At 44.0% G+C, this 70,862-nt stretch overlaps 1 long non-coding RNA gene across 1 annotated transcript; it reads left to right on the top strand.

Annotated features, from left to right (window-relative positions):
- Positions 1–17,850: 17,850 nt before the first annotated feature.
- On the top strand, positions 17,851–46,470 carry LOC140470934 (uncharacterized). Its single transcript, XR_011956802.1, has 5 exons — positions 17,851–17,928; positions 19,768–19,922; positions 26,408–26,496; positions 28,932–29,486; positions 45,311–46,470. It is a non-coding gene; the product is annotated as an uncharacterized lncRNA (long non-coding RNA).
- Positions 46,471–70,862: the final 24,392 nt, after the last annotated feature.

Raw genomic sequence — 70,862 nt, 5'->3', positions numbered from 1 at the left:
GGGAGAGATGGGGGGACGAGACGGAGGGGGAGGTGGCAAGGGAGAGAGGGAAGGCGGTGAGTGAGAGGGGGCGCGGGCGAGGGAGAGGGGGAGGTCGGCTAGAGAGAGCGGGGAGGGAGAGAGAGAGGGAGGGGGCGAGAGAGAGGGAGGGGACGAGAGAGAGGGGGAAAGGGCGAGAGAGAGAGGGAGGGGGTGAGAGAGCGAGAGGGAGGGGGTCAGATAGGGAGAGAGAGGATGTCGAGAGACGGAAGGGGAGGGGGCGAGAGAGAGGGAGGTGGCAAGAGAGAGAGGGAAGGCGGCGAAATAGAGAGGGGGCACGGGCGAGGGAGAGGGGGAGGTAAGCTAGAGAGAGATGGGGCGAGAGAGAGAGAGGGGGTAGAGAGAGAGAGAGGGAGGGGTGTGAGAGAGAGGGAGGGTGGCGAGAGGGAGAGGGAGGGGGGCAAGAGGGAGAGACACGGGATTAAAGAGAGAGGGAGTGGTTGAGAGAGAGGGGGAGGGGGTGAGAGAGAGAGAGGGAGGGGGGCAAGAGAGAGAGGGAGGGGGTCGAGAGGGAGAAGAAGGGCGTCGAGAGAGGGGGTCGAGAGAGAGACGGAGGGGGCAAGAGGAAGGGGGGTGCGAGAGAGAGAGAGGGATGGGGGCGAGAGACAGAGGGAGGGGGGCAAGAGAGAGAGATAGGGAAGGAGTGGCGAGAGAGAGAGAGAACAGGAGGGCGGCGAGAGAGAGAGGGGATCGAGAGAGAGAGTGGAGGTGAGAGAGAAGGGGAGGGGTGTGAGAGAGAGGGAGGAGGGGGGTGAGAGAGACAGGGAGGGGGGAGAAAGAGAGAGAGAGGGAGGGGGCGAGAGGGAGAAAGACGGGCTGAGAGAGGGAGGGGGTGTGAGAGAGAGAGAGGGAGGAGGCGAGAGAGGATGAGGGAGGGGACGAGACAGAGAGAGGGAGTGGGCTAGAGAGAGAGGGAGGGGTCTCGAGAGAGAGTGAGGGGACGAGAGAGAGGGGATCGAGCGAGAGAGTGGAGGTGATAGAGAGGGCGGGGTGCGAGAGAGAGAGAGCGGGAGGGGTGTGAGAGAGGGGGGAGAGAGAGGGAGGGGTGCGAGAGAGAGTGGGAGGGGTGAGAGAGGGAGAGGGGAGTGAGAGAGAAAGGGAGGTGTGCGAGAGAGAGGGGGATGGGGGATGGAGACAGAGGGAGGGGTGCAAGTGAGAGAGGGAGTGGTGAGAGAGAGGGGGGTGAGAGTGAGAGAAGAGGTGAGAGAGAGTGAGGGAGGGGTGAGAGAGAGAGAGGGAGGGGGCGAGAGAGAGAGAGAGGGGGGACGAGAGAGGGAGGGAGGGGGCGAGACGGAGAGTGAGGGGACGAGAGAGAGGGAAGTGGGCGAGAGACGGGTAAGGAGGGGGCAAGAATGAGGGACGGGGCGAGAGTGAGAGAGAGTGAGGTGAGAGAGAGAGGGAGGGGGTCGTCAGAGAGAGGGAGGATGCGAGAGAGAGAGGGAGGGTGCGAGAAAGAGAGAGGGAGGGGTGAAAGAGAGAGAGGGTGAGGTGTTGTGAGAAAGAGAAAGGGGTCGAGGGACAGTGAGTGGGGGGCGAGAGAGAGATGAGGGGTGGGGGGCGAGAGAGAAACAGAGAGAGAGGGGTGAGAGAGAGAGGGAGGTGGCGAGAGCGAGTGAGAGAGGGGGTGAGAGAGAGAGAGGGAGGGTGCAAGAAAGAGAGAGGGAGGGCGCGAATGAGAGAGGGAGTGAGGCGAGAGAGAGAGGGATGAGGTGAGAGAAAGAGGGAGGCGGCGAGAAAAAGAGGGAGGGGGCAAGAGAGAGAGGGAAGGGGAGAGAGAGAGAGATGGAGGGGTGAGAGAGAGGGGGCGAGAGAGAGAGAGAGGGAGAGGGCGAGAGAACGAGAGGAAGGGGGTGAGAGAGACAGGGAGGGTGCGAGAGTGAGAGAGGGAGGGGCGAGAGAGAGAGGGAGGGGCGAGAGAGAGGGGGAGGGGATGAGAGAGAGAGAGGGAGGTGTTGATAGAAAGAGAAAGGGGGCGAGAGAGAGTGGGAGAGGGGTGAGAGAGAGATGGAGAGGGGCGAGATACAGAGAAGGGAGGGGTTGAGGGAGAGAGGGAGGTGTTCAGAGAAAGAGAAAGGGAACGAGAGAGAGATGGAGAGGGGCGAGAGAGACAGGGAGAGGGGCGAGAGACAGAGAAGGGAGGGGTTGAGAGAGAGGGAGTGGGTGAGAGATAGAGGGGGAGGGGGCAAGAAAGAGAGGGAGAGGGCGAGAGAGAGAAGGGGAGGGGATGCGAGAGGGAGAGGGAGGGGGTGAGAGAGAGAGAGAGAGAGGGAGGGGGCGAGAGAGAGAGAGGGAGGGTGCGAGAGAGTGAGGGAGGGGGCAAGAGAGAGAGGGAGGGAAGCGGGAGAGAGAGAGGGAGGGGACGAGAGAGGTGGGGGAGGGGTGAGAGAGAAAGGTGGGTGTGAGAGAGAGAGAGAGTGGGGGCGAGAATGAGAGGTGGGGTGAGAGAGAGAGGGAGGGGTCGAAAGAGAGAGAGGGAGGGAGCGAGAGAGTGGGGGAGTGGGCGAGAGAGAGGGGGAGGTGTTGAGAGAAAGAGAAAGGGGGCGAGAGAGTGGGAGAGGGGCGAGAGAGAGAGGGAGAGGGGCGAGAGAGAGAGGGAGACGGGCGAGAGACAGAGAAGGGAGGGGCTGAGAGAGAGAGGGAATAGGTGAGAGAGAGAGAGGGGAGGGGGCGAGAGAGAAAGAGGGAGGGGATGAGAGAGAGGGAGGGGGCAAGAAAGAGAGGGAGGGGGCGAGAGAGAGAGAGGGAGGGGGTGCGAGAGGGAGAGGGAGGGGAAGAGAGAGGGAGAGAGGGAGGGGCGAGAGAGAGAGAGAGGGAGGGGGCGAGAGAGAGAGGGAGGGGGGCGAGAGAGTGGGAGGGGGGCGAGAGAGAGAGGGAGGTGGGGCGAGAGAGAGAGGAGGGGAGAGAGAGGGGGGTGGTGAGAGAGAGAGAGAGGGAGGGGACGAGAGAGAGAGAGAGGGAGGGCTGCGAGAGAGAAAGGGAGGGGGGATGAGAGAGAGAGAGGGGGAGGGGGCGATAGAGAGAGGGGGGCGGGCGAGAGAGAAAGGTGGGGGTGAGAGAGAGAGGGAGGGGTGAGAGAGAGAGGGAGGGGGCAAGAGAGAGAGATGGAGGGGGCGAGAAAGAGGAGGGTTGAGAGGGGGGTTGAGAGAGGGAAAGGGAGCGGTGAGAGAGACAGGGAGTGGGCAAGACAGAGAGGGAGGGGGCGAGAGAGAGGTAGGGGTGCGAGAGAGTGTGGGGGGGAGAGAGAGAGAGAGAGGGAGAGGGGCGAGAGGGAGATGGACGGGCCGGGAGACAGAGAAGGGAGGGGTTGAGAGAGAAAGGGAGAGGGTGAGAGAGAGAGGGGGAGGGGGCGAGAGGGAGGAAGTGAGAGGGCGAGCGAGAGAGGAATGGGGTGAGAGAGGGAGGGAGTGGGACGAGAGAGAGAGGAATGGGATGAGAGAGGGAGGGAGTGGGGCGACAGTCAGAGGGAGGGGACGAGACTAAGAGAGAGGGAGCGAGAGAGAAAGGCAGGGAGCGAGAGAGGGGCACGAGAGAGACAGGTGGCGAGAATGAGGGGAGGGAGCATGAGAGGGGGGTGGAGGGGCGAGAGAGGGAGGGAGGGGGCTGAGAAATTGGGATGTGGTGAGAGTGAGAGGGAGGGGAGTGTGAGAGAGGGGGGCGAGAGAGGGGGATGTGGTGAGAGAGAGGGGGAGGGTGCGAGAGAGAGAGTGACGGGGCGAGAGAGAGAGTGACGGGGCGAGAGAGAGGGAGGGGGCGAGAGAGAGGGAGGGGGAGGGGGCGAGATAGAGAGATGGAGGATGAGAGACACAGAGAGGGAGGGGGTGAGAGAGAGAGAGGGAGGGGGCGAGAGAGAGGGAAGGGGGCAAGAGAGAGAGAGAGAAATGTGCCGAGAGAGAGAGGGTGTGGGCGAGAGAGAGAGGGTGTGGGTGAGAGCGAGAGGGAGGTGCGAGAGAGCGAGAGGGAGGGTATGCGAGGGAGAGGGAGGAGGGCGAGAGAGAGGGAGGGAGGGGTCGAGAGAAAGGGAGTGAGGGGGGAAGAGAGACAGGGATGGGGTGAGAGAGGGAGGGAGGGGGACGAGAGAGAGAGGGAGGGGGGCGAGAGAGAGAGTGGAACGGTGGGTGAAAGAGAGGTGGGGGGTGAGAGAGAGGGAGGGGGTGAGAGAGAGCACGGGAGGGGGGCGAGAGAGAGGGAGAGGGCGAGAGTGAGAGAGAGGAGGGCCAGAGAGAGAGAGGGAGGGAGGCGAGAGAGTGGGGGAGTGGGCGAGAGAGAGGGGAGGTGTTGAGAGAGAGAAAGGGGGCGAGAGAGGGGGAGAGGGGAGAGAGAGAGAGGGAGAGGGGCGAGAGAGACAGGGAGACGGGCGAGAGACAGAGAAGGGAGGGGTTGAGAGAGAGAGGGAATAGGTGAGAGAGAGGGGGGGAGGGGGCGAGAGAGAAAGAGGGAGGGGATGAGAGAGAGGGAGGGGGCAAGAAAGAGAGGGAGGGGGCGAGAGAGAGAGGGGGAGGGGGTGCGAGAGGGAGAGGGAGGGGGCGAGAGAGAGAGAGAGGGAGGGGGCGAGAGAGAGAGAGAGAGGGAGGGGGCGAGAGAGAGAGGGAGGTGCGAGAGAGCGAGGGGGGTATGCGAGGGAGAGGGAGGAGGGCGAGAGAGAGGGAAGGAGGGGTCGAGAGAAAGGGCGTGGGGGGCAAGAGGGACAGGGATGGGGTGAGAGAGGGAGGGAGGGGGAGGAGTAGGAGAGGGAGGGGGGCGAGAGAGAGAGGGAGGGGGGCGAGAGAGAGTGGGACATTGGGTGAAAGAGAGGTGGGGGTGAGAGAGAGGGAGGGGGGCGAGAGAGAGTGGGACGTTGGGTGAAAGAGAGGTGGGGGTGAGAGAGAGGGAGGGGGTGAGAGAGAGCGCGGGAGGGGGGCGAGAGAGAGAGAGGAGTGGGGCGAGAGAGAGAGGGAGAGGGCGAGAGAGAGAGAGGGAGGGGGGCGAGAGAGAGAGGGGGAGAGAGAAGGAGGTGGCGAGAGAGAGAGGGAGGGAGGCGGGCGAGATAGAGAGGGAGGGGGGCGAGATAGAGAGAGGGAGGGGCGAGAGAGAGAGAGGGAGGGGGTTGAGAGAGAGAGAAAGTGAGGGGGCGAGAGAGAGAGAAGGAGGGGGCAAGAGTGGGAGGGGGGCGAGAGAGACAGAGAGAGAGGGACGAGAGGGAGAGGGTGATGTTGCAAGAGAGTGAGAGGGAGTGGGGCGAGAGAGAGAGGTGCAGTGAGAGAGATAGGGAGGGTAGGCGAGAGAGAGAGAGGGAGGGGGGCGAGAGAGAGAGAGGGAGAGGCTGTGAGAGGGGGGGGCGAGAGAGTGAGGGGGGGGCGAGAGAGAGAGAGGGAGGCGAGTGAGAAAGAGAGAGGGAGTGGGCGAGAGAGAGAGAGAAAGGGGGCGAGAAAGAGAGGGAGGAGGCCAGACAGAGTGGGAGGGGGCGAGAGAGAGAGAGGGAGGGGGTGGCGAAAGAGAGAGGGGGGTTGAGAGAGAGGAGGGCGAGTGAGAGGAGGGCAAATGAGGGTGCCAGCGAGAGAGAGCCAGAACGAGAGCAAGAGACACAGAGAGGTGAACAAAGGGGGCGAGCAAGAGAGAGAGCGAGCGCGAGAGAGACAGCGAGAGAACGACGCGGCGAGAGAGAGAGAGGTGACAGAGAGACAGAGAGAGGGGGCAAGAGAGAGAGTGAGAGACAGGGAGAGTGCGCGCGCGAGAGAGAGAGGATTGGTAGAGAGAGAGAGAAAGGGGCAGGATAGAGAGAGAGAGGGCTACAAAGAAAGAGGGGGGAGAGTGAGAGTGAGAGAGAGAGAGAGAAGCCGCGAGAGAGAGAGCGGGAACGAGAGAGAAGGGATAGCGAGATGGAGAGAAGGGACAAGCGAGAGGTAGAGCAAGGAGAGATGGACGAAAGAAAGAGAGAGGAGGCGAGAGACAGAGGGAAGGCCCAGAGAGGCAAAGACAGAGGGATGAGAGAGGAAGAGAGGATGCGAGAGCAATGAGGCAAGAGCGAATGAGGGAGAGAGGTGGCGAGAGAGAGAGAGAGAGGTTCCAAAGAAAGAGAGGGGCAAGAGAGAGAGAGGGGCAGGAGATAGAGGGATAGAGTGGGGAGAGAGAGAAAGGAGCGAGACGGAGAGGGGGAGAGAGAGAGAGAGAGAGATGGGGGGACATGATATAGAGAGAGGGAGAGAGTGACCGAGAGTGAGTGAGACAGGGAGAACGAGCGAGAGAGATTGAGAGAAAGAGCGAGAGAGTTGCAAGAAAGAGGGAAAGAGGGGGCAAATACGAGAGAGCGAGGGAAAGAGAGAGGGAGAGAGGGTGTGGGAGAGAGGGTGGGGGAGAGAGTGATCGAGAAAGGGCAAGGCAGGGGTTAGAGAGGGGCGACAGAGAGAGCGAGAGAGAGTGAAAGGAACGAGACGGAGAGGTGATAGAGAGAAGGATAGAGAGCGCGACAGGGGTGAGCGATGGTGAAGGGTGAACAAAGAGAGAGATATAGAGAGAGACAGGGGCGAAAGTGGGTGTAAGAGAGAGAGGGTGAAAGTGATGGCGTGAGAGAGGAGAGAAAGTGGGTGTGAGGGGGGGAAAGGAGAGCGAGAGAGAGAAGGAGTGAGAGAGAGAAGGGGAGAGCGAGAGGGCAAGAGAAAGTCGGGGCGAGTGAGAGACAGAGGGATGAGAGACAGAGGGGTGTGAGAGAGGGAGGGAGGGAACGGTGGCCCGGGGGGGCGGGGGGGCGGAGTGAGAGGGGGTGAATGGGGGGAAGAGTGGCCCGGGGGGGGCGAGAGGGGGGGTGAGGAAGGGTGCGGGGGGGTGCGAGAGGGGGTGGGGTCGAGGGGGGCGAGAGGGGCGGGAGAGGGGTGGGGGTTAAGAGGGGATTGCTGGGGGCGCGCGAGAGAGAGGGGGGAGGGGGGTGGGATGGGAGGAGTGAGTGGGAGAGGGGGGAAGAGAGGGAAGGAGAGTGCTGGCTATGTCATTTCATCAGCTGTGAAACACATTAAGACCGGCGAAGTCCATCATGGTGATGACTTTGTGGTCAGGGCTCCAGTCACTAACTTGCTGCCAGGTTCTGATAAATAACCAAAAACACAACAGAAGTTGCACTTGCAGAGAATAAGGGTGCCATGGTTACATCAACATCAGAACACGAGGAGGCTATTTAGCTCCGTGAGCCTATTCCACCATTCACCCAAATCATGGTAATTTTCCTCGTCATGACAAATCCCTGTCTTTGCCCCATAATCCTTCAGTATTTTCATTCAAAATCTACCAATCTCAGATTTAAAATTTGCAAATGATTTCCAATCAATCGCTGTTTGTGGAACTTTGTCAAACTTTATCCATTTCTGTGTATAAATGTGTTCCCCGATATCACACCTCAATGTTCTGACTCATTGTTTATCTGTTTAATCTTCTTAAATTAAGCCTTGGAATCCAAGTATCACATCAGTAAATCTACACTGCACTTCCACTCAGAGTGATACTCTCCTTAAACCATGGTGCCCAGCCCTGACAGCTTGGTCTAACTAGGTTCTGATTTGCTGAAGCATGACTTCTAATCCTTTGGTATCTCGTCTTCTGTCGAGATCAATGTCAACATTCCACCGGTTTCTTGGTCACGTTTCTGAACCTGTTTGTGACATTTTCATGGACTATACAGCTGGATCATCCCACCAAGTTTCCTTGGAGTCCACTGTCTCTATTTTCACAATCAAGAAATATCCTATTTTGATCCAACCTCTCACTTGCCGACACAAACTCATCTGTCGTTTTTTTTTTCATTTACTGAACCTATCAATATTACTTTCTAATGCTGTGCTTCCATTTACCTACACTTGGAATCGCAGTAATCTGCAGAGTGGCCCCAAATTTTGAATGTGGCTTTCCTTTCATTATGAATAGTGAATAATTAGGGCTCCAACATCGATCCGTGCAGGATATCACTAAACATATCCTTCCAATGAGAATATCTCTTATTATCTGCACAAATGTCTCTTGTTCAAATCGAGTTCCTCTGCAAGGACATCTTTTGCATCTTATTACCTTTAATGGAGAGTAGAAAGGTGTAAATTTAGGGCCATTCTTCGCAGTCAAATTTGCCTTGTGTTTATCTGATTGGGGGAGCAATGAATCCCATTAAATATTAATCTGTGTCTTCACGACATGTTAACTCAATCACAATGATTAACAATGTTAAATATGTTTTCTCCTTCATGATTGATAAACTCTGGGCACATTGTTACCGATTGGTACTCGCTTTTTTCTCTCAAAAACACAGGCCCCGCCCAACTGTTGGCTCACACTCGTTACACCATATGGTCCTCGTCCTCTCCATCTGAATCTCATGACAAGATCCCTCGAACATGGAGAGGAGCAACGATTCCAAGCACTGAGATCCCAGTAATTGGTACCACCACTCACCCTAATCCATTGGAGAAGCCGATTGATCCCGCACTATGTCCTCATCTGAATCGTCCTGCTGGCTGCGTTCCTTCCCCATATTAAAGTGGTGATGGCTCTCTGATGGCAGAAGGGAATGGACGGATTTCTCTTCACTCTCATCTTTCGTCATTGACTCATCGAACTCATGGGAGTACTTAGTGGCAACAGAAGCAGAGTCTGGAGAGACAATAAATGATTGACATTGTTTTTTGTGATTTTCCATTGCTCAGTGAAAGGTTTAGAACTTGAACTTGAAGTTAAGGGCTGAGCTAGAATCCTTGGATTAATTATCTGCTCAAGGAGCAGAGTTGGGTTACAATTATTGATTCAACACAACTTTGATATTGTTTTACACATTGTTTAAGTTTCCTTATGCACAACCACAAATCCAAGGGAAACACAAGGAAGTTGGATTGAATAGCTTAAGCACATGACTGAATAAAGGAATCTTGAAATAAATCAGTGCAGGACATGTGCCTATTTGACCCACATGTCCTTTGGGTAGGGAAGGAGAGCTAACGTAGCAAAAGATTTGATTTATTCAAATCATCTAACTGAAGAGACACATTTCCCTGCTTAAGTCATGAGATCAGTGGAAGGACAAAACATCATTCCTGGTTAAAGAATTCACCTTTCTCACCAGGTAATGAAGGCACACTGTCTCTGTGGATCGAGACGTAGACCACTGTTTGAACCACCTCCTCAATAGAGCTATTTCCCTTTTGTGTGGCCAAAGGTTCTGCTTTTCTCCAAGAATGGTAAGGGTGAGCTGCCTTATTTACTGCTGCCGCTGCTGCTCCTACAGAAATGTCACAGAACAACACAGATGTATAGTTTCAGGACACAAACACAGGTTCTCAGTATTTGTGATTTACACAGGCCTCCTTCTCAACGTAAACACATCAACATAGTTTTCTTCGATTTCTTATATTCCAAGTTCCTCCTTGATATCATCTTTTATTTGCTTCAATTATTCCTGATGAAGTAAGTTCTACATTCAAACCCCTTTTTGGTAAAGACTTTGTCGCCCTCTGCAAATTACCCTTTAGATTTAATAATGATTACAATTATATCCCCAGATCCAGTGGATTCTGTCATTCGCAAGCAGAAACATCTTTTCCATGTCTACTCGATCAAACGTAACTGGACCATGTCACTCTTTTTCAATGAGACAACACTGCCCAATCTTACTTGATGAATTCACACTCCGTTTGGATATAATCCCAGTAACTATTCTTTACCTTCCCCGATCCGAACTGTGTGCAGTGCCCCAAGGGTGACCTGTCCCCGATCCGAACTGTGTGCAGTGCCCCAAGGGTGACCTGTCCCCGATCCGAACTGTGTGCAGTGCCCCAAGGGTGACCTGTCCCCGATCCGAACTGTGTGCAGTGCCCCAAGGGTGACCTGTCCATGGTCCTACACAGATCGGACACATTCCCATTCTGTCGCCCCCGAAATAAACCCATGACCTACTTCTCCATCTAACCTCACAAACCGGGGCCATTTGCTGCCAGTGACTCATTCCTATCTCCAGATCCCTCTGCCCTATTTAAGGACATATTTCCAAAGAGGAAGTGGTCTCTTTAGTCTTTTGACCACAGTGTACGACCTCACACATGGGTGGAGGTTAATCTTCCACAGCTTTGACTGCAATATTCCCTTAACCAAATCTTCCCAACAGTAAGTCTTCCTAAAAACAAAACTCCAATATATTAATGTACTTAATCTCATCAACTATTTCTTATTTGAAAAGCACTAACTGTCCAGCTCAGTTTTGAACCAACATCCTCTGCCACAGTTATTAAAATGTCACAAGCTGAACGACAACCACTATTTGCATTCATATTCATTACAGCCCAAGAATGAGAGGTGGTATCATTGAGGGTCTATAAAATAGTCAAGGGATTGACCAAGTAGATGCAGAGAAGATGATTAAATCTACAATGAGTTGTCGTAAGTTTACAATAAAAGGAAAGTTGGAGGAAATACTTCTCTCAGAGGATGGTGAATCTTGGGAATTCACTACCTCAGAACAATGTGGATTCTGGGACATGAAGTAAAGTTAAATAAGAGACACACGGGGTTTTAATTAGTAATGGGTTGAAGAGTTAAGGAGAGCTGGCAGGAAAGTGGTGTTCAGGCCAAGGTGAGATTCACCATGTCTGTATCAAATGGCAGAGCAGGTACAAGGGGCTGGATTAATACTCCTGCTCCTAATTCTGATGCTCTTATGTTCTTATTTCAAAAGGAGGAAGTAAGAGGAATGGACTAATACAAGGTGTTTAATGGGCATGGTATTGGAAAGACTATGGTGAGAGGCTGTTTGATTTGGTGAGGTGAGGCACAATATCTCTATAGTAGTGTCAGCAGACCAGCTGGGCGCAGCACAGAGAAAAGACCGTGATGTCTCCTTTGAAGCATCTTTCCCCACCTATCCGTTTCTAACCTCTACCTTATTCCCCCCTCACTAGCTTTCAGCCTGAAGCTCCTTTACCAAAAACCTTGCAGCCTCTTTCTTCAAACCCACCATCACCGAATCCCCCACCATCAACATTCTGGGGGTTTACCATTGACTAGAAATTGAAGTGGACTTTCCATATAACTACGGGAAGTAAACCACCCTCCAAATCGCTGAAGCCTGTCCACCATCTACAAGAATCAACTCAGGAGTGCAATAGGATATTCACTACTTGGCTAGGTTTGGGTGCAGCTCCAAGAACACTCAAGAAGCTTGACAGTGTCAGGAAAAAGCAGACTGCTTGATTGGCACAACATTCACTCCCTCCTCCACTAATGCCCAGACCAACACTATGTACTATCTACAAGGTACATTACATCAATTCATAACACTTCAATAGCATCTTCCAAACCTATGACCAATCCCAAATAAAAGGAAAAGGGACGCAGATTCATGGGAACATCACCTCCTGTAGGTTCCCTTCCAAACCACTACCATCTGGAGTTGAAAATCTTTCAGCAGTCCTGAAGTGTCATTGAGCCAAAATTCTGGAATTCCCTCCCAACAGTACTACCAATAGGCCTACAACCCACACGGACTGCAGTGATTCAAAAAGGGAGCTAACAACCACCTTCTCAAGGGCATTAGAATGAGGCAATAAATGTTCGCACAGCCAGTGACACCCATATTCCATAAATTCATTAATTCCTTCATGCCTCCTCCTTCCTTCCACAACACCCCCACCCATAGACAGCTGCGCTGTGCAAATACAAAGCCTTGAGTAGCATGTGGTAACCCACAAGGAGGCCCAAGCTACATTCAAGCCGTGCTCAGACAGGGGTGGTCCTGAACGAACAATCATCCCCAGTGATTCACACACCGTAGTCAACAGTGAAACTATCAGTTGCCAACGTTTTCACAAAGAGATTGGTTGGGACACGGGATGAACGGCCAGGGGAAGTGGTAGATGCAAGTACAGTTACAACATTTAAAAGACATTTGGAGAGGGACATGAATAGGAAAGGTTGAGGAATATGAGTCAAATGCAGGCAAACTGCACTGGCATAGTTTGGGAAATTTGGTTGACATGGATGGGTTGGACCGAAGGGTTCATTTCCATGTTGGTGACTATGATTCTATTCTTTTCAGCCACAGTGGCATTTTGCAATTGTCCTAAACTATGGTGTAATTGAACAAGTTAATGGAGGCTTTTGACACCAGGGCCACAGTACTCTGTCGGTAAGGTGTTGAGTAGTAGCTGCAATTTAGTGGACATTTAATAAACAACATAATGAAGAAGTATAGAAGGAAATTACTACAGATGGTGGAACCTGTACTGAAAACAGCAAATGCTGGAGCTGACAGCAGGTCAGAAAGCATCCCTGGAGACCAAGCAAGTTAACGATGTGTCTCGATGACTCCATCAGAGATCTGATGTAGAATCATCTGGACTCAAAATGTTAGCTTGGTCTCTCCATCAATATTTTTTGAAAAAGAAGTTCATGGGATGACAGTGTCATTGGCTCAGCTGCATTCATTGCTCATCCCTAATTGCCCAATGGGCAGTTAAAAGTCAAGCTCATTGCTATGTGTCTGGAGTCACATGTCGGACAAACTAGGTAAGGATGGTAGCTTCTTACTTCAATCATGTTAGTGATCCAGATGGGTTTTCCGTAACCCGACAAAGGATTCATGGTCATGAGATTCTTAATTCCAGATATTCACTGAATTCAAATTCCACCATTTCCTGTGACACAATTCGAACCTGGTTCTCCAGAATGTAACCTGGATCTTTGGATAAACAGTCTAGCAGTAATACCGCTCAGCCATCGGCTCCCTCCTGTGATCTTCAGTATTTGTTGTTTTCAGTTCTCAAGAAATATGTTATGCATTAATTTTGAACTCTGTAAAACCATCCACAGTGAACACAAAATGCCCACCTCCAGTTATGATGTTTGAGTCTGGATGACTCAGTCAGATTGGCTAATGAAGCAGAGTTACGCATTTTAATATCTGGCAGTTTCTCCGCAGTTTCGGCTGGCGTTGGGCTGGTCTCATTAAATCTGCGATGAAACAAACAAAGAGATAACAGTCGATACTCCCCACTAAGTGTCTAAATTCAATTGCACCGCAACCAAAGTAATTTATTTTAATTCAAAAATGTTTCAGTGAAAGACATTTCAGCAAGCTCACCACCTCCTGTCTCAGTTTAATGGGAAATGGGATCAATTCTGTAGCGCCTACTGTCCCAGTGGAAAAGGCCACTGGTTTAAGCCCTTGAACAGGCTATCAGCTGATCTGAGTTTTCAATCTTATTCTTTGACAGATTGCAACATGTTTTGCACAAGGGGGCATGCAGACAGGACAAACTTGAATTATATTCAACACAAGAAAAGGCAATTCCATTTAAATGAGGCAGATTAATTGAGATCAGGCCTCAGGTGAGGATACAAAACAGTCATGTTTGGAATTTCCAGAGATCATCAAGATTGTCCATTCAATTACTGAAGTTTGTCTCAGTATTGCTTTCCAATCAACCTATTTCAATGCATTATGACACCTCTGGAGCAGGTGGGACAGTTCCAGGTCTTCTGGCTCAAAGTTGGAGACACTACCACAGCATCACAAGAGCACTGTGTTTTAGGCTGAGTAACTGGTGGGTTAAATTGCCCAATTATCTTACTAATCTGGAAGATACTGTTACCATTCTAATGCTGGGAAATAAGCAAGGTATTAATGGGAGCAAAGATGTTACAACAGTCTCTCTGACAAGGGACAAAATATCTTCCATCTGTTGTTTTGTTCATCCTTCGATAGTTTGAATTTTTTAAACTTTCTAGTCTACCATCATCTTTGCAGTTTTGTACATCTTTTTCAATTTGATGTCACTCATAATTCCCTCAGCTATGCACCGCTGTTCATCGTGCATTTCTTTTACAAGTTAATATATATTGTTGAGAATAATAAAATAACTGAATATATTCTTCTGCTTTAACATTCTAACTAGAGTCCCATTACAGTTTAGCGAACTACTACCTTATCCCCTTGTGACTGCCTTTAAGTTTAGATACTAGTTGAAGAACCAAATTCCTCACCCTAAAGCTAAATTCTATCATGCTGCATTGCATCTTACCAAAAGGCTCTTTTACTTTGAGCTCATTAATCAATCATATTATCAGGTCTAAAATAGCTGTTCCATGATTGGTTCCAGAGCATCTGTTTTGTAAAATTGCACAGAGCAGTCTACCTCAAACTGCTTCAGAAGGAAATGTAAGCTGAGTGTACAATACTATTTTAACTAACAGAGAACCCTCTGAATACCAGGATTCTGTTAGATCCCCAAAATTACTCAGAGCATGGAATCCCTACGTTGTGGAAACAGGCCCTTCAGCCCAAGAAATCCACACCAACTCTCCAAAGAGTATCCCATCCAATCCTATTCCTCAATGTTTACCCCTGATTAATGCACCAAAACTGTGCATCGCTGGACACTATGGCAATTTAGCATGACCAATTCACCGAACCTGCAGTTCTTCGGATTGTGGGTTTGCAGCCCTGGTTCGCAGTTGCTTCATGAAGTCTGAATGTTGTTGCTTCCATTAGTCCAACAGCACTGTCACTGACACAGGAGCTGTTCCCCCAGATCAGTTTGTGGCAGTCAGAGATCCTGCTACAACCTGCACACATGCCAACCCAGTCATCTCGATCAGAAAGAATTAGTACAGCACAGATTAGAAGACAACTTGGATCACATTGTGCTTTTGAAATCAGAGGCCCCTATTCAACCCATCACAACTGTGCCACCTTTTTAAAATAGCTCTTTGGCTAGATCCCTGCTCTCACAGAAATGCAAATAACTTATTTTTCCAAGTATTCAAATTAATTTTGGAAATTAACAGTGAATCAGCTGCCACCTCCTTTGCAGATGATCTCAGATCTTCCTTAAAACAGCAAAACCCAATGAGAACATTAAGGCATCCAATGTTTAAAAAAATCACATGCTCAGTCACTGTAATATGATGAGTTTTGTTTTAGATAATTCTTAGCAAAAGTTAATTTGAAGCAAAAAGGAGAACGCGAATAGAAAGGTGAACCGCCCGTGGGTAACAAAGGCAGTCAAGAGCAGTATCCACAAGGAAAAGAATGACATAGCCGCGGATGACTAAAAAGGGAGAAAACTGATCATGTAATTAAATTGACAAGAAACAAAAATGAATGGCAAGAGTAGTACAGGTATATAAAAATTGAGTATCTAAAGTCAGCATCGAACCCTTGGAGGTTCTGTGTGTGGAATTGACAATGGGTACAAGGAAACAGCAGATAATTTAAACCGATATTTTACATTGATCTTCATGAAGGAGGATACCGTTATCATCCTAAAGGTAGCAAATAAGCAAGTTAATCATGGGGAGAAAAATGTTATAACAGTCTTTGTCACAAGGGACAAAGTATTGACCAACTAATAGGACTAATGGTAGACAGGACCTAATGGCCTGGATCAAACACTTTTAGGGCAACTGACTGCAGAGATATTCAAGGCATCGATTGGAATATTTCAGAATCAGGGGATACAGGAAGCATCCAGTGGATTGATGTACCTGTTCAAGAAGGGAAGGGAGATAGAAATCAGGAAACTATAGACTAGTTAGTTTCATATCGGCTTTTGTAATACGGCAGAGTCGAATATTAAAGTAATAAATAGCAGGACATTTAGAAAAGCTTATCATTTAACATGGTAGACTGGGTTTTGTGAAAGAGACACTATGACAAATTTGCAACAGTTCATTGAGGAGATAACAAGCAGAGCTGATAAAGGGCAATCCAATGATGTTCTGTATTTGGATGTTAAAAATGCAAATGATAAGGTGCTACATAAAAGTAAATTGCATAATACAGGAGCTCACTGTGTCAGGGATAACGTATTTTCACGGAGTGAGGATTGGTTACCCACGCTGGCTATTGCCGAAACCTCACTTGCAGTCCTGTATACAATGTTAGCTCTCATATTTAATAAGGGATAAACCAGTATTGGAGACCATTCAAAAAAAGATTCAGTTAGCTGCTTTGAGAACGAAAAGGTTGACCTATCAAGAATAGCTAAACAGGTTAGGTCATTATTCAATAGAATCTCGACAAACAGATTACATACTTTGTGTAAACAGGCCCTTTGGCCCAACAAGTCCACACCGATCCGCCGAAGCACAACCCACCCAGACCCATTCCCCTACATTTACCCCTTCACCTAACACTACAGGCAATTTAGCATTGCCAATTCACCTAACCTGTACTTTTTTTTGGATTGTGGGAGGATACTAGAGCACCCGGAGGAAACCCACGCAGACAACGTGCAAACTCCACACAGAGAGTCACCTGAGGCAGGAATTAAACCCAGGTCTCTGGCACTGTGAGACATCAGTGCGAACCACTGTGCCACCCACATAATATAAAGGGTCATCTTATGGAAACAAGATTCTGAGGAGCTTGACAGGGTAGATGTTGACTAGATTAGATTAGATTACTTACAGTATGGAAACAGGCCCTTCGGCCCAACAAGTCCACACCGCCCCGCCGAAGCGCAACCCACCCATACCCCTACATCTACCCCTTACCTAACACTACGGGCAATTTAGCATGGCCAATTCACCTGAACTGCACATCTTTGGACTGTGGGAGGAAACCGGAGGACCCGGAGGAAACCCACGCAGACACGGGGAGAACGTGCAAACTCCACACAGTCAGTCGCCTGAGGCGGGAAATGAACCCGGGTATCTGGCGCTGTGAGGCAGCAGTGCTAACCACTGTGCCACCGTGCCGCCCACAACCATATCTGGTCGGCATGGATAGGTTGGACTGAAGGGTCTGTTTCCGTATTGTACATCTCTTTGACTTTATGACTGAAATGCAAGCACCCACACTAGATCTTATAGCACCAATGAAGTCTCAAACCAAACATTACATAAGGGAACATTCATTTTGTAAAAAATGTAAAGAATTTTTTTCTCTCAGTGAATGGCTAGAATTTTCTAGCCCAAACAATTGTGAAAGTTAAATGTGGTAGGGGAATGGATCTGGTTGGGTTACTCTTCAGAGGGTCAGTGTGGCTTGTTGGGCCAAAGGGCCTGTTTCCATACAGTAGGGAATTTATGATTCTATCTCAAATTATTCTAAAAGAGGGCAGATAGATTTTTAAAATATTGAGCAGTTAAGGGCTATGCGGATCAAGCATAAAGGAGGTGTTGAGGTCTGGGTTTGCCCAGCCATGATCTGATAGAATGGGGGAACAAGCTGGAGGAGATGAATGCCCTCCTCCTGCTCCAATTCCTTGAGGCTCCATTTCATGCTTTTTTTTAATCTCCAAAGAAGAGTGTGATACAATGTGCTGAAGATCTCAGATGTTGTGAAAATGGTGTGTTTATGTAAAGGTTCAGATGGCATTGATTCATCAATCACAGCTATACAGTCATGAGTAGGAAGGCAATTTCCTCCATTAATAAAGGAAATCTACTGCAGAGCTCACACAAAGGGATCTTTCACCTCAGTAAACTCTCCCATCACATTACTGGATTAGTGGTGCTGGAAGAGCACAGCAGTTCAGGCAGCATCCAACGAGCAGCGAAATCAACGTTTGCCCGAAACGTTGATTTCGCTGCTCATTGGATGCTGCCTGAACTGCTGTGCTCTTCCAGCACCACCTATCCAGTATTTGATTTTCAGCATCTGCAGTCATTGTTTTTACCTCTGCCATCACATTACCCAACATATCAGCAAAAGCAGGACGCACTACGCATGCTCTAGCCAACAAAGGGACCCCCTCGGGTGATTGATGTCAGTTCCGGACCAATGAAAGGACGGTGGGCGGACCTGGAGGACCTGGCGGGAGGTTGGTCCTCCAACCAATCAAAGTGAACTAGGGGCAGAACTAGACTAAACCACGTGATCACCCTCGCGCGCGGAGGAGAGTCGCTGTAATGGATGCTCGGGAAGTTATGGAGCGAAAGGATACGGTAAGGAAAGAAATAAATAAAGAGGAAAACGGGAGAAAAACTGTGTTGCTATGAGCGGAGAGGTTTTACAAACATGTTGTGCACGTCGGAAAACACAAATTTGAACGTCCCAGTCCCGTGTTTGGAGTAAACGGGGAATTGCTTCAGTGTGGCTGCAGGCCTGAGTGAGCGCCGCCATCTTTATTCGGGGCAACGATTCACTGGACACGTGCGTGGCCGCCATCTTTGTAGGGGGCAAGGTGCAGCCAGGCGCATGTGCAGCCTTTCTCTGGTACAGAGTCATTGGGCAGGATTTACACAGAGCACATTCAAACTCAGAGAAATGGATGTTTATTTCTGGATTTGTTACGTCATTCATTTAAATGACTTGCTATCGTTAATGAATTTGCAGGTCATTCAAATTGGAGGTATTGTGCATAGTGAAGAAGGTTACCTCCGGTTCCAGTGAGATATTGATCAGATACGGATTAATTTAGATAAATGTGAGGTGCTGCATTTTGGAAAAGCAAGTCAGGGCAGGACTTATACACTAGGGGAAAGTGAAGACTGCAGATGCTGGAGATCAGAGCTGAAAAATGTGTTGCTGGAAAATCACAGCAGGTCAAGCAGCATCCAAAGATCAGGAGAATCGACATTTCGGGCATGAGGATTCCTGAAGAAGGGCTCATGCCCGCAATGTCGATTATCCCGATCTTTGGATGCTGCCTGACCTGTGCTTTTCCAGCAACACGTTTTTCAGCCCAGGACTTATACACTGAATGGCAAGGCCCTGGTGACGCTTGCAGAACAAAGAGACCTTGGACTGCAGGTTCATAGTCCTTGCAAGTCAAGTTGCAGTTAGATAGGATGATGAAGAAGGTGTTCAGTGTATTTTCCTTTATTGGCTGGAGCATTGATTACAGGATGTGGGAGGTCATGTTGCTGTACAGGACATTCGTTAGGCCACTTTTGGAATATTGTGTGTAGTTCTGGCCTGCCTCCTATCAGAAGGGTGCTGTGAAACTTGAAAGGTTTCAAAAAAGACTTACAAGGATGTTGTTAGGGTTGGAGGATTTGAGCTACAGAGTGAGGCGTAAAAGGCTGGGTCTGTTTTCCCTGGAGTGCCATAGGCTGAGTGGTGATGTTATGGAGGTTTATACAATCATGAGAAGCATGAACAGGGTAAATGAACAAGGTGTTTTCCCTGGAGTAGTGGTGTCCAAAAGTAGAGGACATTGCTTTAGGGTGAACGGGGCCAAAATTCAAAGGGGGCTAAAGGGCAACTCTTTCATGCAGTGAGTGGAATGAGCTGCCAGAGGAAGTGATGGAGGCTAGTACAATTAAAACTTGTTGAAGGCATCTAAATAGACACATGATATGATTGGGAAGTGTTTACAGGGAAATGGGCCAGGTGCTGGCAAATGGGAATAGATTAGGTTCGGATACCTGGTTGGCATTGATGACTTAAACCGAAGGGTCTGTGTCGGTGCTGTACATCTCGATGACTGTGGGATCATAACAGCTTATACAGCTCTGCTTCATCTCTGGGCTCCCTTATGAGCACTTTGTCAATATCTAGCTTGCTCAGTATCAAACAATGGGTGTATTTTTGGTCTGTTTAGTATCTTACGAATACTTTTACAGACATTTTTGTAAGTTAATTTTTCTCTGCTGCCCAGCCCCTGAGCATGTGCTGCTTCTTAATTTTTTTCTGGAAAATCTTTGACAGTCAAGAATTCATTTTTCCAATAAGCAAGTGTATTTTCCTTCCATTTCTGACGATCACATTCTGCACCATTTTCATTCCCTGTAATCTGTTTTGCACTCCCTGAAACATCAACTGTGTTTCTTCTTCCACAGAAACCAGTGATTAATGCCAAAGCCCTGTTGCCTGTGGAGAGGGTGATGTTTGACTTTCTTGTACAGCTGCGGTTTGTGTGGTGAAGGTGCTCCCACAATGTGGTTAGGCAAGAGACATTACAGAGTATTCATTCAGCAACAGTGATGATTTGAAGGTAATGTCCAAATCAACAACAGTTTGTAGTTTTATCATCATGCTTATAATTTCACAAAAATATTATTGGGAACTTTAGACATAAGGTCAGAGACTGATGATATTAGGTCAGGTGACCAAAAGCATTGCTAAATAAGCAGGCTTTGAGGAATGTCTTAAAGGGGGAAAGCAGACCTGTGAGGTTTTGGCTGCAAATTTCAGAAAATGTTGCTTTGGCAACTGTAAAAGCAGCCACGCAGGTGAAGTAATGAATTAACAGATCATTGGGAGTCTCGAACAGAATGGGTTGTCGAGGTCTTCAAGGATGTGTGATGCAGCGAGCTAGGGATGATCACAATCAGGAATTAAATCAAGGGTGAGAATTTTAAATTGAGGGATGTGGGCCGGATGCTGGCAGGTGAGACTAGATTGAGTTGGAATATCTGGTCAGCATGGACGGGTTGGATTGAAGGGTCTGTTTCCATGCTGTACATCTCTGTGGCTCTACGTTGTTGATTATGAATAGGAGCCTTTTGATGGATCAACAAGGTTTGGTACGAGGGAGTAACTGGGCAGCAGACATTTAGTTTTTCTTACGATTACAGGGAGATTGAATGTGGGAAGCTGGCCAGGAGTATATTTGGATACTGAAGTCTGGAGATAACACAAGGTAGATGAGAGTATATGAGCTGAGACAAGGGTAGACACAGCTAGAAATAGTAGTCTTGGAGTGGGACTGGGCTGTCACCCTCACCTCACCTCTGGGATTCAGTTAGTTGTCAGGTTGTGAATCAGGGCGGTAACACAATCGGGAGCTGAATGGACCTGGTGGAGCCTAAAATGAGTGTCACTCAGCTGGCTGTTGCTGAGCAGCTGCTGCTTGGTAGACCTGTTTATAACATCTTCCATCACTTTACTGCTGATGGAGTGTGGACTGATAGAGGGAAATTGCCTGGGTTGGGTTGCCCTGTGTTTTTGTGTTGAACATTCCTGGGCAATGTTCCACATTATCGGTAGGTGCCAGTGCTGGAGCGGTACTTGGCTTGGTGGGTGGCAAGTTGTGGAGCTCAAACCATCAGTATTATTGCCAGAATGTTGGCAGGGCCCGTAGCCTTTGCACTACTTAACCATTTCTTGATGTTATTCAAACTGAATCAAACTGGCTTAAAACTCACATCTGTGATGTTGGAAACCACTGGAGAAGGCTGAGATGGATCATCCCACTTTGCACTTCTGGCTGCAGATTGCAGCAAATACTGTTGTCTTATCTGGTGCGTGGGTGTGTGAGACCCCTCCATCGGTAAGGGTGGGGATATCTGTGATGTTTCCTCCAGTGAGTTGTTTAATTATCCATCACCATTCACAACTGGGTGTGGCAGAACTGCAGAGCTCCGATCTGTTCAACTGGTTGTGGGATCGTTTAGCTCTGTTGCTTGCTGCTGATGCTGTTTGACATGAAATAGCTTCAGGAAATGATTTAAGTAGACTCCAAAGAGATTAAACAAATATATCACAGACAAAAGATGAACTGGACCAGAGAATAGGACCCCTTAAAGATTAACGAGGCTGTCTATGGAACCACAGGGGGTGGGAAAGATATGCAAATATTTCACGTCCTTTTTACTGGAGAAAGATATGGAAGCTCGAGAGTTTGGAGAAATAAACAGAGAGAACTCGAAAAGTATCTATGTTACAGGGAGGTGTTACTGGATGTCTTGAATCGCATCAAGGTGGATAAAGCCCTGGGACCTGATCAAATGTATCCTGGAACTGTCTGGAAATCCAGGGAAGTGATTGTTGGGCCTCTCCTGAGGTATTTGTATCATTGATAGTTACAGGTGAGGTGCCATTATTTTAAAAAGGTGATAAGGAGAGGCCATGGAACAAGAGAACAGTGAGCCTGAAGTCAGTGGCAGGCAAGTTGTTGGAAGGGATTCTGAGGGACAGGATATCCATCTAATTGGAAAAGTAAGGAATAATCATTGACTGTTTTCAATGTGGAGCTGAAAATGTGTTGCTGGAAAAGTGCAGCAGGTCAGGCAGCATCCAAAGAACAGGAGAATCGACGTTTCGGGCATCAGCCGTTCTCAAAACGTCGATTCTCCTGTTCCTTGGATGCTGCCTGACCTGCGCTTTTCCAACAACACATCTTCAGCTCTGATCTCCAGCATCTGCAGTCCTCACTTTCTCCTGTTGTCAATGTGGCTCTGTACGCGCACAATCGTGTCTCACTAACTTGACTGAATGTTTTGAAGTGACAAAGAAAATTGATTAAACCAGGCTGTGAACGTTCTTTATATGGACATTCAACAAAGTTCTACAAAGCAGACTGGTTAGCAAGGTTACATAACATGGAATGAAAGGAGAACAAGCCATTTGGGTACAAAACTGGCTTGATGGTAGGAGACAGAGGGTGATGATGGAGGTTTGCTTTGTGCACTGGAGGACTGTGAGCAGCAGTGTGCTACAAGGATCGATTATTGGGTCCTTAAATAAATGACTTGGATGTGAATATGAGGTATGGTTAGTAGGTTTACACAAGACACCAAAATTGGAGGTATAGTGGACAGCGAAGAAGGTTAGTTCAGAATAGAACAGGATCTTGATCAGATGGGCCAGTGGAGCAAGGAATGGCAGATAGAGTTCAATTTAGATAAATGTTAGCTGTTGGCTTTTGGAAAGGCAAATCAGGGTAGGACTTATACACTTACTGGTAAGGTCCTGGGGAGTGTTGCTGAGCAAAGAGACCTTGGAGTGAGGGTTCATAGTTCCTTGAAAGTAGAGTCACAGGTAGCTAAGGGAGTGAATGCAGCGTTTGTTATGCTGTCCATTATGTTGTGGCTGTACAGGACATTGATTAAGGCTGTTCTGGAATTCTGTTTTCAGTTCCAATCTCCCTGTTCCAGGAATGATATTGTGAAACTTGAAGCATTTCAGAAAATGTTTGCAAGGACTTTGCCAGAGTTGGACAGTTTGAGGGCAGTGCATGTTTGGAGTGAGCTGCCAAGGGAAGGGGTGGAGGCTAGTACAATTACAACATTTAAAAGACATTGATGAAGCCACTTCTCGTATTCTGTTTTCAGTTTGATTTTCCCTGTTCTGGGAAGGATGTTGTGAAACGTGAAAAGGTTCGGACAAGACTTATAAAAACGTTGCCAGGTTTGGAGGATTTGGGCTACAGGGAGAGGCTGAATAGGTTGGGGTTAATTTCCCTGGAGAGTCCAAGACTGAGAGGTGACTTCATGGGGATTTATAAAATCACGAGGGGCATGGATAAGGTGAGCAGCCGGGGTTCTTTTTCCTGAGGTTAGGTGGGTCCAAAACTAGAGCACATGGTTGAGAGGGCAACGATTTAAAAGGAATCTAAGGGCAACGTTTTCAAGCTGAGTGTGTTGTGTGGATGGAATGAGCTGCCAGATGAAGTAGTGGAGGCTGATAAAATCACAACATTTAAAAGGCATCCGATTGGGTACGTGAACAGGAAGGGTTTTGATGGATACAGGCCAATAGCTGGCAAATGGGACTCCAGTAGTTTAGGATTCCTAGTTGGCATGGATGAATTGGATCGAAGTTCTGTTTTTGTGCTGTATATGTCTATGACGTTAATAAACTAAGATGCGTTCCTCTTTTGTGGAGAGCAAGCTGAAGCACAGTTAATTGTCCTTGGAGCTGAGAAGGTGAAGCAGTGTTTTTGACCTGGTGCAGATTTGGTTCCAAGGTCTTGAATTTGAGGAGAGAGAGGAATTGTTAACACTGTCATAACTTTTAGTAACTACTTTCAAGTAATTGGCAAATAATACAAAGTGAAAATGTGAACATTATCGTACTCAGTAAGTTCTGAGCATCTGGAACAGTCTGAATGACACAGATTCAGCAGGTATTCTGAAAGAGACTTGGAATTTTAATTTTTAAGGAAAGATTTGGGGGGCTGTGGGCAAATAGGAGGGGATTTGGGACAGATTTGCAGCATCTCCAGAGGGAGAGAGTACAGCCCCAATGGGCTGAATAGCCCCCAGCCCCTGTGCTCTGTGGTACTGCCCCATTCACTGTGAATGATGAAGCTCATCCCAGGGCAGAGAGAGGGATTAGCCCTCCACTCTCATCACAATGGGGCCCGGCTGATTGACGGCAGCTCCAGACCAATGGGAGGAGAGTCTGTGTGGTCCTGCAGCCAATGGGAGTGAATGAGGGGTGTGGCCAGCAAGATGACACAGGTCCATGAGCTGTGCAGGTGCCGTGTCACTGGGTGGGGTTGGGAGAGACAGCAGAGTCTGGGACAGAGGCTGTGGGACCTGAATTACAAACTCCCGGTAAATTGGAACCAAAAGAACTGCGGAAGATGTAAATCAGAAAAAACAACCAGGAGGTTCTGGAAAAGCTCAGCAGGTCTGGCAGTATCTGTGATGAGAAATCAGAGTTAACATTTCAGATCCGGTGTCCCTTCCTCAGAACTGATACTGAGAGAAAAAAATGTTGGTTTATATGCAGCAGGTAGGGTTTAGGGGGGGATGTAAGGATTAAAGGATAGGTGGGAATAGAGCGAGAAGAAGGGTTGGATAAAGGAGTGGATAACGATCTAGCTGGGGGAGGGCTACTAGCTGTTAGTGGAAACTGTTAGTGGCTAACCATAGGTAGTGTGTAATGACAGGCTGTGAGAACAAGGACTGGTGTGTGGGGTAAGGGGGCTAGGACATGGGGTTGCTAAACTACAGTTAGCCACTAACTGTCTCTGTCGTAAGCTGTTCTCCACAGACATCACTCCATGATTGGAGCTGCAGAGGACAGAGTTGCAGATGGGCGGCACGGTGGCATTGTGGTTAGCACTGCTGCCTCACAGCGCCAGATACCCGGGTTCTATTCCCACCTCAGGCAACTGTCTGTGTGGAGTTTGCACATTCTCCCAGTGTCTGCGTGGGTTTCCTCCGGGTGCTCCGGTTTCCTCCCACAGTCCAAAAATGTACAGGTTAGGTGAATTGGCCATGCTAAATTGCCCGTCGTGTTAGATGTAGGGGAATTGGTCTGGGTGGGTTGCTCTTTAGACGGTTTGTCTGATCTAAAAATCTCTTAAATATCCTTCCCAACCCCCTCTATACTCCTCAAAGATGTATCTTAAAGTTGTTCTCTTTAATCAACATTTCCAGCATTCGTGAAGCACTTTAGGAGATTTGTCAGTGTGAAAGGCTCCATACAATGCAGTTCGTTGTTGTTAATGTCTGACATTAGGAGAAACAGGAATGAACACTCTCTCTCTTATACCTGATAAACAGCAGCAAAAGCAGGAAGCACTGAGCATGCTCCAGCCCACAAAGGGCCTCTGGTGATTGATCTCAGTGCAGGACCAATAAAAGGATGGGGACGGGGCTGAAAGACAAGGTAGTGCCGGTTGGTCTGAGTGAATGAGGGGCGTGGCTACACTCAACCACGTGATAAGCCTCTCGATTAGTGGTGCTGGAAGAGCACAGCAGTTCAGGCAGCATCCAAGGAGCAGCAAAATCGACGTTTCGGGCAAAAGCCCTTCATCAGGAATAAAGTGATACCACGTGATAAGCTTCACTGGCAGCACTGTGATGTTGTGATCAAGGCATTGGAAATGTGTGAAGGTGCAGGGCATGGTTAAGGAAAGACATATTGATCAGGAAGAGAAGGAAATTTTAATGGAACGGGCTGAGACGTTTTACAGAACTTAGTGCACATCGGAAAACACAAATTTGAAAATCCCAGGCCTGTGTTTGTGGCAAACGGGAAAATGCTTCAAATGGTGAAAGGTGTGAGTGATCGCCGCCATCTTTATTGGGGGCAGTGATCCACGGGACATGTGTGTGGCTGCCAACTTTGAGAGGGGCAAGCTGTAGGGGGACGCATGCACAGCCTTCCTTGGCAGGGAGTGATAGGGCAGGATTTACACAGTGTCAGAGTCAGGATGTTTTCAATGTCAAAGAGTGTGATGCTAGAAAAGCACAGCAGGTCAGGCAGCAGCTGATTGGTGGGAAGGAAGATGGAAACGTAGGACAGGTCAAAAGGGCAGTGCCGAGTTGGAAGGCTGGATCTGGGATAAGGTGGGGGGAGTGGAAATGAGGAAAGTGGTGAAATCCACATTGATCCCATGTGGTTGGAGGATCTGAATACAGATGATGAGGCGTTGTTCGTCCAGGCATCAGATGCCTGGGATTTGGCGGTGGAGGTGGCCCAGGACCTGCATATCTTTGGTGGAGCGGGAAGGGGAGTTAAAGTCTTTGGGCACAGGCTGTTTGGCTTGTTTAGTGTTTTACTGTTACTTTCACAGACCTTTTGTAAGTTAATTTTCCTCTGCTGCCCAACCCCTGACAATGTGCTGCTCTCTCAACGGACTAAATTTTCCACAGTATCTTTGCCAGTGAATAAATCTTTTTTTCAACAAAAGAGTGCATTTTCCTTCCATTTCTGACCATCAAATTCTGCAACATTCTCACTTCCTGTAATGCATTTAGCACTCCCTGAAATATCAACTATGTGTTTCTCTCTCCACAGACACCAGTGATTAATGCCAAAGCCCCATTGCCTGTGGAGAGGGTGATGTTTGACTTCCTTGTACAGCTGCAGTTGGTGTGGTGACTTGGGTAAGAGATGTTACAGATTATTCACTCAGTGACAGTGAAGAGTTGACAATGTGTGTGCAAATCAACAACGGTTTGTATTTTTATCATTTTTATAATTTCACAGAAATTGAGAATTTCTGACATAAGGCCACAGATGGGGATATTAGGTCAGGTGATCAAAAGTATTGCCAAATAAGCAGGTTTTCAGGAATACATTAAAGGAGGAAAGCAAGTCTGAGAGGGTCAGGGTGCGAATTCCAGACTTTGTTCCCTTGACCGTGTCGAAACAGCCAGACTGGTGAAGCAATGAATAAATGCATCTTTGGGAGTCTGAAAGAAAATGAGTTGTCGAGGTCTCTCAGGTTGTGTGGTGCAGGGAGACAGGGATGTTCACAGCCAGGAATTACATCAAGGGAGAGAATTTTAAATTGTTGCTTGGAAGGAGCCTTTTGATGAATCAACAAGTTTTGGTACAAGTGAGCACTCGGGCAGGAGGGTTTTCGATACTCTTGAGATTATATGTAAGTTGAATGTGGGAGGCTGGCCAGGACTGTGTTTGGATAACGTAGTCTGGAGATAACACAAGGATGGATGAGTATTTCAGTAAATGAGCTGAGACTAGGGTGGAGTTGGGTGATGTCACTGATGTAGAAATAGCAGTTTTGGAGTCTGGCTCCTCCTCATCACTCCCCCTCACCAATTCACAAATATTGTTCGTTGTTCTGTCTGTCTTTTCTGGTTATGTCCTTCTCTCCAATTCTGCTAAGAACTAATACTTGACCTCAAGGTTGTTGGAAAATCCTGCTCCATCTCCACTCTCCCTTTCCTTTCTGAATTCCTCATATGTGGTGTTCATCCAGGATCTATCTTTGTTCCTTCCTGTATCTCACCTACATACTGCCAGGAGGTGACATTGTATTGGTTTCACATGTACACTGACAATGCCCAGCTCTCTCTCCCTATCATCCCTCTCCATTGCTCCACTGTTACTCATTCATCAAACTGCTTACCAAACGCCTACAACTCGATTGGCTGCAATTTCCTCCAATGAAACACTGCAATGGTTAAACCCATTGCCTTCAGTTGCTATTACAAATTACTTTCCCTTACTGCTCAGCCCCTCCCTCTTACTGGGAAATGCCTGAGGCAGAACTTAACAATATTGCTCTCATGTTCTGACCCCAAGGTAACCTTCTGATCAGACATGTACACAATTGCAAACACCTGGAATTCCAATCTCTAAAATGTTGCTTTTCTCCACCTCATCCCAGCTCCATTGCTACTGAAACCCCTTACCCATGTCTGTGTTGCATTAAAGTTGACAAATCTAAAACAGAACCCTTGATTCTGCAACTGACCCAGAATCTGGTTCTAGGTTCCCTCATGATGGGACACATCCTCTCAGTATTTACCATGACATACCCCTTAATAAGCCTATGTTTCAATAAGATCGCCTCTCATTCTCCCCCAAATCCAATGAGTCCAGTCCCAACTTCTTCAGCCTTTTCTTAAAAGATAGTCCCTGCAAACCAGGGATCATCCCAGTAAATCTTCTCTGAATGCTTCCGATGAAGTGATGTATTTCCTTAAATAAAGGGACCAAAATTTCTCTCATTACTCCATATGTGGTCTCACTCGCATATATAAAGTGGCTCTCAGGTATATACTCCAAACTCTTATACTGCAAATCCCCTGAAATCAGGAATAATATTCCATTCCCCTTCCTGATGACCTGTTGTAACTGTGTGCTAGCTTTCTGTGTTTCCTGCACAGTTACCCCCTGGGTCCCTTTTGTGTTGCAGCTTTCTACAGTTTCCACCATTTAAATAGTCCTCTGTTCTTTTATTACCTCCTCCAAAATGAACAACTTCACATTATCCCAAGTTATGCTCCATTTACCAACTTGTCCACTTCTCCGAATCCATCTCTGTAAACTGTTTATAATCCTTTTGGAAGTTTACTGTTCTACATTTTCTAGGAGACTCCCCCCTCACTCTTCTAAACCTTTCCAGGGAGCACCGGACAGTGGGAAGCATGCTGAGTTGCTGTCTTTTCAGAGAGACTCTTTGGAGTGACTGGGAGGATCTTGCTGCCCTTTGGTCAGAATGGAGACAACTTGCCCATCGAGCTGCATGAGCCTTTCACCCCCCCCCCCCCCCCATGTCTTATTGATGAGGCACAGCGGCAGAACGGAAGGAAAGAAAAGGAAGGAAATCCTGCTCTCCAAATCTCACTGACTCTTGGAACATTCTGTCCCGTGTGTCAAAGATCTGCCCTGTTCAGTCACATGAAGTCCGAAGTTGGAAAATCATAGAAACCCACATAGATTTCCCCCTGAACTGACTACTGACCTCCACAAGGGGTAATGTGTACAGTCATCCTGGACCAGGAGGAGGGGATGGTGTGAGTTTCTAACCTGAACTGACAGTGACAGATTTTATAAATTTGTATTACAGGATACTACAGGTGGATATTCAGATGGCAATCTCAGTAACTGTAATGCCAAACTCTGATTGAATTACTCCATTCATCAGGACCTCAGGACCTGGATATTTGCACTGTGTGAGAGTATTTTGTTCCAGCTCAATTCCATTTTCTGCATAAAAATTCTCCTTTGAATCAAACCGTCCTGTCAATAGATCTCCCCAAAATCTTCAATATGTGTCCAGTAATCCTTTTATGATGAGTTGATGAGTGCAAGGTTTAACATCCTGTTGTATATGTTTTGTAAGCACTTGTCTCTCAGCTCCCCTCAATTTCCTTTGCTACAACGAGAACACCTCAGTTTCCCCAAACCCCTGATTCCCCAGTGTCTGTTTGCTCTCTATAAGGTACACATCAGGATCATGTTGGAACATTCTCCACTTGCCTTCATCAGTGCAGCCCTCAACAGTATTAAAGAAAGCGAACATCCTCCAGGACAAAGCACTGTGCCTGAGTGATGTCCCATCCACCACCTTCAGCATTCCCTCTCTCCACCCCCGATGCACAGTGGCATCACTGTGTAAAAGGTAAAGTCAGCATTGTCCTACCAGACCATAGGGCTGCTCTCTCATTAGGGAGAGATGTCTGGTGGTGGTTTAACCTGAAGGTTACCCCAGCCCAGGCAAGGGGAGAGGTTGAGAACAAGAGTCCATCTATTGTAGATGGATATTCTTGATATGTATTAACAACACCCATGTCCCTGCAACTAAAATCCCCCATTCCTTGAACCATCCTGGTAACTCTCCTGTGCCCCCTCTCAGGGACCCTGCCATCCTTCCCAATGTGTGGGCAAACTCTGGTTTGCATAGACCCAGCTGCTCTGTGTTCCTGTGGGTGATGTCATCATCGAGCAACACTTGCACTAAACCTCACTGTCTGTGAGGGTGGGAGACACAAATCCCGAAATCATTTGAGATGTATTTAGTGTGCACTTGCTATGCCATGATAGATGACACTTTTCCACATGTACTGGAAAATAGAGGAGGATAATAGTATGGTGGTAGTTTTCAGTGGTAGTTTTCTTTCTCTCAGATTCGATGGACCACCAGAGCGTTTTTCTGTTCTGTAGACCGCTGAGATGTTTATTATAGGAATATGACAGGCTCCATTGGACATCAGGTCAGAAACGGTGATACTAGAATAGATGACACATGATTGGTCGATTTTCTTGGGAGGAAAGTGAGACGCAGAGATTTAAGAGGAAATTCAGAAGCTCAGCGCAGGAATTGTAAAGGGCAATCATCAAGTGAGAAATAAACATTGGGCATCCTGAAAGCTGGAAATAAAGAAAGGCACATATAGCAGAGCTTTGAGAGACTGGAGCGGATTAGACACGGGGAGGATAATGAAGCTGGAGGAGATGCAAGTTGGAAAGGATTGTGAGGATGGAGGATGTTACAGAGATAGAGATATTTGTGATAGAGGTTTTTGAATTTTGAGGCTGGAGTGGAATTATAGAGATGAGGAATATTTGTAAGGCTGGATGAGATGGCACTGATAGGGAGAGTTCCAGACATAGAGGAATTTACAGAGGTAACGAGTCATAAAGTTACACAGCATTGACACAGACCCTGTGGTCCAACCAGTCCGTGTCGACCATAAATTCGAACTGAACTAATCGCACCTGCCTCCACTTGGTCCAAGTCCATCCTAGCATTCCCTATTGATATACGGGTCCAAATGTTTTTTTCCTATTAGAATCCCATTCCCCTACCCTTTTGCTCTACATTTACCCCGACTAATTCACTCAACCCAATCATTCCTGAACACTATGGGCAATTGAGCACGGTCAGGTCACCTACCCTGTACATCTGTGGATTGTGGGAGGATATGGGAGTTCCTGGATGAACCCACGCTGTCATGGGGAAGAATATGCAAACTCCACATGGACAGTCACCCAATACAGGAATTGAGCCTGTGTCCCTGGTGTTGAGAGGTAGCAGTGCTAACCGTTGAGCCACTGTGCCACCCTGAAATTGTAATTGCATTCACATCTACCACGTCCTCTGCAAGTTTATTCCACATGTGAACCACTCTTGTGCAAAAACAAAAAATAACATCGGAACTTCTTTTTAAAGCCTTACTTTTTAATTTGAGAAAAGGATGTCCCCAATCTTGAATCGCGCCCCCTCCTGGAAAGGGCACCTGCTGTTCACATTACCAAAACTCTTCAGGATTTTATAAACCTCTAATAAGTTCACCCCTCAGCCTCCTGTGCTCCAGTGAAAAAGGACCCAACCTATCCAGACTCTGCTTATAATTCAATCCCTCCGTTCCCATCACCATCCTGGTAAATCTCTTCTGAACCTGCTCCGATTTAATAATATCCTTCCTATAACAGCGCAAGCAGAACTGGGCACAGTATTCCAGAAGAGGCCTCCCCAACATCCTGTACAACCTCAACATAATGTCCCAACGCCTATATTCAAAGATCTGAGCAATGAAGGCAAATGTGCTAAACCCCTTCTGAACCACCCTGTCTGCATGTGACACATAGTTCAAAGATCTGAACCCCTCGGTCTCTTTGTTCCATATCACTATCCGAGGCCCAACTTTTAATCAGTCTAAGTCCAGCCTTCGTTTGTTTTACCAAGATGTAATATTTTGCATTTATTCCAATCCAAAAATCACAAACATCCTTCGAGTATAGAGGCAAGAGGAGTATACTTAAGAGTAAAATCAGTAAGGCAAAAAGGGGACAGGACACCGCTTTGGCGAATAGGGAAAGGGTTTTTACAAATACATTAAGAGCAAATGGGTCATTAGAGAGAGAATAGGCCACCTCAAAGATCAGCAAGGCAGCCTATGTGTGAAGACGCAGGAGATGGAGTTGTTGGGGGGGATACTAAACGAGTGGCATCAGTTTTTACTGTGGAGAAGGACAGATTTGTGGGGGTTGTCAAGATTAGAGATCGTGAGGGTGGGTGATGAGATGGGAGGCAATTGGAGGATGTTACAGAGATGCTTGTGATACCAGAGATAGTGATGGTTCTGAGGCGAGAGAGGATTTCTAGAGATAAGGATGAGGTGATAGTGATCTGGGGAGTTGTGAGCATGGAGGAATTCAGAGATAGCGAGAGTTTGAGTCATAAAATGATACAGAACAGAGACAGACCCTGTGGTTAAACCAGTCCGTGTCGACCATAATTCCCAACTAATCTAATCGCACCTGCCTCCGCTTGGTCCACATTCATCCAAATATTTCCTATTTATGGACTTGTCTAAATGTCTTTTAAACATTGTAATTGTATTCACAGCTGCCTCTTTTTCTGGGAGTTCACTTCACACATGTAAAGGTAAAAATAAATCCCCAATTTATTTTTTAAACCTTTCTCCTCTATTTTCAAATTGTATGCACCCAGGTCTTGAATCCCCCCCTCCCCCTTATCTCCACGCTTCATGGTTTTATAATCCTTTAAGGTCATCCCTCAACCTCCTACGCTGTAGTGAAAAAGCATCCCAGCCTATCCAGCTTCTCCTTGTGACACAATCCCTCCATTCATGGCAACATCCCGGTTAGTCTCTTCCGAATCCGCTCCAATTTAATAATATCCTTCCTATCACAGCACAACCAGAACTGGACACAGTATTCTAGAAGAGGCCTCCCCAGCATCCTGTACAGCCTCAACCTAAATTCCCAACTCTGGTACTCAGAGGTCTGAGCAATGAAGATAAGTGTGCTAACCACCTTCTTAACCACCCTGTCTACATGTGACACAGACTAAGAAGACCTGTACCTCTCAGTCTCTTTGTTCCATATCACTACTCAAAGCCTTACTTTTAATTAGTGTAAGTCCTGCCCTCGTTTGTTTTATCAAGATGCAATATTTTGCATCAGTATTTACTGTGGAGAAGGACACGGGAGATGTAGAATGTGGGGAAATAAATGGTGACATCTTGAAAAATGTCCATACTACAGAGTACGGGATGTCTGGAAACGCATAAAGGTGGATCAATCCCCAGGCTTTGATCAGTTGTACCCTAAAATTCTGTGGGAAGCGAGGGAAGTGATTTCTGGGCCTCTTGCTGAGATTTTTGATTTATTGATAGTCACAGCTGAGGTGCCAGAAGACTGCGGGTTGGTTAATACGGCGCTACTATTTAACGAAGGCAGTTTGGACAAGCCCAGGAACTACAGATGCTGTGCTAGACTAGGTGTTGGAGGGAGCCCTGAGCGACAGGATTTGCGTGTATTTGGAAAAGCACAGACTGATTAGGGATAGTCAGCATAACTTTCTGCATGGGAAATCATGTGTCACATACTCGATCTGCTTTTTAAGAAGTAACAAAGAGGATTGATGAGAGAAGAGTAGTAGATGCGATCTATATGGACTTCAGTAAGGTGTTCGACAAGGTTCCCCATGGGAGACTGGTTAGCAAGGTTAGATCTCACGGAAGTAGCCATTTGGATATAGAACTGGCTCAAAGGCAGAAGACAGAGGGTGGTGGTGATGGATGATTATTTTTCAGACTGGAGGCCTGTGACTAGTGGAGTGCCACAAGGATCGTGCTGGGTCCACTACTTCTCATCATTTATATAAATGAATTAGATGTGAACACGGGAGGTATAGATAGTAAGTTTGTAGATGGCACCAAACTTGGAGGTGTAGAGGACAGTGAAGAAGGTTACCTCAGATTTCAATGGGATTTTGATCAAATAGGCAAATGGGCTGAGGAATGGCAGATGGAGTTCAATTCAGATAAGTGCGAGGTGCTGCATTTTGGAAAAGCAAAGCTTAGTAGGACTGATACACATCATGGTCAGGTCCTGGGGAGTGTTGCTGAACAAAGGGACCTTGCTGTGCAGGTTCATAGCTCCTTGAAAGTAGAGGCGCAGGTAGATAGGATAGTGAAGGTGTTTGGTATGATTTCGTTGATTAGTCAGAGTATTGAGTAAGAGAGTTGGGAGGTCATGTTGCGGCTGTTCAGGACATTGGTTTGGCCACTCTTGCAATATTGTGCGCAATTCTGTTCTCCACCTATCACAAAGATGTTGTGTAACTTGAAAGGTTCACAAAAGATTTAGAAGGATGTTGCTAGGGTTGGAGAATTTGAGATATAGGGAGAGGCTGTACAGGCTGGGGCTGTTTTCCCTGGAGCGTCAGAGGCTGAGGAGTGATCTCAGAGGTTTATAAAATCATGAGCATGGATCAGATAGATAGACAAGGGATTTTCACTGGAGTGGGGGAGTCTAGAACTAGAGGGTATAGATTTAGCGTGAGGGAAAAGATATAAAAGGGACCTAAGGGGCAACTTTTTCATGCGACGGTGTTGTGTTTATGGAATGAGCTGCCAGAGGGAGTTGTGAAGGCTGGTACAATTGCAACATTTATTCGGCATCTGGATGAGTATATGAATAGGAAGGGTTTAGAGGGATATTGACCAAGTGCTGGCAAATGGGACGAGATTAGGTTCGGAAAACTGGTCGGTATGGACGAGTTTGACTGAAGGGTCTGTTTCCATGCTGTATGTCTGTGACTCACAGCCGGGGATCAGCTCAGTGGGTTTCAGTCTCTTCAAAGGTAAATCTTACTCTGTTTTACTTTTTCAAATCTGCAACATTCAGTAGGGTGAGTGTTTACTAGTTTAAGTGCCTCTGTTATGATCTTTTGGTTGAATGTTTTAAATGTAAAATACAGGTTCTAATGTATTTGAGAGTAGTCTTTTGTAAAGCTGTAAGACTCTGCCTTTTTCTGGGTCTACAGATTAAGGAGCAGAGATGGCCATTCGTACAGTGATGTGCACTTCCTAGAGGAGAGTAGGGGGAGTTTGAATGATCCTGATGATAGCCTGCAGGAAGTGATGCAAATCCTCTTGGATCACATGGATCAGATGGAGCGGTGCTTAATGGTAATGAAGAATTTACAAGAGTCAGGATGTGTGATAGGTGGCAGTTTCAGGCCGAAAAACTGCAGATACAGTCAGGTAGATGGGTTACCTCTCGGAAAGGTAGGAGAGGGAGATAGGTAGAGAAGGAGTCTCCTGTGGCTATCCCCATCTGAAACAAGTATACTATTTTGGATAATGTAGGTGGTCATAGACTCTCAGGGGAATGTTGCACTGACAGCCAAGTTACTGCTACTGAGACTGGCTCGACTATAATGAGAGGTATATCAGATTCCAAACGCTCAAGGATGATAAGGGACTCTGTAGTTGGGCACAGACTGCCCTTTCTGTAGCTGACAGACATCAGAATGGGGTGGTACCTCCCTGGTGCCAGGATCAAGGATGTTTCGGACAGGTAGCAGAATATTCTCAAAGGGAAGAATGACCAGTGAGAGGTCATTGTACATTGGTACCAATGACATAGGAAGGGGAAGAGATGAAGTCCTGATGAGAGAATATAGCAAATTAGCCTGGAATATAAAAAAGTAGGTCCTCGACCATAATATCTGCATTACTTCTGGTGCTACATGCTAGTGAGAGTAGGAATAGCAGGATGGAGGAGATGAATGATTGGCTAAGGAGCTGGTATAGGGCAGAAGGATTCACATCTTTTGATCATTGTAAGCTCCTCTGGAGTAGAGTTGACCTGCATAAGAAGGATGGATTGTACCTGAATTGGAAAGTGTCTAATATCCAGGCAGGGAGATTTGCTAGTGTTACTCAGGTGGCATTAATCCAGTGAGGGTAAACCCAAAGAGATAGTGAGAAAAGAGGTAAGTCTGAGGCTGGTACAGTTCAGAAGTCAGACAGTCAAGACAGGCAAGGGCAAGGCACAGAACCAGGTGGAACTGACAAGTTACACTGCATTTACTTCAATGCAAGAGGCCGGACAGGGAAAGCAGATGGGCTCAGGGTATGGTTTTGAACGTGGCACTGGGATATCATGAGTATTACAGAAACGTTACTCAGAGATGGGTTGGACTGGCAGTGTAATGTTCCAGGGTATCGATGCAAGAGGAAGGATAGGAAGGGGGACATGAGAGGAGGCGGAGTGGCCTTTTTGTTTAGAGGTAGCATTACAGTTGTGCTGAGGGAGGATATTCCTGGGAGTACGTCCAGTGAAGTTATTTTGGTGGAACCGGGAAATAAGAAAGGGATCATTACCTTGTTGTTATTATCTGCGTGGGTTTCGTCTGTTTGCTCTGGTTTCCTCCCACTATCTAAAGATATGCAGGTTGTGTGGATATTCCAGGCTGAATTGCCCATATTGTTCAGGGATGTGCACGCTAGGTGGATTAGCCATGGGGAATGCAGTGGTAAGGTAGGAGTCTCTGAGGGTCCGTGTGGTTGTGATGAGCTGAATGGCCTACTTCCACGCTGTCAGGGTTCTTTGATAATTCTACTAGTTTTAAAATAGTTGCAGAAAATAATAGACCAGATCTAAATGGTGTTCTAAATTGGACAAAGGCGAATTTTGACAGTACAAGACAGTACAAGGTATTCCTTTGCTATTCCCAGGCTGGAAAGTGGGAACATAAGAACATAAGAAAGAGGAGCAGGAGTAGGCTACATGGCCCCTCAAGCCTGCTCTTCCATTTAATAAGATCAGGGCTGATCTTTTCATGGCCTCTGCTCCACTTTCCTGTTCTCTCACCATAACCCTTAATTCCTTTCCTGTTCACAAATCTACCTTTTGACCTAACGATAGTCAAGTCGATAACCTAAACTGCTGCACTCAGCAGCAAATTCCACAGATTCACAGATTTAGCTGAAGAAGTCCATCCTGAACTCAGTCCTAAATCTGATACCCCCTTATTTTGATGCTCTGCTCCCTAGTTTAAGCGACCCCTAGCGGAAATCACCTCCCTGCTTCTATCTTATCTACTCCGTTCATAATTTTATTTTTTTTCCCATCCAACCTCCCATATTTCGAAATTCCAATGAGCATACTACCAGTTTCCCCAATCTCTCTGCATACGCCAACCCTCTGAAATCCTGACTGAAACTAGTGACCCTCCTCTACACTCCCTCCTGTGTCAGTACATCTTTGCTAATGTAAGGGGACCAAACCTGTACACAGTACTCCAGGTGTAGCCTCCCCAGCACCCTGTACAGCTGCAGCATAACCATCCCTCTAGCAATGAAGGACAATATTCCCTTCACTGTCTTAATTACCTGCTGTACCTGCAAACCAACTTGCTGTGATTCGTGCATAAGGACACCCAGCTCCCTCTGCACAGCAGCATGCTGCAAGTTTTCACCATTTCATCATCAGTTTGCTGTTAGTCTGACCAAAATGGATGACTTCACGTTTCCCAATCTTGTCCTTCATCTGCCAGATCCTTACCCACTCACATAGCCTATCTGTATCCCTGTGCAGACTTACAGTGGCCTCGGCACACATTGCTCTACCACTCATCTTAGTGAAGTCTACCTTTCATGAATCGATGCTGTGTCTGCTCAATGAGATAATTTCTATCCACATAGCTCACTATTTCTTCCTTAAGAGATCGGGCATTTTCCCCACCAAAGAAGTTATGCTAACAGGTCCATTTTAAAATATTCGCATCACATTTGTAGCTTGCCAATCTGTCAGATCTGTCCCAGAGTCCAGCAAATTTTAGTGAATTATCACGAGTGCATTTGCTATTTACCCACTGCCATCTGTTAACGTCCCCTGGGATGCACTCCATCACGGCCAGGAGACCCATCTACCTTTAGGCTGTTATCTTTCCCAACACCACCTCTTTACTGAGAATGATTGCTTCTTTGTCCTCATCTGCCATTGCGTCCATAGGCCTGCAACAACGAGAGTACACAGACAGTATGTTCCTGTTAAGGCCTTAATAGGTAGTGTAGGGAATGCTGCCTGTCCAGAGAAATTGAGAGTCTCGTCAAGAAAATGAAGGAGCGATACGGCAGGTGCAGACAGCTGGGTTTGTGTGAATTCCTGGAGGAGTATAGGGGCAGTCGGAGTCTCCTCGAGGGAAACCAGGACAGCAAAAACGGGACATGAGAGAGCTTTGGGAAATAGGTTCCCAGAGAATCCAGAGATTCCAGAAATACACTAAGGATAAACGAGTAACCAGGCAGAGAATAGGGACCCTCAAAGATCAAGAAAAAGGTCCTATTTGTCCGAGATAAGTATATACCTGTCAGGCAGGGCGGAAGCTGTAGAGTGCAGGAGCTGTGGTTTACAAAGGAAATGGAATCTCTCTTCAAAAGGAAGAAGGCGGCTTATGTTAGGATGAGATGTGAACTGTCTGTTAGGGCGCTTGAGGGTGACAAAATAGCCAGCAAAGTCCTAAAGAAAGAGCTCAGAAGTGCCAGGAGGACACATGAGAAATTGTTGGCGGATAGAAACAGGGTAAACCCTAAGGCTTTCTATAGGTATTTAAAGAATAAAAGAATGACGAATAAGATTAGGGCCAATCAAGGATAGTAGTGGGGAGTTGTGTGTCGAGTCAGAGGAGATAGGGGAAGCACGAAATGAATATTTTTCAACAGTATTCCCTTTCGAAAATGACAATGTTGTTGAGATTACTGAGATACAGGCTACTAGACTAGGTGGGATTAAGGCTCATGAGGAAGAGGTATTAGAAATCTTGCAGAGTGTGAAAATAGATAAAACCCATTTGGCCCAGTGAACTTATCCCAGGATCCTCTGGGAAGCCAAGGAAGAGATTGCCGAGCCTTGGCATTGATCTTTAAATCATCATTGTCTACAGGAATAGTGCCAGAAGACTGGAGGATAGCACATGTGGTTCCCCTGTTCAAGAAGGGGAGTAGAGACAACCCTGGTAATTATAGACTAGTGAGCCTTACATCAGTTGTTGGTAAAGTGTTGGAAAAGGTTATAAGAGATATGATCCAGAAAAGAATAATTTGATTAGGGATAGTCAGCACGGTTTTGTGAAGGGTAGGTCGTGCCTCACAAACCTTATTGAGTTCTTTGAGAAGGTGACCAAACAGATAGATGAGAGTAAACCGGTTGATGTGGTGTATATGGATTTCAGCAACGCGTTCGATAAGGTTCCCCACAGTAGACTATTGTACAAAATGCGGAAGGATGGGATTGTGGGAGATAAAGCAGTTTGGATCAGTAATTGGCTTGCTGAAAGCAGACAGTGGTGATTGATGGGAAACGTTCATCCTGGAGTCCAGTTACCAGTAGTGTACCGCAAGGGTCGGCGTTGGGTCCACTGTTGTTCGTCATTTTCATAAACTACCTGGATGAGGGCGTAGAAGGATGGATTAGTAAATTTTCAGACAACACGAAGGTTGGTGGAGTTGTGGATAGTGACGAAGGATGTTGTACGTTACAGAGAGACTTAGATAAGCTGCAGAACTGGGCTGAGAGGTGGCAAATGGAGTTTAATGCGGACAAGTGTGAGGTGATTCACTTTGGTCAGAGTAACTGGAATGCAAAGTACTGGGCTAATGGTATGATTCTTGGTAGTGTAGATGAGCAGAGAGATCTCAGTGTCCAGGTACACATTTCCTTGAAAGTTGCCACCAGGTTGACGGGGTTGTTTAGAAGGCATACAGGGTTTTAGCTTTTATTAACAGGGGGATCGAAATCCAGAACCATGATGTTATGCTACAGCTGTACAAAACTCTAGTGAGGCTGCACTTAGAGTATTGTGTACAGTTCTGTTCCCCACATTATAAGGAGGATGTGGAAGCTTTGAAAGGGTGCGGAGGAGATTTACTAGGATGTTGCCTGGTATGGTGGGAAGGTCTTACAAGGAAAGGCTGAGGGACTTGAGGCTGTTTTCGTTAGAGAAGAAGGTTGATACGTTACTTAATAGAGACATACAAGATAATCAGATGGTTAGATAGGGTGGACAGGGAGAGCCTTTTTCCAAGAATGGTGACGGCGAGCACGAGGAGATATAGCTTTAAATTGAGGGGTGATAGATATAGGACAGATGTCAGAGGTAATTTCTTTACTCAGAGAGTAGTCCGTGTATGGAATGCTTTGCCTGCAACGCTAGTAGATTCACCAACTTTAAGTACATTTAAGTCGTTATTGGACAAGCAAATGGACGTACATGGAATAGTGTTGGTTAAATGGGCTTCAGATTGGTATGACAGGTCGGCGCGACATTGAGGGCTGAAGAGCCTGTACTGTGTTTTAATGTTCTATGTTCTATGAGCAATATGCTGTAAGGATCGTTTCTGGGTCCACTGCTTTTCTTCATTTATGTAAATGTTTTCTATGTGAATATAGGAGGCATGGTCAGTGACTTTACATAGATACCAAAATTGGAGGTGCAGTGGACAGGGAAGAAGGTTACCTCAGATTACAATGGGACTTCAAACAAATGGGCTAAGGAGTGGCAGATGGAGTTTAATTCAGAAAAATGTGAGGTGCTCCATTTTGGAAAATCAAATCAGGGCAGGACTAATACACTTAATGGAAAGGTCCTGAGGAGCGTTGCTGAACAAAGATCTTGGAGTGCAGGTTCATAGTTCCTGAAAGTGGAGTCATAGATAGGCAGGGTAGTGAAGAAGGCGTTTAGTATCCTTGCCTTTACTGGTTAGTGGATTGAGTACACGAGTTGTGACGGCATTTTGTGGCTGTTCAGCACATTGATTCAGCCACTTCTGAAATTTTGCTTTCAGTCCTGGTTTCCCCGCTATCGGAATGATATTGTGAAACTTGAAAGGGTTCAGAAAAGATGTGCAAAGATGTTACTAGGGTTGAGGGTTTCAGCTATATAGGGATGGGCTGAATAGGCTGGGGCTGTTTTCCCTGGAGCATCGGATGCTGACCGATGACCTCAGTGGTTGATACAATTGTGAGGGACATGGATAGGGTGATCAACCAGGATCTTATTCACAGGTTAGGTGTGTCCAAATCTATGGGGCACAGGCTTAAGGAGCGAGGAAAACAATTTATAAGGGATCTGAGGGGCATTGTTTTCAAGCTGAACGTGGAATGTGTATGGAATGAGCTGCCAGAGAAAGTGTGGTGGCTGGAACAATTGCAACATTGAAAAGGCATCTGATTGGGTAAGTGATTAGGAAAGGTTTAGAAGGTTATGGGCCAAGTGCTGTCAAATGGGACGAGATTAATTTAGAATATCTGATCGGCATGGACAAGTTGGACCAAACGGTTGGTTTCTGTGCTGTACATCTCGATAACACTGAAACATTAAAATAAGATACGTTTCTCTATGTGGAGAGTTAGCAGAAGGTCGGATAATTCTCCTTGGAACTCAGAAAGTTAAGCAGTGATTTCAACTAGGAGCAGATTTCTTACAGGCAAATGGGAGGTGAGTTGGGACAGACTGGCACCATCTCCAGAGAGAGAGAGTACAGCCCCAATGGGCTGAATAGCCCCCAGTCCCTCTACTCTGTGATACTGCCCCCTTTCACTGAATGTTGAAGCTCATGCCAGTGCAGAGCCATAGAGATATACAGCATGAAAACAGCCCTTTTGGTCAAACTAGTCCATGCTGACCAGATATCCGAACTTAATCTCGTCCCATTTGCCAACACTTGGCACACATCCCACTACACCCTTCCAATACATACACCCATCCAGATGCCAAATGGTCTAGTTTTACCAACTTCCACCACTTCCCCTGACAGAAGATTCCATACACGCACCACCTGCTGTGAAAAAAGTTGACCCTCTGATCCCTTTTATATATTTCCCCTCGCACATTGAACCTATGCCCGCTAGTTCTGGACACCCCCACCCCAGGGCAAGGACCTTGTCTATTTATCCTATCCATGCCCCTCATGATTTGATAAACCTCTATAAGGTCACCCTTCAGCCTCCAATACTCCTGGGAGGAGCGCACAACTCGTGTCACAATGGGGCCGGTGAGATTGATGGCAGCTTCAGACCAATAGGAGAGTTGATGTGATCCTCCAGACAATGGGAGTGAATGAGGGGTGGGTCCAGTGGGCCAACATGTGACCATAAACTGTGCAGGTGCACTGTCACTATGGTGCGGGTGTACTCCGTGAGTGTGAAGGGAATGAGAGAGACAGCAGAGATTGGGAGAGAAATTGAGTTTGTATGGACTGGGAGTGTTGATAAACACACGGTTTTAGGTGGCTAGACCTGAATTAGAAATTCCTGGTAAATTAGAACCAAAAGAGCTGCGGATGCTGTAAATCTCACAATAACCAAAAGGTACTGGAAAAGCTCAGCAGGTCTGGCAGCATCTGAGAAGAGAAATCAGAATTAACATTTTGGATTCGCTGAGCCTTCCTCAGAGCCGATGTGACTGAAAAGAAATGTCGTTTTTTTATGCAGAAGGTAGGGGTTAAGGAGTACATGATAGGTGGGGATAGAGTCCAAAGAAAGAGATGGGAGCAGTTGGACAACGGAGTGGATAACGAACTGGCTGGGGGAGGGTGAATAGCTGTTTATGAGGACTGTTAGTGGCGAACCATAGGTAGTGTGTAATGGCATGCTCTATGATAACAAGGACTGGTGTGTGGGTTAAGAGGCTAGGGCGCTAGGACATTGGAGAGTTCAGGGCCTAAAATTATTGAATTTGATAGAGGTGTGCAGGATATCCAAGTAGAAAATGAGGTGTTGTTCTTCCAGCTTGTGTTAAAGTGTGGCGCTGGAAAAGCACAGCAGGTAAGGTAGCTGACCTTCAGCACTTGATCACCCTGAAGCTCTACTTTCCAGGGACTGTACACTTGTTCTGAGCCCTTCAGAGGGATTGAAGGGGATAGGGAGAGAACAGGAACAGGGTTGTGTTGTAATCTACAAAATAACGGTCACCCTCCCCCTCTCGGTGTCTCCCCTCTGTCTCCCATCCCCCATCATGCCTCCTCCCCACCGCAGGGAAAAGATCTTGTGTATTTTCCCTATCCATGCCCCTACTGATTTGATAAACCTCTATAAGGTCACCCATCAGCATCTGACGCTCCAGGGAAAACAGTGTATTCATCCGCTCCCTTTGGTTCAAATCCTCCAACCCTAGCAACATGCTTGTAATACTTTGCTGACCCCTTTCAAGTTTCACAATATTGTTTTGATAGGAAAGAGATCAGAATTGCATGCAATATTCCAAGCATGACCTAACCAAGGCCCTGTACAGCCGCAATATGACTTCCCACCTCCTATACTCAGTGCTCTGACCAATAAAGGAAAATATACTAAACACCTTCTTAACTATCCTATCTACCTGTGATTCTGCATTTCAAGGAGCTATGAACCTGTACTCCAAAGTCTCTTTCTCAGCAGCACTCCCGAGGACCTTATCATTAAGTGTATTCACCCTGCTAATATTTGCTTTTCCAAAATGCAGCACCTCACATTTATCTAAATTAAACTCCATCTGCCAGTCCTCAGCACATTCAACCATCTGATCAAGATCCCGTTATAATCTGAGGTAATCCTCTTCACTGTCCACTACACCTCCAATTTTGGGGTCATCTTACGAACATTACTTCCTATATTCACATCCAAATCATTTATATAAATTATGAACATTTCAGGATCCAGCACCGATACATTGTGACATCCCACTGGTCACAGGTCTCCAATCTGAAAAGCAACCTTCCACCACCACCCTCTGTCTTCTCCCTTTGAACAAGTTTTGTATCCAAATGGCTAGTTGTCTCTGTATTCCATGAGATCTAACCTTGCTAACCAGTCTCCCATGGGGAACCTTGTTGAATGCCTTACTGAAGTCCATGTAGATTATTTCTACCGCTTTGCTGTCATCAATCCTCTTTGTTGTTACTTCAAAAAAATTGAATCAAGTTCATGAGACGTGATTTCTCACACACAAAGCCGTTATTAATATCCCGGACTTAACTCTGTACATTGGGGTCTGCGTCACCCAGTTATGGGTGTTAATATTCTGGATAAATTTCACATACACCAGCTTTGTGTTGGTGACTGTGTACTGAGTCTTGTTAATAACACCAACACAGATGAGTTCCTTTTGAAAGGCAGTCCCTATATCCCTAACCCCCTTCCAGTTGCTCTGTCTCCTCCATTCCCACGGTAGACAGTAAGTGGGAGGAGCTCATGGAGTTTCCATGTGAGTGAGATTGAGAAAATCTTCCCTTCTTTCCACTAGCCCACCAAGAAATGGCGGTAGTGTCCTTACCTCTGGACCAAGAGAATCGGGTTCAGAGTTTGGTAACAGCGGCTTTGAAGAGGCTGATTGGAAATCATGCCCAAGCCACCAGGCCATACTGTCTCCCAGCTGTCCCTGCCTGAGTCTCCAAACAGAACCATCCTTACGTTTCTCTCCTGTCAGACTCTCCCATTGCTCAGTTTGTCCAGGATCCCCTCCTGATGCTGCACTGATCCTGTCCCTCACTGACCTGTCCATCCCCCAGTGTCCTCCACATTCATTCATTGTTTACAATCCCATTGTTCCAGTCCTGCAGCCCCTCCCCCTCCACTCTATTGGGCACAGCTGCTGTCAATCACCCAGGCACCTGTGTGATCTGGAGCATGCTCTGTAGGAGGGGAGACCTGTGCACGGGCGCAGTGCTGGCCAATTGTTGGCGTATGTGCAGTATGGGTCAGTGCCAGCGAGGGAGGCTGTGGATGTGTGGGATTAATCTGTCATTGGCTGCTCCCTCCCTTCCTCCCTCTGAGAACAGGACCCAGGGGACTGGTCCCTGCCCTGGTATCGTGACAAGTGGTCGGCGTATCTGTGGGGGGAGCATTTTGCAGAAAGTTATCAGAACTCAGGTGAAGATTCAGGAATGTTATGGAAAGGAACAAAGGTAGGCCTGCAATTAAAGTTCTAATTTGGTTCATTTTAGTTCAACCAGATGTGATTTGTCCAGTGTGTGCAGGATGGTTCTTATCAGAGGGTTGGTGTGGAGGAAATAAATAAGAGGTTCTAGATTGGAAAAAAAATCAATGTTGGTCTGACTAGGAAACCTTGGGAGGTGGGGGGAGGATTCACCAACACCCAGGAGACTCCGAGTCAGATTCATTGATTTGATTAGATTAGATTTCCTGCAGTGTGGAAACATGCCCTTCGGCCCAGCCAGTCCACACCGACCCTCGGAAGTGTAGCCCACCCAGACCCATTTCCCTCTGACTAATGCACATAACACTATGGGCAATTTAGCCTAGCCGATTCACCTGACCGATGCATCTTTGGATTGTGGGAGAAAACCGGCGCACCCGGAGAAAACCCACGCAGACACGGAGAGAACATGCAAATTCCACACGGACGCTGTGGGGCAGCAGTGCCATCGTGCCACACCTTTGTTTTGGTCCTTAGTCTGCAGGCAGGAGCTAAGAAGCTGAATTCAACGAGAGGAGAGAGCATTAGAACTGGGTGTGGAGGAAAGGAGTGAGGAGATTGGTTTTGATTTCAGTTCACAGAAGGGAGAAATTGTGAGACTGAGAATTAAAGCTTTGGGGGAACAAAGAAACTACAATTTAATACTATAATTGTCTTATGAATTTCCATCCTGTGTTAATGGTGGTGACTTGTTTTCTCTGTTGTAGGGTACTGAAAGGGCAGATTTGTGAATGAGAAATTCAGATTGAACTTCATGTTCAGTTTTGACAGTTACTTAATCCGTGCCGATCTGAATATCATTGGCCTTTTCATGTGGAAAGAAAGGTGTGTATTCTGTCCGTGGGCGAATATTTCAAGTGTCAATGTGACTGGAAAAATTACTGAGACACAGCCAAGTCCATGTCAGCGTGGTGAATGTGGAGAGAGCTTTCATTTGTTTTTAAAAGTCTGAAAATACATGTCACATTTCCCAGGAATAATGAAGTTACAGATTTGTTTTGTATGAGGACAAGTTTTTAATTAACCATGCAACCAGAAAGACAGAAGGATACCTGCACCATGGAAAATACAATGAAAACGGGATTGTTGTAAAGGGGTTAATTATCGATCATGGCTTGTAATCCATTGGCGATGTCACGTCTGTTCCAGCGCCGTGGGGAGACACTGGAAATGTGATGAATGCAGTGAAGATTTCGGTTATTCAACTGGATAAGGTGCAGAAGAAATGGGCTCAGGGGTCTGAGTTAGAGGGAGAGGTTGGACAAGCGAGGATTCTTTTTTGTTTAGAGCAGAGGAAACAGAGGGGAGATCTATTTCTGGCAGTGTATAATATTGTGACAGGCTTGGGTAAGGTGAATGCACTCAGTCTTTTTCCCAGGAAATCAAGGAGTAGAGGGCATCAGTTTAAGGTGAGAGGAGAAATTATGAAAGGGAACCTGAGGGGCAACTGTTTTACATAGAAGGTGGTATGTATATGGACTGAGCTGCCAGTGGAAGTGGTTGAGGTGGGTACATTAACAACATGTAAAAGACATTTGGACAAATACATGGATAGCAAAGGGTCAGATGCAGATGGGCCAAGTGCAGGGAAATGGGTTCGCGTGGATGGACATATTGGCCGGCATGGGCCAGATTGGGCCAAAGGGCCTGTCTCTGCTGTAGGACTCTGACTCCAAATATATTTTCTATTTCTCCCGCCACCTCTGGTAGTACCCTGGGATGTATTCCATCCTGGCAAAGAGACATGCCTACCTTTAGCTCCATTAGCTTGCCCAGCTCTAACACTTTCGTGATAATGGTTGTTCCTTGGTCTTCACCTTCCTCAGTCTCCTTATCAATTACTGGCATGTTCTTCGTATCCTCCACTGTGAAGACTGACTACTGTGTACTCATATTCCTGAACCCTGCTGGATAGGAATAACTGGGCACAGAACTCTGAGAGGTCTTCTTTGAGTCGTTATTGCTGAGACACGGCAGTTACCTGGATAGTGTACATGCAGAACACCTCCAGGCAGCATCAGGTAACTCCCCGCCTGTCCGATGTGCCGCTCCATTCTTCTCCCTTTGTGGTTTGTGTTTTGAATGGACGCTGTCTCTCAATATTATCTCCATGGCAATGGCAGTTAAAAAAGTCGAGTTCAGCTCAACACTTTGTGGTTAAACCACACACCCCTCCCTCACGGCCCTGTGGCTCAGTCAGGTATCTGACAGGCACTTCAGTTTCAGTGGGGCTGTCTATCAGGATTCTGATATGGAGGAGCCGGTGTTGGAGCTGGGTGGGCAAAGTTTAAAACCTACACATCACCAAGTTATAGTCCAACAGGTTTATTTGGAAGTACAAGCTTTTGGAGTGTGCTGTGATTTTGCACTTGATCAGGATTATCTCTATGGTAACAGTTAAGTGCTTCAACAATTACAGAGGCCATATGTTCCCCAAATAATAGGTTCCCCTCTAGCAGTGTAAACTGCTATTCCAGCCCTGGGGACAGCTACTCATCACTTTTCTCCCCCAATCCCATCCAGCTTTCTGTTGATCTTTTAAAGTTTTTCTAATCTCCTAGTTTCTTCTTGGTCTTTGCCAATTTGAATGCTTTCTATTTCAGTTTGATAGACTCCCTTATTTCCTTAGCCACCCACGGCAGATTATTCCATTTCCTACAGTCCTCCCTTTTCACTGATATATAATTTTGCTGAGCAGTTTGAAAGATTATTTGATATTCCTCCACTGTCTGTCAACTGTCCCACCCTAAAGTCTTTGCTTCCAGTCTACATTAGCCAACTCCTGCCTCATCCTATTGTAGTCTCCTTTGTTTAAACACAGGATCTTGGGATTGGATTTAATCTTCCCGCTTTCCAACTGTATTCTAAATTCAACCAGATTTATCACAAGTCTTTTATCAGATTACGAGGTGAGGCCATGTTACCTGGATGTTTTGGTTTTCATTGTCAGAGACCTTGGCTTTGTAATAAAGTACAGGATAGATGTTCAAAACAGAGTATTCTGGACGGTGTGAATGTACTGAACAGTCTAAAACCATAAATCACTGTCTCCCCTCAGTTTACATGATCTGGAGATGCCGGTGTTGGACTGGGGTGTACAAAGTTAAAAATCTCACAACACCAGGTTATAGTCCCTCAGGTTTAATTGGAAGCACACTGGATTTCGGAGCGTTGCTCCTTCATCATGATCCAATTAAATCAGTTGGACTATAACCGGTCTAACTCACCTCAGTTTAAAATTGAAAAATCATTTTCTCCCACGTGCTTCCTTACTTTCGAAGTTTGAAACGCTAATCCACCTGACTATCCTGCTTTTTCCAAAAATCTCCTTTGGTGAAGGTGGTGAGTTTTGGATTCAGCTTTTCAGTTATTACCGCAAGAATATAAGCACTGGGCACAGGAGAGGCAATGCAGCTCCACCATTTAATACCATGCTGATTGAGCTCACCTCGGTCTCAGCTGGATTTTCCTGCCTGCTCTCTCTTACCCTTCAATTCATTGCAAATTCAACATCTGTATTTCTTCAGTAAATTTGCTCATTGTCCTAGCATCTACCGCATTTTGAATAGGGAATTCCACAGATACACAGCACATTGAGATAGGTACATTCTTCTTCATGAGAATGGAATAGGAGCCCTACCGTGCAGAAACAGGGTAATCGTCCATGGAGTCCACACCAACCCTATCATGAGTATCCCATTCACACTCACCCATTCCCTGTATTTCCCATGGTTAATGGCTTAACCTGCACAGGTATGGACACTGGGAATTTCGCATAGCCAATCCACTTAACCTGCACATCTTTGGACTGTGGGATGAAACTCGAGCACCCAGAGGAAACCCGCAGTGACGCAGGGAGCACGTGTAAACTTCACACAGTTGCCTAAGGCTGTAACCAAATCCAGGTCTCTGACGCTGTGAGTCAGCAATGCTAACCATTGAGTCACCTCTGCTTAAAATCTCCTGCTCCTATTATTCTCGCCACACCCCAGTTGGCTGAATCTATATTCCTTACATCAGAAAATCAGGTTGTGGAAGCAGATGTTTCAATAAAACCCAGTGACAATCCAAATGTTATGTGTGTCTGAATGGGGATCAGATACACAACACCCTCCAGTCTACACTTTTTGTTGACTTTCCAGAGACAGGGCTCCAATGGCGTCATGGGGACTACAACTCCCACAATCCCTGAGGCAGGGACCACACGTGTGTGGGGAAACACGGCACTGTACATGTACAAAATGTGTGCGGGTTTTGGAGCATGTGCTTTGGGTAAATATGCTTTGCGGAAAGTTTTTCACACTGTGATTGGCTGGAGGAGGAACGTATTTACTCATAGTATTGATCTGTTGGGGGAGGGGGTCAAAGTATCACTACACCCATGTAGGACCACTCTCCATCCCCAATTCATTGTAATGGTCGGAATCAACTAATGGGGAACGAAGAAGGATCTGATCCATTCTCCCAGATTGAAGGTTCCTCTTCTGTCCAGGATCTGCCACCTCCCTTTCTTTCCTTTTGTTTCATTCTGCTGTTACATTATTCACTTGCAGCAACTGAAGGGAAAGGAAATGAACCCAGAAAGGGTGCAGAGTTTAACCAGGGACGGGAAGTCGTGGCATGGATCTGTTTATCAGTTACTCCATGAGAATGTGGAGGGTGTACATTAGGGGGTAGCAGAGTTAGAATGGTGGGAGAGAGTAAGTGGGCTGGAGCGTTACAGCTTTGAGGGAAGAAAGGGAAAAAGATATTCCAGAGTAAGTAGAATTGTCTGCTCTGAATTTCTAACATGTACATATTCCTTTATACAGGGTGGCTAGATGGTGAAGATTTGCAGACTGAAATCTCAAAGTCATGTGCAGATCATGATTAAGTTAACCAGCATTTGAAGAAGCAAAGACAGAGAATCACTCAGCCAAAATCCTGCAACACTCTCATCGCAGCATTTTCGATCTCTCTGCACCAAATGGACTGTGAATTGTACAAGACAGCAGCTCCCCACCATCTTCTCAAGGGTAACTAGAGATGGGGAATAAATGCTGGCTGAGCCAGTGATGCCCATATCCTGGAAATGGCTTCTATCTCGAGTTGCTGAAACCTGGTTGATGTGACTGCAGGATGATGAGGGACGCTGAGTGCATCCTCCAGGAGGCAGCACCATCACATTACCCCTGCCTGCACCCACACAGTAACACAACAACACCACTGGAACAAAAGGCAGTGAAGCCAAAGGAGGACTTAGATATAGTTCTTCAAGGTAAAGTCATGAAAAGGGATTGGAACACAGCAGGAGACTGAGCTGGATGGTCAGCTGTTTCCCATTGAATGGTGGAGCAGGATTGAAAGGCTGAATGGTCTCCTCCTGCTGCTATCCCCCAGGTCTGTATATAGTCATGGAGCCTGGGCAGGAAGGAGTTCGCAGGGATTCTCCAGGAGATTGCACTTCCACAACAGTTTTCAGTGAGGGATGGTTTGATGGATTTTATTTAACATTTATCTTTAACAAAAGGTTTGTAAATTTTGGTTTTAAAATGTTGTAAAAGTTATTTTGCACAGCAAATAAAATTAAAGAAAATAACGTAAACTGTCTGAATATAACAGTTTTAAAACTTTCAACCCTTGTAAAACAAAATCCTGTCTACTCCTGGACACAATCACTTTCCAGCTACTCAAACTCCAGGGAAATATTCCCTCCCTGTCTGAACCTTTGGTTTGATTTAACTGCTTTTCAGTTCTCGTTCTGTTAGCTGTGAAGCATTCTTTTTCCCCATTTCTCCGACCCAGAAATGTGAGCACAGCAATCTACCCACCATCAAAATCATCAGTACGCCATTTTGCTTTTGGTTAACATATAATCACCAGCAGTGCAAAAGTGAGGACTGCAGATGCTGGAAATAAGAGCCTAGATTAGAGGGATGCTGGAAAAGGCCTTTTGCTGAAATGTTGATTTTCCGGCTCCTCAGATCCTGCCTGACCTGCTGTGCTTTTCCAACACCACTCTAATCTAGACATATAATCACCAGCAGTCAACCATTTGTGTAACCAATTGAATATTTCCAAACAAAGCCCATTTCGGGCCAAGCAAACCATTACAAGTGTCAGAATGAGAAGGGACTAAATCAAAGTAGAGTTGTGGGGAGGGGGCAGCGATGGAGATAAAGCACTATATCCCCTGCGGTGCCCACTTCTATCTAAAGGCATCGAGAGCATTGATCCACACCACATGCTCCTTTTCCAAGGACACCCTTCTGTGTAGCATTTATCCTCAATCATAGAATAGAATCCCTACAGTGTGGAAGGAGAGCATTGGCCCATCAAACCCCACCGACCATCCGAAGAACATCACGCCCAGAGCACTCCATCACTGTAACACTGCATTTCCCATGGCTGATCCACCTAGTCTGTACAATTCTGGATCCTGTGGACAATTTAGCACGACTGATCCACCTAACCTGCACATCTTTGGACTATGGGAGGAAACCGGAACACCTGGAGGGGACCCACACTATCATGGAGAGAATGTGGGAACTCCACACAGGCCGTTGGACAAGGCTGGACTCCAACTTTGTACCTCATGCTGTGAAGCAGCTGTGCTACAATCACAATTTAAATCAAAACAGATGATCCCTGCTCATTGTCACATTGCTGTTTGTGGGGACTTACTGCCCAGAGAGACATCCTGAGGTTCAGAAAGTGGCAATGTAAGTTCAGTCACCTCCAGCCCAGTTAATGTGGTTAACAACAACATCAATCCTCCAACAGTGTCATCATGTACAAGGTCCCCTCCTGACTCTGATGGACAGTAACATCAGAATCAGAGTCCTGCAGTCCACACAGAGCAGGGGGATGACCACTTCCCTGTGAGTACTCACTGGGCTCTCAATCGTGTTGAAGATGCAGCAAATCCCTTGTCACACAGAGGGGTGAACAGCTCCTACCCAGTGTGAACACGCTGGAGTCTCAGGGGGTGGGATGAATAACTGAATCCCTTCTCTTCATTGAGCATCTGAATGAGATCTGCCTCAGCAGATTGTGAGGTCGAGTAAATCCCTTCTCATACGTGGGGCAGGTGAACTGCCTCTCTGCAGTGTGACTGTGTCGGTGAGTGTCCCACTGTTCGGGTGAAGTGAATTCCTTATTCTGATTGAGCCCGTCCTCCTGTTTCTCTCAGTTATCATTGACAATCTCACACCAGAACTTGTTCCAGAGAGTGTTCCAGAACAGGCAGAATGGTCAGCTGCGGCTGGTCACCTGACTTGTCACTGGTCCTGAAAGGTTCACTCTCCACAAATGCTGCCAGATCTGCTGAATTTTTCCAGCAATTTCTTTTATTTTTTTCAGTTTTTCCCAGCATGTGCAGATGTTTAGTTTTCCAATTCTCATCTTGTCTGTTGCAGAGGAGTTTATTGATGAAATTAGAGGGTTTTGAAAATTGTACGTTATGTCACACATCAGCTATGATCATCATGAATGGCAGAGCAAAGTCGAGGGGCTGAATGGCCTCCTCCTGTTCCAAGGAAAGTTTTCCATCGTCAGCTTGTGGTAACATTTCCCGTCACTGCTCAATTCACCTCCATATCGAACACATTGTTACTGACTGAACAAACCTCCTGTGTTTGAAATAAACTTACTAATGCTCAGTGGCTCCCTCTCCTGCCACCCGGGTTTAACTCTCATCATGGAATACTGTCGTGTATTACTGCAGGAATGCCCACAAAGACTAATCCTGGAGTCTGTATCCCCTAGGATCCACAATCACCTTTTATTGACTTCTTCCTATTTCATTCTGGCTATTGAACTCTTGGTTTCAATCCAATCTCCTGTCATGCTCTTCAACATGTCCACATGGGTGGACTAGAGGTAGCTGGGATTTAATGAAGGGAAGTGGGGATTAGGTGGAAGCATGAGGAGCGGTGACAGCAAAGACAGTTCTCATTGTAACAGCAGAGTTTCTCCATGACCTAGTGAGTGGTGAGGCAGCTGAGTTTGTGAGCGGAGACAGTTTCAATCAGGGATTTGGTAAGACACTCAGACATTGACCTGTCCAACTGATTGTTAACTCAGACAGATAGAAAGAAAGATGCACATTTAGATATCACCTTTGATGATCTGGGGCAATGAAACATGCTTCCAACCCAAAGATTTCAACCTCAAAACTCTGAAAACACAGACACAATGCTTTCTGTTTGTACCAGGCTGTCTCTGAGGCTCCTCTTTTCTTGTGAAAAGCGTTTCGACCTGTTCAGCCTTTCCTGGTGATTATAATCGCTATGTTCCTGTGACATTTGTGACTGAACCTTTATTTTCCTCTTCCTTGTGAGTGATGAAAGTAGCAGAAACAGTTCCTGACCTGAGAGGGGTTTTGATTGGCGTATTTATATTTACAAATCCATTCCCACCCTCACATACAGTGTGAAATTGATGTAAAACTGAAGGAAATGAGTGAGTGAGCACCCACAGAATCATAAAGGAATCATATGTATCTGAGTTGAATGAACAACAATCACAACTAGTTAGAATCACAGAATCCCGTGGGTGCAGAAAGAGTTTATTCTGCCCATTGAGTCTGCAATGACCTGCTCACCCACCCTACCCGCATAACCCCACATTAACCATGGCTAGCCCAACCCACCTAAATTGCACACTGCGACCATGTTAGCATGGCCAATCCAGTGACGTTACACATCTGTGGGAAGGTCACAAATTACATACAAATGCTGAGAATTGTGGAAGATGGCTCACAAATACTAGACTCTGACACAAATGCTCTGCTTTTCAAAATAAAATCTGGGGGACACTGCAACCGGAACAAGTTCTGATTTTCTCAGGAGGAAGAGAATTCAAAACTCACGCCACTGACCCAGGGGGCGCAGTGAAAGTTACAGAGGTCTCGGAACCATCAGAAATGTAAGAGGTTGTGAGCAAGGTGGGGGTGAGACAAGGACACAAAGACAGTCTGTCACACGGGGGAAGGCAGGAGAGGTTCAACAGCAGAAATGGTCATCCCTCAAGGCCATGGAGAATGGAGTTAGAGCTGGGAAAGAAACAAGGAAATAAGGTGTGCAGCTGCCAAAGGAATATGTTAAAAAACAGATTATAAAAGCATAGAGGGCAGAGTTCAGTCTGAAATCTTTGCTCTCAATGATGAGTAAAAAAGCTGTAACGCCTGGGGAGTTGTATTTCAGCCAACACTTACCCAGGATTGGCCAAGTGTGCTGTCATTTTCTGATAATTTTTTTTTCTGGCATTTGTAGTTCAAGTCTGATGACGCTAGTAACTTTTCAATTTGGACTGGAGTTTAAATTTCTGGAGAAATGTCAAATAAATCACATTGATCACATTCTGCAGATCTTAGTCCATTACCCTGCATGTTCCAGTATTTCAGTGACATCCGTGTCCTGCCGGTGGGACAGGACATACAGGGATGGTGACGATGGTGTCTAGGACATTGTAAGCTATGATTCTGTGCGTATGACTGTGTCGGCTTGTTGCTTGACTTGTCTGCGTTCCAGCTCACCCAAGAAGATGTTGGCAGGGTGAGACAGTACAGTTGGAGATCCTCTGCTCGCCAATTCCTTTCCTTTTTGTTTTTTTAGAATTTCATTCTCTCTCACTCTCCCCTTTGCAGACTCTGACAATCATGACAATTTTTTTTTAAAAAACATGTCTCTATTAGAAAACCAATCGAGGAAAATATATTATTCTTGCATCAACTGCATTTTTAAACAAAATCCATTGTGTTCAATAAACACTGTCTCATTTTTTCCTTCAATTCTATCAAGTGAGCTATTATATTTTGTCCCTCCGTTTACCGATCTTAATAAATATCCAATCAATTTCAGAGCAACATGCTGACAAAGTATTGAAACAATTTATCTGTTTAGGTTTTAGCATTAGTTATAACGTCATTACAATTACAACAATTGCAGAATAATTGGTCTGGGTAACAAGTATACTGAGGTTTACAATTTAATTTATTGATTGTTTGAAAATTGGTACAATATATCCTTTTTTCAGGATTCTAACAGTAATTGTTAAGGCATTTGTACGACAATAATTATAGTATGCTTTAGTTTAGTTTTGCTAACAACTACATTGAAGTTTATATTTGAATTTAATCCAATCTTCCCTAGTACCTAGACAGTAATATAAAAATCCATTTTATTTCCAATCAACACACCTACAAAAGAATCCATTATTTCTGATGCAATGCGCACTGTTCAAAATATGACTTTTGCTCATTTGAATGATCTGTGTAATCCCAGCCTTATAAATTTAGAAAATCCTATTTACTTTTCCCTGCAACAATTCCTGTTCATTTTTTGCAGATAGCACAGTCAAATAGCAAGATGAAATTTATCATTATTCTTAAGTATGCCAGTAGAATTTTGAAAATCTCTATGTTGCTAATATATAATAATTGTTCATTTCAATCCATAGAATATAGAACAGTACAGCACAGCCCTTTGGCCACGATGTAGTTCAGACCTTTTATCATACTCTAAGATCAAACTAACCAACATGCCCTTCATTTACTATCATCCATGTGCCTATCCAAGAGTCGCTTAGATGTCCCTGATGAATCTGAACGTACTACCACCACTGGCAGTGCATTCCACACACTCACCACTATCTATAAAGAAACTATCTCTGACATCTCCCCACAACTTCCCCCATTCATCTTAAAATTATGCCACTTTGTGAGGAAACGTCTTTCATTATCCACTCTATCTATGCCTCTCATCATCTTGCACAAAGCTATCAAGTAAACTATCATCCTCTTTCATTGCAATGACCAAAGCCCCAGCTCTGTCAATCTTTATTCATGAGACATGCCTTCCAGTCCAGGCAACATCTTGATAAATATCATCTGCACCTTCTCTAAAGCTTCCGCATCCTATGTCTTATGAGGTGATCAGAACAGAACACAATATTCCAAGTGTAGTCTCATCAGCGATCCACGGAGCTGCAGCATAACCTCGTGGCTATTAAACTCAATCTCGCCACTAATGAAAGCCAACACCCTATGCACCGTCATAATAACCCTATCACCTTGGATGTCAGCTATGAGGGATGTATGGACGTGCACCCCACGATCCCTCTGTTCCTCCACATTGTCAAAAATCCTGCAAATAATCTGAAAATTTGCATTCAAATTTGAAATTCGAAAATGAATAACTTCACATTTTCCCAGGTTGAACTCCATCTGCCACTTCTCAGCCCAGTTCTGCATAGTCAATGTCCTCCAGCAACCTACAAAAGCCTTCCACACTATCCACAACTCCACCAACCCTCGTGTCATTGGCAAACTTCCGAACACACCCTTCCACTTCCTCATCCAAGTCATTTGTAAAAATCACGAAGAGCAGAGATCCCAGAACTAATTCCTTCAGAACACCATTGGTCACCGTGCTCCAAGCTGAAAACTATCTATGCAATCTCACCCTGTCTTCTATGGGTCAGCCAATTTATTATCTAACCAGGCAGGTTTCCCTATATCCCATGCCTCATTACTTTCTAAATGAGCCTACCATGTGGTACCTTATCAAACACCTTGCTAAAATCCTTATACACCACACCCACTACTCTGTCCTCACCAATGTGTTTGCCACAACATCAAATAATTCAATGAGCCTTGTGAGGCATAACCTGCCACTCACAAAGCCATGCTGACTATCTCTAATCAATCTAAGCTTTTCCAAAGAATCATAATCCTGTCTCTCTGAATTCTCTCCATATATTTGCCCACAACTGATGTAAGACTGACTCATCGATCATTCCCAGGATTATCTCAATTTCCTTTCTTGAATAAGGGAATAACGTTTCCCACCCTCCAATCATCTGTTATGACTCCAGTGGACAGTGAGGATGCAAAGATCATTGCCAAAACACAGCAATCACTTGCCTCCCTTCTCATAACAAACTATGGCCCAGGGGACGTATCTATCCCCATTATTTTTAAATGTTTTCAGCACATTCTCTGTCTTTACATCAACCTGTTCGACCATATCAGCCTGTTTCATGTTGTCCTCACAAGGAAAAAGGTCCCACTCACTCGTGAATACAGAAGCAAAGTACTCATTTAAGACCTCCCCAACCTGCTCAGACTCCTGGCACAAGTTTGCTTCACTATGATGCGTATAAATGTGGAATTATGTCTCAGCACTGAATTACTGTAAAGATATTGCAGTGTACAATCACTCGACTACTTTGAATATTGAACGGTATTTTAACTGAGAAAACACAGTTGAATTCATTTGATTATATTTCACTTCATGCTAACATTTATTGCATTTAGGACAACAATAAGAGTTTCCTTTTTACATATATGAAACTTACTTAAATTAATCACACGTTTATGTGAAGAAAATAGAATTAACATCTCCTTGTTCCTTCCTTTATCAATGACTGTTCATTTTGAAATTGTGGAAGTTGTACATTGTTGAAAGGAAGGGAACTTGTCGTCAGCTGAATATTCACATTGAATGACTGATGTATATTTAAAATTAAAGTACAATGACCATGCAGTTTTGTCAATTTGTCTTTCAAAGAATTGCCATGAGATTCCTCTTTATTTAAGACTATCATTCATTTATTCTATTGTTATTGTAAAATATTGTTTAATTTCCAGTCCATTACACACAGAAACCAACGAATTAATTCCCATTCGAATTACTACAATAAACAGCTGATTAATTTTCATTTGTGTAACCACATTAAACATAATATTGCAGTTCTGACCGTCCTGAGTGGGAACATTATGAAAGGAGCCTGTGGAGCTGTGGCAGTGTCTCTATTACTAGACCCGAGGGAAGGTTTCAATCACACCTTCACCACAAATATAGCAAGAGCTGCTCTGAATGGAGATTAGAGAGTAACTAAGCACTGATTGAACTGCTTTTCAATCCAACATTAGACCTGCTTTTATCTATTATATCAATAATCACAAAATCTGATACTTATTTGAGTCAGGTTACTAAGAAATATGTGTTGGAAAATTCGTTTTAGCCACTTTGCTTTTACAAAAGACTTACATCTGTCCCTGTTTTCTCTAACTGAAATAAATCTGAAGAGGATTTTCACTTTTACGAAAAAAGGGGAGGTGTTTCCCATATAAATTAATGCTTCTTCGATTTACCCCTTTTCAGTTTATGTAAGGTTTCATAATAACGCTCGACTTTCGGATAGTGGGGATACCTGTATCTAATTCTGTTGCTTATAAGTTCCTGGAGAGTATTTGAAAATGCTGCAGAATTAAAGATTACGATGTCTAAGTAATGAGATTGATCTTTTTTTGTTGCAAAGGGGCAAGTCCAAACAATTGAAACACTTTAAACATTATTCTCTTGTGCTATAAATTTGAAATAAAGTTGATATCTTCTTCAGTAAACTAACGAATGCTACCACCTATTACTTGTCAGTCAGCTGATTATCTACTTTGTAACTAAATGTTGTGATTCATCTAAATATTACTCTGTCCTTTGATGAAAGTGAATTTGTAACTGTTGTTCAGTTTATGAATTGTCAGAAACTTGTTTTTATTTTCCCATTCACCTGTTCATTTTGACCGTAAGATTGAAATGCTTTGAAAATATTGGAGTTTGTTCATTTAAAAATAAGGTTTGCACATCTCTCACATATCTCACTTCTTTTATTATGATTCAAGAATGTTTTCTGGTGGAATTCTAGTAAAGACCAAACATTTGTTGGCTTCAAATAAGGTCTTTAACATCCAGTTATCCATCTGTTGTTAATGTTTCAGCTGTTACATTGACATTGATTAGGTACTCATTCAGAGAGATCAACTGACAATTATAAACTACTTGCAGGATTATTGAATTGAGAAAAAGATACAGACGTGGAAACATTTTTTAGAAGGAATTGCTTTTTCATTCAAATATGTAGGCAGTTCAAGCATTCTTTCACGCCTTCCATTGGTTTTGTTGTCGAGAATGTAAATTTATAATTCATGTGAATTTTAATGTGTTCTGTATTTTAAAATTTGTATCAGATTTAAGAAGAAAAAGAGGTGCAATTAACATGAAAACTTCAGTGAATAGAAAGCACAGTAAATTAAATTGACAGAGGTAACTTTTAGTATTGTCTCTGAATATTCAGTCAAATATTTCTAATGGCACGAGCATTGTGCCGGTAAAGCACAGCAGGTCAGGCAGCATTCAAGGAGAAGCAGAATCGACGTTTTGGGCATAAGTCCTTCATCAGGAATCTTTTCGATACTCCTGCTCTTTGAATGTGCCTGCACTTTTCCAACACCACAGCTTTCCTCACTTTCTCCAAATATGCTTAATGAACATGAACTGAAAATGTTAGCATCAGCAGTTGAACAAGACCAAATAAATGCAATTTTTTTTACAATATTTATCGTGAAAACTTGTTTGAGAACATGCAACAAATCAGATCGAACAACATCTCTTGCCGTTAGAACCCTTGGCCATTCATAATAAAGAATAACCATGCTTTGAACAACCAGTATGGTGTATAACGACTGAACTGAAATACCAGAGGACAACTATTACATTTATTGAAGGGAATGATAACCAGATCCTTACTGTGATAGTGGGGATTGATCTCAGAAACAATAAAATTTTACTGTGATTATTCCACTGAACAGTAATTAGATGGTCGTGAAGATCTTTGTGTGGCTTTATGTGCAGTGTTTTGTTTGAACATTGATTTCAGTAACATTGAGATATTTTACAAGATTGACAAGTGACAGTTAAAGATAAGTTTTAAATGCAACATTTCAAAAAATTGTCAGTTTTGTTTAGCAAAACACAATTCTAATTATATGGAATCCCTACTGTGTGGAAACAGGCCATTTGGCCCAACAAGTCTACACTGACGTTCCAAAGAATAATCCACTCAGCACCATTCTGCTCTCAGATTACTGGACATTTACCCCTGACTAATGTACCTAACCTACACATCCCTGAACAGAACGTGCAGCTTAGCATGGCCAATGTACCTAACCTGCATATCTTTGGATTGTGGGAGAAAACCAGAACATGCAAACTCCACGCAAACATGTGGCCGAGGATGGAATCAAACCCAAGTGCATAACACTGTAAGACAGGCGTACTAACCACTGATCCTCTGTTCTCAATGCCCAACCCCATGCAAGAAGTGAGTTAAGTGAGAGACGTGCAAAGTCAAATTTCAAATGAACACTCTCTGATGTTGCCAAAGCATATCAATCTTGCATTCAATATGAATAGATGAATGGAAAACAAAAAATAAAAACCCCTGACAAAGCATTAATGTACAATAATGAGAAAATTAATGTGATCAACGGGCACAACAATATTTACGTGAATTGCATTGTTTAATTAAAAATTTGGGAATTAGCTAACTTAGAATAATGGAAATTGACATTTGTTTATTTCACTGATGAAGAAATTTACTTGCTTTTCATCTTTGTAACACTGCAGAATAGAAATTGATGTGCCTGAAATGTTTGAATTAGCTCTTTCCAATTAAAAAAATCAATAAAATTAGATTGACTTCTTCAGCTTTAAGACTGCAACAATATCAAATACTTTCCAGGAATTTAGAACCAGCAGAATTAATTAATTTGGTTGCTTGGGAACTCGAAGAGAATAAACAGCAGATTCTGTGAATTAGTCATTCAATGTTATTATTCAGCTGAAGGCAATATCCCTTCTTTGCAAAAATGCTCAACTTCGAAAAATGCAAAATGCATTGTCATTGCTAATGAAACAAAATAGAAATGTTAATTCTTTTTCATTTGACTTAACAAAACGCAGGAATTTTACATGATATTGTGTCATGAAAAATACTTAAATCTTATTATGGTTAGAAATATAGTAAATGTTCGCATCAAAGTGAAATATATTTAAATGAATTCAGCTATGTTTCCGCAGGTAAAATAAGAATTAATATTAACAATGATTGAGAGATTGCACCTTACAATAGTTATTCATGTAAAGAACCATAATTCCACATTCATAGCATGTACTGGATTGAATAATTTTTAGGTTTGAGCAACAACTGAATTATAAAATTCGACAAATGAATTTAGAAACAATGAGAAATCTCGTTTTGCTATGTGACTGAGGAATATGTGCAAACAAACCGGAATTATTGCAATGAAAAGTAATTGCAGGTTTGTGAATTTAAAGTCTGTGGTTACGGAGATCATTCAAATAAGCAAACATTAGGCATTCACAATTAATGTTGGATGAGAAGTCATTGGATCCATTGTGGGAAACTTGACCTGAAAATAAAGTTTCATATTGCAGTGTTGGTACTTAGAAACAATTGGTCAAATTAAAATGTGAATCTCACTTTACTTGTTCAAAAGATTTTCTCAAACAATTGTGCAATTATTATTATGACAATGACTTGATAATGTTGTTATATGAGCAATTAAAATGATTCATTATATCAAAAACACTTTGCTGTTATGTTGATAGGATATTTATTAAAATTGGTAAATTGTGGAATTAAATATAGTAACTAGCTTTATGAATTGAAGAAAAAATGAGCCATTCAGTGATTATGGAAACTTTTTTTCTTTCATTGCTAAAAAATGAAGGTAACACAAGAAATATGAATTTCTATCAAATGGTTTCATCATACAGACATATTATTTTAATTTAGATGATTAATGTTATGATCAGAGTTCAGACATTTGTGTTAGAATTTGGAAGCAAGTTAATAGATAATGAAAGTGAGCATGAAAGTGAACAAATGATGCAGTCAATGACATTTGGTACATAAAGGAATTATCATAATTGTTCATTATTGTACAGTGATGAATAGTGTTGGTATAGAAAAGACAAAAACAATCGACATGTTCAAAACAGTTATTTTCTTACAATTAAATGAAACCAATAATCATTTTGCAGAGCGCGTGATTTGGAAAAAAAACTGTTATTTAATGTGTTATATAAACTGAAAACTACTTCCGTTTTGCAAAAATGAAGACTTTCCCAAATTCAAATTTAAAATAAGTAAACTTAAAGATTTTTAGAATGACAAACGTTTGTTGTTTGCATGATTGTATTACAGTCAATATCCGTAATAAAGTAGAAGCATTGTTTTAAGCAACATAAATCATCTTTAACTACTGAACTGAAATAGAAGATATCAATTGCACTTGTTGCATGGAATAGTAAACAAATGTTTACTGTTGTCATTGGTTTCAGGAGCAATAAGGTACTTACTCAGGTTATTCTACTGAAAAATAATCAGATGGCAATGGAAGTCTTTGTGTTGCTTTGTGTGTATTGTATAGTGTTAACATTGGGTTCGATAAAATTGAGGTATTTGTATGAATTAAGAACAAAGTGATAATTGGGTGCAAATGATCTGATTTAAAATCAGACAGTTTTTGATTTTTTCGAGGATTGCTGAGTGAAACGTTCTTAAACCACCATGCAATCAACGGGATAAGTGAGAGATATGCAAATTGAACTTTCAAATGAACAAACCCTGATATTTTCTCACCATTTCAATATCACATTCAATGTAAATAGATGACTGGAAAGCTAAAATTAAATCTCACACAATTCATAAACTGACCAATAATTATTAATTGATAAATAATAGCAAGTGACATTTGTTTACTTTACTGATATGTAAGTGATCTTTTCTCATATTTATAGCACTGGAACATAAAATTCTGTGTTGTTTTAACTAAGATCTACAGAACAAGAGAAAATTAATGACTATCGTGACTTTGTATATTTCAGCTTTATGACCACAACATTCTCAAATATTTTCTGAGGCATATTGATTGAGTGGAATTAGATACATTTTGCTATGAGTGACCAGAAGAAAGTATATAGCAGATACTGTGATTATTGGAATGGACGATGATACCTCCAAATAATCTACTGATATTGTGATTGTATATACAGTAAGTGTCAGCATCGAAATAAATTATAATCAAATCATTTAAAAAATGTTTGCAAGTTTAAAATAAATACAATTTTCACAATGATTGAGAGATTGTACTTTGTAATGACCTTGCAGTATTTATTGTACTGAAGCATAATTCCACATTTGTAGCCCTTACTGGATTGCACAATTATTAGATATAAGATATATTAGCAACAAACGGATTTTAAAAATCATATTCGTGAATTTGAGAATAATGAGATATCCCATCTTGATATTAGACTGAGTAATATGTAGAAATGAAGAGTAATATTGCAGGGAAAAGCAATTGGAGCTCTCTGAATTTCAAAAGCTGAGATAATTGTTATATTTCACCTGAGCAAAAATCAGACATTTACAAAGAATTTTGCAAGGGATATTATTGGTAGTTTGGTATGTACATGGGCCTGAACATATTGGTATTAATAAAAAATAATGAATGAAATTTTTTAAAAAACTGCATTTTTACAAAGTCTATGTTAAATTTCTGTGCAATTATTGTAATTGATAAATTGATTTTAGAATCCTGACAGATAAATTGACTTAATATTTTGAAAACACTTTGATTTGATGTTGATTGGATATTCATTAAGATTAAGAACCTGAAAATTAAAGCATAACACTTAGCTGTATGATGTAAAAAAATCATTCAGCAACAATTGAAAAAAAATGATTTTATTTAAAAATGCAGGCAATGCAAGATTTATATGCTTCCAATGGTTTTCTTGAAGAGTCATGCCAATTTTGTTGATGTAATTTTTACCACAATAAATGCTTCGATATTTATTTCAGAATTAGGAGGAAAAGAATTAGGCCATAAAAGTTACTATTATTGTGAACAAAATATAGAGTCACTGACATTTGATACAGAAAGGAATTCTCATAATTTTGTGATTATTGTTCACTGACACCTAATATGGGAGGAAAAGGAAAATTGTCAACAATTGTCCAAGCAATTTTTTCTTATAATGAAAATAAAAATCATTTTGGAGGGCACATTGTTTGAAAAAAGGAAACAGTCATTTCATATGACATTTGAGCTGAAGACTCATTCCCGTTTTCCCCATTGTAGTCTTTACAATAATTTAAAACTTAGTGTTGGTTGAACAAAAGAACAAATGGATATAATCAAAACGTTTTCTTGTACACCAAACAAAGTAAATGTAAAGCAATTTTATCATGAAAATTAAATCACTCTGAATGTAATCATTTCACACACAATAAAAGTTTGTATTGAATTGAAATGTCATCATAGTGTAGAAGTGCTTTCCCTGACAGAGAATGAGGACTCAGGAGGCAGGCTGAGCTCAGGCATGTGGAAGATGTTTACTCATGCAGCAACTAGTTAATGAAGGGATCATCCCCCGAGGCCAATCTCGGAAGGGAGATCCATAACACACTGTAACATGCACAGTAAAAAAGCAGCATTTTTATGCACTTTCTGCATCACAAAGGCCACATGCAATGTGGTTACAGCCCTTCTCTCCTCATCCAGCCACCCAATTGAAATACATAATCGCAGATGGGCATTCTAATGGACATCCCCAGATTCCTATTGGGATCTTTCCATGCATCTTATTAACTTAGATTCCAAAGTTATTCCTGAACTCCCTCGCGCCTCTCAGGATACCTTATCAGTTGGGACATTTTGAATTCTGCTATTCATCATATTTTATTTTATGAAAGCCAATTACTCCTCATATTGTTCACTGTCTTAATTATATATGTACAAACAAATAGAAAAGACAGTTAATTTTAGCTTACTTGCCATAAGATTAGTAATATGATTTATGTTATAAAGTTCGTTATATTGTGCAAAATTATACAGCTACTCTTTCTGTCAGGACTTAAAAATTAATGGGCAGTCAACATCATACCGTGAAGTTAATTCCTAAAACTAGCTAACTTCAAATCTCAGTCTAAATGCTTTTCTATAATGTTTTTAGTAGGCATTGGTTACATGTATCAAACTTATGTTGCAAATTTCCCCTATTATACTCAAGAATCTGTAATTAGAACCTTTGTTTAATATTCTGAGTAACTGTAAAATAATAACTATATCTGACAAATGAACTCTTCTGTTGTCATGATAGCTGCTTAGTGAGGTAACTGGGCTGCACCCTGCAGCTGCTGTGTATTCATTTCCTGCGACAATAATCCTTTCATTTATGAAGATCAGGATTGGTCATTTGTCTGCATGTCGGCATGCTCTTATTAAGAAATGTCTGGAATGCTGTAGTCCTGGCGTTGGAGTAGGTCAATTGGTAGTGTGCTTTCTTTTAATTTAAGGCTGGAACAGAATGTTAGTCTAGTTTATCATCCCCTGACACCTTGTATTTTAGTTCTAAGGTAGGCTGCCTGTTTTTGATTGTCAGGCATTTTGTATGAGCCAATATGGACCATTCTATTCCAGGTTGGGGCAAGCCATGCCCAGGACAGCAAATTAACTAAGATTCAAGTATTGAAATAAAAATCACCATTCGCTATCATTGGTTTCTGTACAATGCAATACGTTTACATTACTGAGCCTTAATTTCACACTTAAAGCTGGATATACTGGAATTGATCAATTCTTAAATATTAGATATAAGCAACAATTAATCTTAGAAACATTTCATAGCAAACTTAAAAATGATTAGAAATCTCATATAGCTGCCCGTCATGTGTAAAAATGAACAGCATTTGTTGGAGTGTAAAATAATCAGACGTCTCTTAATATGTAAGGACGAATATTAATCCAATAATTTCTGTGAACATTCAAATGAGAAGGGACCAGATATTATCTTTGAGTGTTGGATAGGGAATCATTAATTAGGTTGTGTTTGTGTTATCCTGGAATAAGGGAACTACTATCCTTTTTTTTTAATATTGACACTAAGAAATACTGGAATAAATTAAAATGTGAATTTGACGATGTTTGTTACAAAACCTAAACTGAATTGCTGTGTGATTTTTGGAATGACAATGAATTGATAATTAATTTTAGAACTTTGGCAAAGTAAATGATTCAATATTGCTAAATGGATTTGCTTTGATGTTGACTAGATATTTCTTAATCTGTCAGCTGAGACTGCAAATTCTGGCATGATGATATGGAAAGACATTAGACATTCAGTGGATGTTGATCAGAAATGGTTTGTCATTCAAAATTCTCAGATCTTCAAGATTTCTATACTTGGTTTCTCTACTTTTCTTCTGGAGAAATATAATATATAACAAGAACAAATTCTGCATTGTATTTAATTCATGCAATTTTTCATATCATCAATATTTAGACATTTGAGTCAGAATTATAAAGAAAATAAGTCAATAAGGAAGGTTTATTTTCACAGAAACACACAGTCAACAGCATTTATCAACGTATTTGTTTCAATAGTGTCTCTGAATAAACAGATAAATACGTTTAATGGGAATCTGTTGACAATGAATGAGCCACAATTACATTGTTATCATAAGTTTTGGATTGGAAATCTATCAGAAAAAAAATCCTATATTCAGGACTAGCTTCATCTCGATAAATGTTACTCGTAGTATCCTCAGTCAGAAGAAATAAGGTGTCATCATGGGTCTGGAAAAGATCTAGTGTTTAAATTATAATAAGGTTTCTCTTACATATCTTTGGATCTGGTGAGACTGTGATGTTTGCTGTGATAATTAAACCTGAGAACAATTAGACACGTACAAAGTGTTTTTCACCGAACAGTAATTAGGTGGTCTTGAAGACCATTAGGAGTACTTTGACTTCAATAATGTTGAGCTGATTTCCATGATCAGGGAAATGTTTCACAACATTTTACCAAAATTCTGGATTCTAAGCATTCAATGGGTTTCGTACAAAACACCCTTCACTTGTCATAATTTTCAAGCGAGGTGTATAACGCTCAGACATTGGATGCAAGTCAAGGTGCCAGGAAGTCTGCTTCAAACTCTCCAAAGCACAACTCTCGGGCTGGTTGTGATTGGATCTCTCGAACCTTTGTGACCTCTTTGACTCGGCTTTCCACAGTTTTCTAGACCTGATTATTTTGTCTAATGTTTGATTTAGTTTGGCCTTTTTAGCTCCGATTTCTCCAGCTGTAGGAATATTTAGAATGTTCAATTATGGGCGACAGGTCACTTGACCTTAGTGGACAGGTAAAATATGGTTCACTTATTGTTTTAATAACGAATTGAGAATGAATCTTTTCATTTTAACAAATAAAAGTTTCAATTTTTTCGGTGGTTTGCAATGACATTGATTAGATACTCATTAAGAGAGATCAACTGACAATTATAAGCTATTTGCAGGATTATTGAATTGAAAAAGGATACAGACATCCAAAGATTTTTTTGAAAGGCATTGCTTTTTCATTCAAATATCTCGGATGTTCAAGAGGTCAATATAGCTGTTTATTGGTTCTCTTGCCCAGATAATAATTTATAATTCATATCGCTTATATTGTGCCTGGAATTTTGAGATTTGTCTCAAAGTTAAGAAGAAAACGAGGAGCATTTAATATGAGAACTTGAGTGAATAGAAAGCACAGTAAAGTTAAATTACAGAGTGTGAGAAACACAGCTCACTCACTTCAATAATTTCAGTCCAAGACCAGATCTGAAGCAATCAGTATGTTTTTTGGACGCTTGCAAGCGTGGTGCCTGGAATAAGGCACACAGTGTTTAGCAAATACATATCTTGTATAGGATTCACTACTCCAAATCGGGTGCCCATTACTATTGTTTCTCGCTTGCCTTATCCGGCCTTGTGCATAACAATGTACAAGTTTTATTTCGCCATTTCACCGGATCCTGCTGCGGCCCACTGTTAGGTATATCCTCCACCACCTCTATCTAAATCCATCACTTGTGACATTTCCTCCCTTTTCCCAACCATATTGATCCTTATGACCATTTAATTGGGGTTTGCTTTTGTGTTTTTGCAAAAGTGGGCAACAGATACTTATAACTACTGCTTGTACAAGCATATTTGGCTTAACCTACATCCCACCAGCACCTTATCTCGTTGTCTGTAATATCTACCATTGTTTGCAGGCACGTTTCATTCTTGTATGCACATTTTAGCTAATACTAAAACAATTATATATTTCCTCCACATAATTTTCATTCTTGTTGATTCAGCTCTTGGTTGAAACAATTATACACTGGTGTGAGTGCATTTACCTTGCATAAATAATTATGATTGCAGAAGTAACACTGCTTTACCTAGATCCTACAATTTCCCCCTTTTTCTTTAATTACCATTTGTTATCTTCTGCACTTTTCTTTTAAGCATTGCCCCCAAAATTCACAAGCATCATTCCGGAGATTTCATCCATCTTGGTCTCACTCATCCCTCATTATTTAATCGACAAAGTTCCTCTGCCTGATTGCCTTTTCGGGGCATTTGTTTTATTAAAGCTGTCTCAATCAGTCTTTGGGTAAGTCCTCGTATACAGGGCATGATACAACAGCCAATGGCTACCAATACCCCGACTATTGCTATCAGGGAAGTAAGGATGGAAACCACCACCCCCTTCCATTTTCCAAACCATGATTCAATCCATCCCGTGAGAGATGTGTCTACTCCTGAACTCTCAGCCAGTTACTCTGCTAAGGCAGTCAATCCCCTTAATGCCCGAGTAATTTAACCAGCAGGTGTAGTGTTATTAGGAATAAAGTTGCAACAGCTTCCTCATGATATCTCACACACACAGACTTTTTCTGCTAAAATCATACCAAGGGCCATTCTGTTTTCCCATGCCATCCTACTTGTCACATCAAGCTGTTCTGATATTCCTTCAACTGCATCACTTGTATAATTTATAAATTTCTGTTGATTATAGAAAATGTAATTTATCCAATCTACACTTTCTGTGCCTCTCTTAACAATTCATCTAATGGTGTTTCGCTCCTCCCTTCTATCTTCAGTGTCTTTCTCTGTGTCTGGCCATACCTTTGTCACAAAATGTACTTTGAAAAGACCCACTGGGTCCTCAGGATTCATTCCAGAGTATTTCTGCATTGAGTCTCTTAATCTTTGTAAGAAAGCTAAGGGAGTCTCATCTTTCTCCTCTGTAACTTCAAAGGCTTTATTCAAATTCTGTGACTTCGGAACTGACACTCTTATACCTTTTAGCATCAGGTCTTTCAATTCCCTCGTTTCTTCCCTATGCTCTGGGTTTTTATTTTCCCACTGGGTGTCTCTGAGGGGAAACTCCGTCTCTTCCTGTCCAGTATCCCCATCCCCAATGGGAAGTTCCCTGTCCCATATTTTAATGGCTGCTCCTGGCAAAGTCCCCTTTCTTCCCCAGTAAATAGTATATTCAAAATAGACATTAACTCAGTCCACGTATACAGACAGGGCCCCAAGAATTGATCAATTTTTTCAGGCAACCTGACCGGATACTCAACCAGGACCTTCATCTCCTTTTTAAACGTTCTGACCTCCCCACTGGTGAAGGGGGCACTTACAAACCCAACCTCTTTGTACCCTACTGGTACCTCCCGTTTTTCCCCTTTTTTTTGTTTTTGTTTTTCCCCCTTAGGCTTTGGTTCAGATACTCCAGAGGCCTTCTCTACATCTACTTTATCTTCCCTTTCTTTTGCTGAGGATTGAGGGTCGGGAAAAACAACATCCCCGTCCACCGCCCCTTCGTCCTCCTCTTGAGGGTCATCCATTACCTGTCCCTGTCGGTCTGTCTCTCCTCCTCCCCCATTTTCACCTCATCTGATTTTATGGTACGTGGGGGGGCGGGGAGGGGGAGAGTGCAAGCAGGCAAATGGATCCCAGGGACTGGGTGGGGCAGAGGGGGAATCCTTTGTCTTTACTACCATCATTCCCAAACTGCCCTTCCAACAGGACACATAGTCCGCCTCCTCTTGACTAAAAGTTTGTTTTTTATTCGCATGCAAATCTAAATTCTGAAATACACAATCCTCATCCGAATATACTTTGGCCAGAAGACAGCCGGATGAAGAATTGGTTCTTTGGTCCATACTAAACAAAAATATTTAATCATTTTCTTTTTATCTTTTTCCCTTGTACAAGTCTTACTTGTCCATTCCCGCAACATCCTCCCCAACGGACTTTTAGGAGGAATGTTACCAGGGACGTTTTCTTCCTTTACTCCGTGACAGTTCGACTTACTCTGTCTACCCCCCATTTCTCGGGGCCCTCACCAGTCCCTCAGCAATTAAGTACCCCTTTTCCCGGCCACCAAGGCAATACTTAAAAGTCAGTTTTCTGACGTTGTCTGTGCACAGAGTTGCCTGGCCCCTTTTTTCTCAAGTTTTTTATGGACCTCCTTTCACTGTCTGATTCAGATATCTCTCTTGTGGGATTCGTACCAGTCGCCCAAGGGAGCGGACAAAACCGGGACCAGAAACTGCTCCTCAATTGTGAATGGTGGGCATCTTCCCAGTGTCCAGGGCCAGCCACTCCTCCCGGGGATGGAAGAATATCCCGGACAATCCCCCAGTTGTGAGAAACTTCAATAATCTCAGTGCGAGACAAGATCTGAAGCAATCAGTATGTTTATTATATGCTTGCAATCGTGGTGCCTGAAATAGACACGCAGAGTTTAGCAAGTACATAGGAGTCACTACTCCAAACCCGGTGCCCATTACTATTGCTTCTCTCTTGCCTTATCCGGCGTTGTGCATAACAAAGTACAGGTTTTACTTGGCCTTTTCACCACATCCTGGCTGTGGTCAACTGTTAGGTATATCCTCATTCACTGCGATCTATTTCACCCACTTGTGACATTTCCTCCCTTTCCCCAAACATATTGAATCTTACGACTTTTTAATTGGGGTTTGTTTTCTGTTTTTGCAGAAATGGGAAACAAATGCTTGTAACTACTGCTTGTACAAGCATATCTGGCTTAACCTATATCCTCACAGCACCTTAACTATTTGTCTGTACCATCTACCATTGTTTGCAGGCACCTTTCATTCTTGTATGCACATTTTAGCTAATATGAAAACAATTATATATTTCCTTCACATAGGTATCATTCTTGTGGACTCAGCTCTTGATTGAAACAATTGTGCACTGCTGTGAATTCATTTACCTTGCATAAGTAATTATGATTGCAGAAGTAACAATACTTCACCTGTAACGCACAGTTGGTCGTGTAGTGAACAAAGAATAACAAAGAATACAGAAAATGTGCAGCCCAGCAATAGGCCCTTTGGACGGCCAAGCCTGAGCCAATCCAAATAAACTATCTAAACATGTCGTCCAATTTCTAAGCATCCATATCCCTCTGCTCCTCACTTACTTGTGCATCTGTCCAGGCGCACCTGAAATGAATCTACCATGTCTGCCTCTACTACCTCTGCTGGCAATGCATTCCA

The sequence above is a fragment of the Chiloscyllium punctatum genome, chromosome 52 (assembly GCF_047496795.1).
Source record: "Chiloscyllium punctatum isolate Juve2018m chromosome 52, sChiPun1.3, whole genome shotgun sequence".
NCBI classification, from domain to species: domain Eukaryota; kingdom Metazoa; phylum Chordata; class Chondrichthyes; order Orectolobiformes; family Hemiscylliidae; genus Chiloscyllium; species Chiloscyllium punctatum.
This window is presented reverse-complemented; position numbering and strand designations above follow the sequence as displayed.